The sequence below is a fragment of the Cryptomeria japonica genome, chromosome 3 (genome assembly GCF_030272615.1).
Source record: "Cryptomeria japonica chromosome 3, Sugi_1.0, whole genome shotgun sequence".
NCBI lineage: Eukaryota > Viridiplantae > Streptophyta > Pinopsida > Cupressales > Cupressaceae > Cryptomeria > Cryptomeria japonica.
This window is the reverse complement of record NC_081407.1, coordinates 96,661,379-96,733,467: the sequence shown is the minus strand read 5'-3', so window position 1 is coordinate 96,733,467 and position 72,089 is coordinate 96,661,379. Positions and strand designations below refer to the sequence as shown.

The following is a 72,089-nucleotide window of genomic DNA, read 5'->3' as shown; positions in this document are numbered from 1 at the left end:
ACATGACCACCCCCAGTCGGTACAAAATATGCTCTTTATGAATTTTCATCATGTTAGATTGTTGTCATGTAAAATTAGTAAAATCAGTGAGTTGAGTTCTTAAATCATGGAAAGTCACATATTAGTATTAAGCTAAATATGTTATTTGAGAAAAGAGGAAGACGAACCAAAACACATGGAAAGATATAGAGCTTAGACGATATAAACATGGAAATTCTAAACCATAAGAAAGGGAATGAAAGTTAATGATTAAACTTTTAAAATGTTTTGATAATTGAATAAAATAATGTGTACTCATTTTATTCAGTTTATATGTAGAGATACATACATGTGTTACACCTTCTTAATATTTAATTCTTGTCTTTAAATTGGTTGAAAGATAGAAGTGAAAGATTGTTTTCTTTTCAGATGTATATTTGTTTATCCATGAAAGATTGCTTCCTGATAGATAGGATTGGTTGTAACAAAAGATTGATTATTTCTATTTCTATTCAACAAAAGATTGTCTTCTTTATCACTATATTTTTATCCCGCAAGAAATAGAAATATAGAATTGAGAAGCGAAAGATTGTATTCTATGTATATTTATTCTAGAATTATATGAACAAAGCTAGATAGGCTTGTGTTTGTGGAAAGTTACCTTCTAGGATGGGTGTCGAATGTGGAATTATAGAGAGAATAGTTTGATTTTCCAAACTCTCTTTTATTCCTATGCATGGCATTATACTCGACCGAGTAACTTATTGACCATTGAAAAAAATGGATTTATTTATGCTCTCTACCACATCCTTGATTGATCTTGCTTGTTTCTTAATGGAATTAGAAAAATAAAAATGCATTATCAAATAGGAATGCACCAGATTCCATCTTGTGTTTCGAATTCTTTTTCTAATCAATTCATGCAGGGTCGGGTATTCTTGATTGACTAAGAATTCCGAGGAAGTGTAAGCTTCAAGGTTGGGTGGAAAAAGCGCTTGAATCTTGTTCTCATCTTCATGCTAAAGATTGGATTGAAGATAGCTTGGGTTTCAGATCAATGGATGCATCTCACCCTTTACTTTGTATTATTTTAATGAACTTACAACAACTTGAAATGGCTAAGTATTGTATGATTGAGATACTACTTATATCGATTTATTGAATGAAGAATCTTTATCTTTTATAGAAAATTTCATGTTTATTACGATATAAATGGAATGATCAAATGAATCTATGGAAGGAAAAGTAGAATTTAATAGACTTATTAAAGGAATTATGAGTTTATTTAAGAATAAAGAGTTTTTCCGCTATTAGTGAAGTTAGCATGATTTACGTCTTTACATTTTGGTATCAGAGCATGGTTTATAACTCTAGGGCCTATGAGTCCACTTCATGAATGAAGTCATGTGCTTATAAAACTTGCTATTGGATATCTAATGCATGATACTTGCAAATTAAGAAGGAAAACGAAGCTTTTACAAAGGTAAATTGATGACAACAACCTAGAAGAAGGAGGATGGTTGATTAAGGAAGAAGTATTTCCCTCCTACTATGAAATGAATTCAGGATATTCAAGATGAGAATTATAAGGTCGAGGAAGGCAGTTGTCTACTTCTAGGATGAAAGAAGAAAGGAATCAACTCCTAAGAAAAGAAAGAAGAAATAGCTAACCAAGCTGAGTAGGGTAACGAAAATCTCACCTACCATTCCCTTGGAAGACAAGAATAGTTGGACTACCCTATTAAGGAGATAGATGAAGAATATCTATATGAGTATCTCCCTATTGAGTCAATTATGTTTAGTTTAGATGATTCGAAAAGATATACCCCATTGGCTCCATGAGAAGAGATATAAGTTTGTGTAATATCATTTATGAACAATCGATAAATAAAGTTGCTTTTTGCAAAATCAATAAGGTGTCCGGATAGGCAGAGAAAGAGTATCTCCTAGATTTGGCATACTTAATGGACACATTAGTCGAATGATAGTTTATTGAGTAAGAGTTGGGTACTTATATAGTAAAGTTGTGATTGAGACTTTATTGATAAAAATGATAGTTGTTATTAGAACCTAAATGCTTGAGATGCTTGATTTACTAAATTGAGAATTATTCTAACTTGTATCTTGCAAAAGGTAATATTCTATGTTTATAGAGTACGAGGTAGGTACTATATGGATAGGAATTTTGGATGATATGATGAAATCTTCATAGGACTCTGTATTCTAGTTTTGTGTCCTTATCTTCAAACATGAAATTGTTGGTACTATGTTTGATACTCTCTCTCGTACACTCTAGGAAGGATACCCCAAGGTGTTGTAACACTCCTTCATATGTGACTACTCCTAGTCACTCAGTACATTTGATATGTATTCAATTTGATGCTTTATTTGGTTTATTGATGATTATTTGATCAATGATTTTTGGATTAATTTTGACTTCTTGACTTGATTATATTTTCTCTTTCTTTTTCTAAATGGATTAGTCACCAATTTTCTATTTTGTGGCCCTTGGTCACACTTGACTTAATGTTTCATCATGCGCATTTTATAATTTACTGTTGAAATTGATCACTTATTCTCTTAACCTTTATGGTGGCTGATCTAATGTTTAAAATTTTCATTGTCTTTTAGTTGCATATTGTGTTCCTTCCTTATCATGTTCATAGCAAACCCCTGATAGTATGTACAAGAGAGTAAAAAGTGGAGAGTATACCAAACATAGGTGTTGTGTCAGTTAGGGCAATAATACTATGTGTATGTGTAATTTTTAGTTTGAGTAAACTCAATGTGTGGAATAACTAGAGGATAGGCCTTGCAAAGGTAGATATATTTATATATACACATTTAGTAGATAGACAAATTTGAATTAGTTCATCAATTATATGAGATCTTACTTCCTTGTTTTTACCTTCAAGATCATGTGACCATGTAAGATGACTTTTGTTAAAAGTGGGTTTGGAGTCTTGAATGTCCAAGAATTATGGTCTTTGGCATAAAGAAACATTCTAAAATAATTAAGTATAAGGTTTCATTAGAAGTTGTATAACATATGTTATCATGTTAAGAATTTTCTATCGTCATAGTTTCCTTGTTATTTGTCAATTAAAAGTATACATAGTAATTTGGAAATCTTATGGATTGACAGAAGTTTGAGGTATGAAGCAGATTGAGTTAGTTGGAATAGTTGGAAATAAAAAGGAAGTCAAATGATGGGTTCTCATAGATCAAAGGAATTTTATCTACTGTGGTTACTATAAGGTCAACTTGAGATAGCAATTATTTCAGAATCACTTGGAAGTGAAACGTTATCTAAGGGTTAAGCAAGTTTTGAAAGTAGATATTATGGATCATATATTTGATAAATTTATGATAAGGACTTGAGGGTAATTAAGAAGGTCAATGAAGGATGTACACACTTTGAGGTGGAAACTTGAGGAAGTAAATATTGCACCTTATTTAGAACATTTGGAAATATCTAGTTAATCTATAGATTGTTGATAAAGATGTGACAAAACCAAGAACTTTGGAAAAGGTAGTTGAGTATGTGCCACAATGTTTAACAAGTGAAAGCTGAGAATTATCGTATAATAGGACTTTTGTATCAAACCTAAGTATAGGTGGCTGAGAATCATTATGAAATTTATTCAAGAATTGCTTTTGAGTAAGAGCAAGCATGACATTATAGTTGGTTATTGTCAACAGATTGACAAAGATTGCATATTTTGTACTTGGATATATTTAAAGATGAATCATTGAATCTTGTGAAGACATTTATTCATTCAACTTATCTATTGCATGGTGTTTCAAAAATAGAAATATCAAATAGGAATGTTTGGATGACATTTTGGAATTGGACAATATTGAATATATCTTTGGGAACTAGATTAAATCAGCATAACATCTTTAGATAGATGACTGAATAGAAAAGAGTTAATCAGGTTGTGGAGAATTCTTTTTGATGTATCGCATGGATTAGAAATACTAATGGAAGAAGTATTTGCCTTTGGATTGAGTTGGCATACAACAAAAGTTTTTCATACGTTTTTAAGGAATGATACCCATTATGATGCTTTATGACAGAAATGACAAACATTTGTCAGTTGGGATAGAATAAAGATGGGATCATCATTGGTTCTAATATGCTTAAAGAAATGAATGAGAAGATGAAATTGATCAAGAATATATTGAAAGAGATAGTCGATAGACAAGAAAAGCTATGATAATAGAAACAATACTTTCTGATATTTGTTACTAAAGAAGAAATTCTTTTAAGGGATAAGCCTCATAAGAGCTTTATTTTCTCGAGGAAATCATCAAAGCTGGTACCAAGATATGTGGGACCCTTTGATGTGTTGAAGGTTATGAATCCAGTTTCTTATGGATACAAGATCCAGGAATGGTGCTAGTGGAGCACATCCAAATTCTTAATCAGTGTAGTGTTAAGCTACATAGCAGAGATTTCATTCAGTATTGGATCCAGTAGGACCGATATTTTGATGATAGTGCTACTTGGGAGGATGATGCGATGATTGAATGCCATATTCCTCTTTTGTTTTCTTAGATTAGTATTTTCTTGATGCATGAAATACTTCAATACTCTAATTTTGATTTACATGTTGTAAATTTGGATAGTATAGATGGTACTATTATTGTTATATTTGATTTGAGACCACAATTTATGGTTAATGTTTATTATGTTGAGAAAGTGTGTTCTTATTGATAGAACAATAAGGCATTGAGACGATGTCTCTTTTCAGAGGGGAAGGATGTCATGAACCCTATTTTTCCATAATTATTTAATTAGGAAAATAATGTTTATTTTTTGCAAATGAAATGAAATTGGAATTGTTAATGAAATAAGATAGGAGATCGAATGCACTGAAATGATTTATATACAATTGAATGACCAGTAATAATTTTTATTGTAAAATTGGGATTGTCATTGCTAATGAGCAACTGAGTGCAAGTGAATGTAGGAAAAGGTGAATGTGGATGAAGGTGAGAACATGGTTCAAATAGAGTTGTCTTAACTCGTGGATTTTGTTAGAATAGATGAAATCTCTCACACACCACATTAGGATTTATAATTTGCATCTTGAAAAGATGGATGATTTAAATAACCTTATTTGAGTGTTTGTTTAAATTGGAATGATGAATTTGGAATGAGCAGAAGATTGATTTAAATATTTATACATGAGCATTTGTTGCAAGTTTTGAGTGGTGGTTTAATTAAATCCAAGTTGCATGAGTGATGGTGAAATATTATGTCTTATTTTTGCTAATGGGTTAGATATGAATATTGATCGTAGGTTTATACGTTCTTTATGTGTAGATATGTATAAATGTATGAAATATCGTACTTATGAGCTTACTTTTGTAAATTGGATAATAGTATAATATATATATATATATATATATATATATATATATATATATATATATATATATATATATATATATATATATATATATATATATATATATATATATATATATATATATGAGAAATTGATTCAATCATATACATATATATCTATATAGTTATTATATATATCCAATTATCATGAAATTTAATTACTTCATGACATAATCATTTGAGATTAATATATATATATATATATATATATATATATATATATATATATATATATATATATATATATATATATATATATATATATATATATATATATATATATATATATATATATATATATATATATATATATGTATGTATCTGAGTTCTAATAAAAATTTGATCATAAGAGAGAAAATAGACACCATATGGGAACATAATAAGAACCTCTCTGAGCCAACTGAAATTCTTGAGTGTTTTGCTCAATTCTATAAGGATCTATTCTCCGTGGAACCAGTTAGGGAGGAACAGGATAATGCTAGGAAGATAGTCATGTCTTTGGTCCCCAAACTTCTTGATGAGGAAGATAGTAGGATGATTGAAAAGACTATTTCTAAAGAAGAAATCAGGAAAGCTATATTGGCCCTCAATAATGACAAATCCCCTAGCCTTGATGGGTTTTCGGTAGAATTCTACAAAGAAAATATTGAATGGATTGTTGATGATCTTCACTCTCTATACAGTGAGGCTATACACATTGGATCCTTGGGAACAAATATTAACCAAGGTCTGATCAAGCTTATTCCTAAAGAGGGTGACAGAACCCTAATTAAAAATTGGAGGCCTATTACACTGTTGAATGTGTCATATAAAATCTTAGCGAAGTTGACTGCATGCAGATTGGAGAAAATATTGCCTAAGATTATCAGTTCTACTCAAACACAGTTTGTTAAAGGACGGTATATACTGGAGAACCTAATCACCTATTGGGAATCACTCCATTAGGCAAAGGAATTAGGGCAAAATGGATCCATGTTACTCATAGACTTTGAGAAAGCTTATGATAGAATGGAATGGGAGTATATCATTTAGATGCTTCAATCATTAGGCTTCCCCCTTGGATTTTGTAAACTAGTCAGAACTCTATTATGTGATGCCAATGCCTCTATTGAAGTAAATGGGATAAGGTCTTCCAAGTTTACACTAACTAGATCTATCAGGCAAGGATGTCCTCTAGCTCCAGCCCTATTTGTCCTAGCTACTAATGCAATGTTCTACTTACTTAAAGACTCCTCTATCACTCCTCTTGTTAGGGGCATATCCTTACCTAACAAAAAGGAAATCTGTAATGTCCAATTTTCTAACGACATTGCAATCTTAATTAAACTCGAGGAAGAAAACCTTGCTGCTTTGCTAAAAAATATTGATCTATTTTGCCTAGCTTCTAGCAGCAAGATTGCTATGCACAAATCCAATCTCCTTGGCTGGGATGACAACCCCCCGAACTATCTTTCAAGACTCTCTCTCAATTGGTTGGGCCCTACCTAGATTGTAAAGTACCTAGGTATCCCTTTTTCTGTTCTTCCAAATCTAAAAGAAATGTGGGAATGGGTAAGGAATACGATTGATAAGAAGCTCTCTAAATGGAACAGGAACTTTCTGTCCTTGGCTAGAAGATTTCAAGTGTGTCAAAAGATATTGGCATCATATAATATCTATTTCTCTTCTGCTTGGCTATTTAGAAATTACCAATTCAATCATGTTCAAAAATAGATTAGGGAATTCCTATGGTCAGATGGAAAGGGTGCTAGGAAGTAGCATGCAGTGAAATGGGAGTGGTGCACTATGCATAAGCTATTTGGTGGGATGGGGTTGAAAGACCTCAAAATACAAGGCATTGCCCTCACCTCCAAGTGGATTCTTAAGGCCATGGAAGGGAATGAGTGATGGAAAATTTTGTTAAGAAATAATATTGCATCCTTGATCCCTAAGAAAGCTAGGAAATGGAAGGATCTCCCCATTCTTGACCTTCTTCTTGGACAGTTAGAGGTATCCCCTGCTGGTTCTGAGATCTTTAAGTCCCTATGGAAAGCTTGGGAACAGGTGAAGCACTTGGTACACATCAAAGTGAATGGCACTATATAGGGACATATTGCCAATAATAGATCAATATGGTGGAATCTATTTCATAATGGAAAACCATTAGCTGCTCTCCAAGGCTACTCTGCACTGAAATGGCACAATATGGGTATTAAATATTTTGAACAGATATTTGAGAATGGCCAATTGAGATTATGGGAGGAGCTGAAACTTACCTTCTCTATCCTGACATCCCAGAACAAGACCTATAACATTGTTAAAATGTCTTTATCTTCTGCTCTTCCCCCCTCTCACCCTTGTCTCCTCCACTCCCCCCTCTCTACACTTTGTTGGGCCGATGGCACACCTCTCCCCGCCCTTAAAGCCAAATGCAGATATTCTTCACTTACCGAGGCTGATACCATATTTCTACACCTTAATAGTTGTTGGGGTCTAAACTGGGAACCAAAGGACTGGAAAGATAGGTTGGGTAAGTTTTGGATGACCCATAATGAACCAAAAAACCAATTCTTTGGCTGATGCCTACTGTTAAATAAACTCCCCATAAAAGATAAGGAGGGTAATTGCTTAGACTGTAACATATGTAGAGTACCTGAAACTGTGAAACATATATTTTTTGAATGTCATTTTGCAAAATAAATATGGAGATTGTTCGGCTTTAATCTGGAATCTAAGCTTGTTGAATACATAGATGTTATTCTAGGCTATATCAAGGGCTATAGGAAAACTGCAAATATCTTTTGGTCTTGTTTTTCTTTGGAGGTTCTTTGGCTCATTTGGAAGTATCGTAGTGATGACATCTTTAATAACAACACCAGACACCTCACTGAGTCTCTTAGGAGACTCATTTTTTACTCTATCTCTATGCAGGTCACTGTTGTAATTAAGCTGGACTCAGATAAATTTCACAGATGGATAAAGGAAGGAGCTACTACAATGTGCATCCAAGAGTTATCTCACGGTTTCACTTGGGAGAGGGATGAACCGGGCAAGGCTGCATTTGAGCAAGCACTAATGGCCTTCATGAGGCACATGGAGTGTAGACAACTACACATGGAGATCACTCAGGAGGAAGTTGACCTGATCCATGAACGCACCTCACACCCCCACAAACAGGCCATACTTGATGGTCGAGTGGAAGTGTGGTAGGATGGAAAATTGGGATGGGTGGCTTGGATCCCCCCACTGGGAGCCAACTCTTCACAAGAATCTGAAATCTTATTTACCTAGTTCTCTAAGGTTGTCCTTTTTTTTTTTTATAAACAAGTATATCTAATGTAATCATCTTCTTATAGTGGAGGTGCTCGTTAACTGTATATTTTTGTGCATGCACCTTCCCCTGGTGCCTTGATACTATTGAATTCAGATTTTCCTGATGATATGTAATGTTTATATGATATCTAATCCAAAAAATAATAATTCGATCATGGACTTATAAATAAGTATGTAATTATCGAATATGTAAATAGATTTGCAGAATTAAATTATTTTATGAAAATCCATATTATATATATATAATCACAAGAAACAATTTATTAAAGAATTTGTCAATGAGTTTAATGTTTAATATATATATAAATGAAAATTCATTATTTATTTATATATAAATATAAATAAAATTAAAAATATTTAAAAAATAAAATAAATAATAATAAATGATTTAATAATGATATAGTGGAAAGCGACTTAAATTAAAAACTAACGACCGAGAAGGGGTGGTTTTTTCAATGCAAGTAAAGGTTAATGAGGGAGGTCGATAGTAATATCGACCAACCCCCTTATTTAAAAGGAGGGGTCAGTATTACCACCGACCACTCCTCCTCTTCCATAAACAAATCACAATGTGTAATACTGTCATTAACCCCACGTTGTAGCCACTAAGACTTGGAAAATTATTAGACACATAGCTAAATGCCTTGCAAAAGAGTCGGTATTAATGGTGACTCAAAGAAAACAGTGAGTTAAGAGAAGGAAGTCGCTGGGTTGGTATCAACTATGCATGCAACAAACACATAGAGTTTAAGATGATCATGAACCTTGCAACCATGATGTGTTTGAAGAGATGCCAAACTAATTGAATTTGAATGAGAAGAATTCATTGCTGCAATGGTTGGGTGTATTTAATACAAGTCATAGTCGACAAAGGAGGAAAGTCGACTTGGCATCATGAGAACTTAGAAACCGTTTGCAAGGGAGTCGTTATTAATATTTATAAATGACATGTGCAGTGTGGTGTCACATAAGAAGTTAATGGATAACTTTGCATGGTGAACACATAAGTGTTCAAAACCATTTATGACTATTATGTTGCAATCAAACCATGTGTGGTGTCATTTAGAATCAATCCACCATTAGGAGAGATAGCCCAAAAATAGGAAAGAAGGTAGATGACAACACTATATATATATAGACCATTCAGTTGGAAGAAAAGAGGGGAGATGGATGCAAAAAAGGAATAGAGAATGGAAGATAGAAGAGAATAGGAATTTGATATTTAGGAGAATGATGACCAGGCATAGAGGATTGGTTATGATCATCTTGGATTTAGCGTCAAAATTAAGATTTGGGCTCTTGAACGAGCATTAGTTGTTTTATTATTATTAGAGAAATTCTTAGAATATAGAAAGGATAAGAACTAAGAATAAAGATCTCGTGAGATAGAATAGCTCAAAGGTGGAAAGCATTAGAATCTGGACATATTGCAGACAATTTTAAGTTATCACAGATCATAATAGACTTGGATCACATTTCTTGAGGTAGACACAAATCTAGCATGTTTTGTTGTAGGAATCTAAGAGATAAAGAATTTTCTATTTTTAGATTTATACAATATTCTAATGAAGGAATTAGAATCATGATATGAACCATTTTTAATTGCTTTAAATTACGTTCATGTAAATATATGTGCAATAATGAAATATTTTATTTAAGTTTGTTGATAAACAAAGTGAAACTCTCAGAAATTTAGATCAACAAAGCCTCTAGAAATAGAGTAAGAGGTTAGAGAGAGAGAAACTTTGAATTTGAACAAAAAAGAAGATGAAATACTAGGATAATGCATTATTAAATAGTGAAGCTTATTTTGATTCATGAAGAAAGACTTACACTTCCGAATTTGATCCTTGAATTAAAAGTAAAGATGATTATTAGGTGTCTCATTTGAAAAGCCATATAGATAGGCGCTTTATGAATTTTCATCATGTTAGATTGTTGTCATGGAGAACTAGTAAAATCTGTGAGTTGATTTCTTTAATCATGGAAAGTCATATATTAGTATTAAGCTAAACATGTTATTTGAGAAAAGAGAGACGAACCAAAACACGTGGAAAGATATAGAGCTTAGATGATATAAACATGGAAATTCTAAACCATAAGAAAGGGAATGCAAGTTAATGATTACACTTTTAAAATGTTTTGGTAATTGAATAAAAGAATGTGTACTCATTTTATTCAATTTATATGTAAAGATACATACATGTGTTAGACCTCCTCAATATTAAATTCTTGTCTTTAAATTGATGTAAAGATAGAAGTGAATGATTGTTTCCTTTTCAGATGCATATTTTTTTATCCATGAAAGATTGCTTCCTAACAGATAGGATTGGTTGTAACAAAAGATTGATTATTTTTATTTCTATTCAACGAAAGATTGTCTTCTTTATCACTGTATTTTTATCTTGCAAGAAATATAAATCTAGAATTGAGAAGCGAAAGATTGTCTTTTGTGTATATTTATTCTAGAATTATATGAACAAAGCTAGATAGGCTTGTGTTTGTGGAAAGTTACCTTCCAGGATGGGTGCCGAATGTGGAATTATAGAGAAAATAGTTTGCTTTTCTAAACTATCTTTTATTGCTATGCATGGCATTATACTCGGTCGAGTAACTTATTGACCATTGAAACAGATGGATTTATTTATGCTCTCTACCACATCCTTGATTGATCTTTCTTATTTCTTAATGGAATTAGAAAAATGAAAATGCATGTATCATCTACGCATGCACCAGATTCCATCTTGTCTTTCAAATTCTTTTTTTAAGCAATTCTTGTAGGGTCGGGTATTCTTGATTGACTAAGAATTCTGGGGAAGTGTAAGTTTCAAGGTTGGGCAGAAAAAGCACCTGAATTTTGTTCTCATCTTCATGCTAAAGATTGCATTGATGATAGCTTGGGTTACAGATCAAAGGACGCATCTCACCCTTTACTTTGTATTATTTTATTGAACTTACGACAACTTGAAATGCCTAAATATTGTATGATTGAGATACTACTTACATTGATTTATTGAATGAAGAATCTTTATCTTTAATAGAAAATTTCATGTTTATTACGATATAAATGGAATGATCAAATGAAGATATGGAAGGAAAAGTAGAATGTAATAGACTTATTAAAGGAATTATGAGTTTATTTAAGAATAAAGAGTTTTTCGGCTACTATTGAAGTTAGCACAATTTACATCTTTATAAAAGATAAAGAGGGAGGAGGAGGTAGTGAGGGGGAAGCTGGTGATGGAGAATCCATTTGAGGAAGGCTCACATCATATTGGACATTCCGCCTAAACAAGACCTCTAGATAATCAGGATCAAACAACCTGTATGCCTTAACATCCTCACAATAGCCAAAAAATATGAGTGGTCAGATCTTCCTCTCCATGGCTTTCCTCTAAACATCTGGAATAAATGCCCAAGCCTCACTACTCAGAATGATGAAACATCAAGCTTGACATGGGACCAAGCCTCCTTAGGAGTCATTTGGCGCAATTCCTTATGAGGCATTCGATTCTGAATATAAGTGACACAATTAACTGCCTCAGCCCAAAAGGCAGGTTGGATAGAACATGATTGAAGCATACAATTGGTCATCTCTTGTAGTGTTATGTTATTTCTCTCAGCAACACAATTATGTTGAGGAGTGCAAGGAACTAATAACTCATGTTGCAAACCATGCTCTGTGCAAAAATCTGTAAAAGCCTGATTCACACATTCTCTCCCATTATTTGATTGTATCCTCTAGATAGAAAGACCATACTACTTATCTACAAATGTCTTAAAGACTCAAAATGAATCAAAGACATCAAACTTGTAATTAAGAAAGTACACCCATGTACGTCTGGAGAAGTCATCAATGAATGTGAGCACATACTTGGACCCTAAAAAAGATGGAGTCAAAAATGACATAAGATCACTATGTACCAAATCCAAGGGTGCCTTAGCACGTGTGGCTCTTCCTATAGGAAAAGGATCCTGGTGATGCTTGCCAAGTGCACAACCTCAACATACATCATCAGTATAGGATATTTGTGGGAGCCCAATCACAAGTGCTTGTGTGCTCATGTGTTGTAAGTATCTGTAATTGACATGGCCAAAATGTTCATGCCAAAGTTTGCTCACTAAATCTACATGTGCTACGAGAGAAACACCTGCACCATTTGGACTCTCCAAACCATCAAACCTATATAATCGAGAATTAGGATCAACACTGCCAGTAGCCACAACCAAATTAGGATCATGGAGATCTCTAATAACCACATCATCTGGGGAGAACTCAACTATTTTACCAGATCCAAAATGACAAATCTGATAAATAGAGAAGAGGTTTTTTGAAATGTCAGGAACCAGAAGAACATCTTGAATACAACTTGCTGTCAAAGGAATAGTACCTGAACCTGAAACTAAAAGTTGTGTTGAGTCACCAATTGCAATTTGTAAAGTATCACTGTGAGCGAGGTAACAAGCTGCTGAGAGTGTGTCATGTGGTGAGAATCTCTTGAATCAATAATCCAAGTGGATGCAGAAAGAGCATGTCCTTTCCCTATAGAAGAGGAAGAGGGAGGCTAAGGAGAAGAAATATGTTGCTACTGCATGGCTTCCTCCAAAGCCTCTAATCATTTCCAACACCAGGAAACTGGATGTCCTTCCTTGCCACAAAAATTGCAAAGTTCATCTGATTTATTCTTAGTCTTGAAGGAAGACTCACCAAACTTAGAAGATTTCTCCTATTTGGAATAGGACTTCGGTTTATAATCAAACTTAGGTGGTAGCTTGGAGGAACTCTCACTACTAGCTAAATCCTTCTTAGGCTTTGGTTTCTGCTTCTTGTTCTCTTTAGATGTCCGAGCAACCAATTCTTTGATCTTTGATCTTGTGAGAGTGTCCAACTGAGATAGGTGAGCCTACTCATGAGTCAAGCGATCACAAAACACATCAAATGTAGGCATGGTGAAGCTTGTATCCAAGGCATTCATAGTAGAATAAAATATGGAAGCAAATATCTAATAGGGACCTCGAAGTTTAGAGAGAATCAGGTAGAGACACTCTGTGTCTGTCTTATTTTTACCACAACTATGAAGGATAGATTTGGTGGTTTTAAACTTGTTCAAAAAGTCCTCAATGTGAGGAAAGGACTCAGGGAACAAGGAAGAGAGCTCTGCCTCAATATGTAATACTCTGAACTCATTGATGGTACCAAAGAGAGTATCAAATTTGGACCACATAGCCTGAGGAGTGATCAAACCTTCAAGGTGAAAAGTAAGTTGTCTAAAACATGTAAGGAGATGACACCCATAGCCTCATCCATCTTATTCCTGTGCTGAAGAATATCAAAAGGACACTACAACTGAGGTTGATCCACATCCAAATAGGACCACAACCCTCGTGATCTCAAAAGCCTCGTCATACGAGCTTTCTTGAGGTGATAGTTCTGGGATGTAAGAAGCTCAATTGAAGAATCTGCCATGTGTACCTGTACCTGCTCTTGATTTATTTTTTTAATTAAGTGATCTTTCAGACTAGACAAAGGATGCAGAAGGGTTTTTTTTTTTTGAGTTTTAGGTGTTCTGATTTTTTGAAGTAAATTTTAGAAAGTAGTAAAATAACACCCCCCATAAGATGATAAACCAAACCCCAGTGCAATCTAAGAGCTAGAAAGAAAGACAAGAGAAAAATAAATCTTCAAACAAATATCTTGTATACTTGGTAAATTTTCTAGAACAATGAACTCCAAATCTGAATAGAGCTCTCCAAGACATTTCCGAACCCTATTCGTTTGCCCAAGTTATGGCTCCTAGAGTGCAGAAAAGAGATTTGACTTTGATGGAAAAAAAAATAGGTACAAAATGAAAAAATCAGCAAATACCACTTCTAGATCGGAATAGAGCTCAAAAATAACTTTCCGGGGATATGATATTTTTCAAAAATCGACTCTGTTTGCCCAAGTTATGACAAAAAAACCTCCCCCTTGTCAAAAGGCTTTCAAAGAGGAGCAAGAGGAGGTGACTGGGCGGAGGTGGCTCTCTGGCTGGGCGGTGGCGGCGAAGCTCCTAGCGGTGGTGGCGGAGGTGCTCCGGGTGAAAGCGACTATGCTCTGGGTGGGCGGAGTGGTGGTGGTTGGGTCCTGGATGGTGGCTCCCGAGCTACTAGCAGTAGCCGGCGGTGAAGAGACCGCCACAGTCTGCTAAGCTCAGGCTGATAGTTACCGTGAGGTGGGGGCCGACGATTACCATGAGGGCTGGTCCCGATGTTTAATAGACCATCGATGGTCAGCGTAGTGGTGTTGGCCTAGGCAAGCTATTAAAATGCCCAAAAATTAATTTTTTCAAATTTTTTTATTTTCTCAAAAAATGTGCCCTAGAAGGGCCAAAATGAAAAAAAAGCCCCAAAGCCAAAGTTCTCCAAATTAGACAAATTTTATATGAAAATGGGGGTTTTTTGGGTGTTCTGAGCCCAATGGTGAGGTCAATTTGAGCCAAATATGCCTAGAAACAAAGAAGCACCCCAGATAAAAAATAAAACTGAAATCCAAGCCTCCAAAAAATCTTCTAAAAAAATCAAGAACAAGTAGCAGCAGATGTAGGCTTTGATACCATGAAGAAGTTGAGAAAATACAACTTCAGAGATCCCAAGAGCACCTGGAAGAAAAATACACGTCACAAGAGAAGATTGGAGACAAAAACACAATAATGGCTCTAAAGAAAAAGATTATCATTCAAAGAGGGAATAGAATAAAAAAGTGCAATACAATTCTTATAAAAGGAGAATATGCAACCCTGAAGATGTGCAACCCTAAAGAAACCCTAAAGGGATAAAGTGTATTTAGTAATTAGAATAATTATTAAACACCTACCATATTATTAAATGCCTAAGTTTAGCTTAAGCATAGAGTATAATAGACTAATAATTAAATAAATAATTATTAGTGAATACAAGATAACTCTAACATATATATTATAATATTATATTTTATTGTATATAGTATATTATATTATACTATATTATACTATATTATATTATATTATACTATATTATATTATACTATATTATACTATATTATATTAAACTATATTATATATTACTGAATTTCAATTTATTAAAAATCTTAAAAATAATAAACCCATATATGACAGTGGCCACTGCTGAAATACTTCGACCATGAGCTATGCCAGACAAAAGTAGGCAGAGGCTTCCTTAACGTCATTTGCACATGAACTGCTAGATATTAGGGTGCATGACCCGAATAATGGGGAACCTTATATGTCGTGATTGTTTTTATCATGATGCACTTGGTAAAACCTTGAAACATCATCGTCATATAATCCCGCAAGCTAATATGTCCTCTCCCTGACCCCCCTTAGAATAGTAGGGCATAACTGTAGGGGTAAGGGGCAACACAATAAATAAGTAAACTATATCATTACAAGCATTACACAACAAATATTTCTATTCAATAAATAAACCCCAAGTATGTATCTTTTATAATTATAATGAACTTATGTATCTTTTATCATTTTATTTTTTATTAATACTTTTTAAAAATCATAATATTTTAAAATCGTTTTAATATATAAAATATAATTTAATTATAACATTTAATCTTAAATTTAAATATTTAGTCATTAAAAAATACCATAAAGGGGGTTGCTCCCTTTCATTTATCTCAATTGTTTTTTTACATTGTTCAGTTACAAAGAGCATGAATCAGAATTCAAAGGGTTTCATTCACCTCTTGAAGTCTTTTGCAGGAGAAAATGCATCCATGTTAACACGCAACACATAAGCATATATGGACATATTGTAATATCCAAGGCTACTTTCATTACATTTTAATTTTTTCTCCCTCACTATGGCCCTAACAACACCTTGAGAGACAATGAAGTCCTGTTTTAGCTATTCCTCCATCAACCTATCTTGTAGCTATAAACACAACATGACAACGAGATATAGTCTTGCTTCTTCTTTGAACAACTCCCTATTGAACTTGCGATGTTTTAGAAACACTTTTGTTCCAAGTCGAGGATGAAATGAAATACACATAGTCATTATTTATTTACTAACAAATCCAACATCCCGATCAAGACACAAATATATCAAATCGTTCTCTACGCAAATCATGAATGTGTGTATTAATAGTTATTTTGTTAAGATTAACTATAGTTTTTTTTGATTGGTTAATGATGATTTCTATTGATATATAAAGCACGATATACATGTAGTTTTCATAATAATTTACCAAAGCCAGTCCATGAAAATAAAGAGCTTACCAACAAAACATAACATCCATGGATCATCTATCACCTAGTTTGCTAACCACTACAATAAAGTTTTTACATACACATTTAAAAAAATAATCTATGATTGTCAAACTAAGAGCCATTTTGCTATCGTAAGTTCCTTGCCTCTTCCTTCATTGTTGGTATCATCATCATGTGGGTCTGTTGAATCATCCAGGTCATCATTGTCCTTAGACGAGAATCCAATCCAAAGGGTGTGCATCTGTGGTTTCTTCCTTAAGCCTCTCAGATGCCCTCTCTTCCTTTTGGAAGATGAACCCAAGCTAGAGTTGTCTTTTGTCGACTTATGGTCGCTTGGGTCCCATTTCTCCACCTCCCTATGAATACCTTGACTCTCCCATGCCATAGATACTCTTCAACTCCATGCAACCTGATTTGTGCAGACGTCCTTCAAACCTCCTTGTTACTATCTGCACTCTAGAGAATGTATGGTCACAAAGGAGGTAAAAATTCACTCAAATGGAGCCAAACCCCATTCAAGAACACAAAGTTGCTTCCCTCCCACGATGTACTCAAAAAAATATCCAAACCTCCATGCCACTCTTCCTTCACACTATTGGTAACTATCCATCTCACCTTCTCCACGCCAACCAACTCAAAATACCATGCCATGAACATGGAGGCGATGCTTGCATTCTAGAGATACTTGTATTGAGCCTTTAAGTACTCCTACCCTAGAAAGATCTTAATCTGAGTCAAGAAATCATGATATTCAAACAAAAAGACATTAGAGATTCTTTTGTCTGAAATCTAGCCCCAGAAGGCCACCATTGGCCTCATCGTCTTCAATGAGAATTTGGGATCCATGCCTGTGCATCTATAAAAGTCTTCTATTTTCTGCTCTTCCACTACCTTTAAAACCAAGCTCTAGGCCTCCGTCGATCATCAAGCAACTCAAATAGCTCTTGCTTGTTGTTGAAGCCAAATTGTCTCCCTTAGAATTAATGGGACACAACTAGCCAGGGTGGTGGGTGATAGTTCTGATACTTAATATAAGTACAGATCCAATAGCCAACAAGATGAGAGAGGGAGGGGGGGTGAATCATACAAACTTAATCATCCATAAAAACATCAGATTCAACCTTGGTAACATATATATCAGTCATATAACCAAAAATTGTCAAACATGCAAACTCAAAAGCATATGAACAATATAAACCTCATAACACCAGATTTAACGTGGAAACCCAAATAGGGAAAAACCACTGTGGGATTTCGGACCCACTAAGAAATATACTCTTCTAGAGTATGCTTGGTTAAAAGCAAATCCTGTTAAAGATTACAAATACATTGCTAGATGTGACCCGGTTAAGGGATTTCCCTCAGATCTGTTAGGATCTTCACTTTGTTAGAAGTGACCTTGTCAAAGGATTTCAAACACTCAAATCAAAATGTCACCTTGTTAGAGGATTTACATATAAGACTGTTTAAGTCCACTCGATTAAGAGATTTCCTGTCACTTTCACAAAATAACAGTAATACAATCTGTTTGCAACTTCACATCTAAAATGCTAAAGTAGATTCCTATTTGTTTAATACAATCTAGACATAGAACTAATCTTGTCTATCTGCTGGGCATCAATACTTTGTTATTCTAACAGGTCTTCAAGCTTCTGTGCTCGGTAATCACTATGTAGCATCCCTGTGCATACACTTGCCCGCATACATTGTTTATCAACAGTTTCCTATTTATAAACAATCTTCTAACCATTTAATCTCCTTGATCACATTTCCCATGATCAATCATAGCCATCAAATCTTCAATCTTGTCCAGGTTCATCTTATCTTTCGATCTGAAAATGTTTTACCCCACCTTGGAACTTGCACATTCACCTTGGAACTTGTGTTAGGGTAATGCGGTTCAATCTGAGCTGTAGATCTTCTTGCCGAATTTCCATTGCCTTAGATTCGTTTAACAAACTTCTTCCATGGCTTACCAATCATTGATCTGCTCCAGCTCATTAGTATCATTCATTAAATATCACATGTAAACATTTAATGCATTTTGTTATAGCTCGGTTACAACTTGGTGAATACTAAACTTCACTCGATAGACATTCTGTCTTCATTAACCGACTGCGATAACCTTAGGGTTTACCAACTAGGTTCCTTAGGGTTTACCGACTAGGTTCTTTGCTTGATAACATAGTATAGTATTAACCTTTACATTTTACAACATATGTATGATGTTAAAACAATCTAAAACATCAAGATCTCATCATTGTCTAACTCGGTAGTAGTTGCCCATTGAATAACTTATCCCCTTTATTCATCATATTCTTTCCTGTGTCTTTACTGACTTCTTTATAATCTTCATATCATACTTCTCAAGATATGGCAACATCATACTGAATTAGAAAATCAATTTCTTGACATCAATGACAAAATAATAATATCAAGATAGTAAAACATCTTTAATCAGTTATGTCCATAATCATCAACAACCTTCTCAATATCCTTATAATGTAATATTGCCAATAGTGGGAAGTGTGGCAAGCATTGTCACCATTAATGCAATGACATCGGGTCCACAACTTGCCATCAACTACCAAACTTTGTTGATGAACTTAAAAGATACAGAGAGGGAGGGTAAATCAGTGCTAGTAAAAATAATACAAATCTGATTATTAATTTCACCAAGTTAAAACTCAATAGGCATATAAGAAATAACACCAAGTATGCAATCACCACATAAAGCATAAACCACATGACACAAGATTTTATACATGGAAAACCCAAATAGGAAAAACCACAGTAGGAGTTAGTACTCACAAGATCCACTATTTGCAGTATAGAGATTTGACCGGTTACCGGTTAGGGGCACACCCTGTTAGAAGTGTCTAAGCCTGGTTAAGAGATTTACAAAAAGGCCTATGAGGACCATCCCTTTTAGGAGCTACCCAAGTTACTAGGATTTGCAAACACAAGTTAATTTGTCACCTAGTTAGAGGATTTAATGATCAGAACTATTAGGATCTGGTTGCACCCTGTTAGGAGTGACCTTGTAAGAGGATTTTCTTTCTGCAATTGTTAGGGAGACAACAAGTACAAATGATCTTAGTATAACACCTTCAGTGTCTGATAAGATCTGCTTCAGAACATTATAACATCACATAGACTTCATTTCTCAACTCCTTTGATCTTCACACTATCAAAAATATAAAATTCGCTCTTCATCTTTCACACTATCAAGCTCGTATATATATATATATATATATATATATATATATATATATATATATATATATACATATACATATATATATATATATATATACATATATGTATACATATATGTATATATATATATGTATATGTATATATATATATATACACATATATGTATATGTATATTTATATATATATATGTATATATATGTGTATGTATATATATATATACATACACATATATATACATATATATATATATACATATACATATACATATATGTATATATATACACACACACACACACATATATATATATACACATATATGTATATACATATATATATGTATATGCATACACATATATGTATATGCATACACATATATGTATATATATATATACATATATGTGTATATATATGTGTATATATATATATATCCTTTCATACCTCATCACACATTTAAAATCATCATAAGGTTGGCTAGAACCTTGTTACAATTTCCTAGGTTCAATGCATCTAGACAATTTTGCATTGTACTCTTTAGTTATGTCGGGCACCGACATAACAAATCCAATTCTGTGTCGTTTTACCGATCTGAGTGATTTTCATCACTACTAGTTAATTCTCCATCAACTAATATGTTTTGTCAAACAAATCTCGTTCACCTGATCGATTTAGCTCTAACAGATTTAATGTATCTTCCTAGCTCTTTCCCAATCATCTGGGGAGTGTCCTCTTTCCAATATTCCATTGGTAGGTTATATAGTCTAATCCACACTAAAACTTCTTCAATCCTCGCTAATAGAGGGGTCAAAGTTGGGCTCCAAGATCTTAATGTAAGCTCCCCTTCCCCTCATTATATGGTCCTCCATTCAAGATATTATCATTAATAATGTTATCTCTGCAAATAACATGAAAGAAGGCATTGGGTAAAGATTTGATGTTACATCCTTGGCCCCATAGGTACATCTTCACACCATTTGAGGAATTTCTGTAGGCAGACTAATCTCCAACCAACTTGACAAATAGACCCCTATATTTGAGTGTTTTGGCAACAAGCTTTCATTCTTCATGTCCTTGATGTGCAGTGCAACTCTCTTTCCAAGAACTAGGCGGGCTTCAGAACCCACATTTTTTGATCTCCGTTCTCTCTTTGTTTAGGGGTTCTTAGTATCATCCTATTTTTTAAGGCAGTTTGGAGATTTATCTTAAACCCTTGCCCTGAATATCTCACAAAATTTTGAGGAAGCGACCTTTCTGTCTTCCTCTTCCTCGACCTAGGAGAAACACCCGTTGCAGACCTTGGCTCTCTATCTCCTCTTGTCATAGATTAATTACTAGGAATTGCACCTTAGTATGCAATGGGTACGCCGAAAAGGTCTGGAAAGCTAGTTATAAAATTTTTGGTCTATTTTTTGCATACTAAGAGGGAAACATTTAGAGAGAGGGGGGAAGGTAAGGAGATATATATTGGGGATAAAGAGAAAGGGGAGGCATGGATATGTAGGGGTTTAGTGAGGGAGATATAAAAAGATAAAGATACAGATAATAAGAGAGAGAGAGAGAGAGAGAGAGAGAGAGAGAGAGAGAGAGAGAGAGAGAGAGAGAGAGAGAGAGAGAGAGAGAGGAAAATATATATAGGGAGATGGATTTATAGATAGAGGGAGACATGTCTAGAGATAGAGGGGGAGAGGAAGATAGAGGTAGAGATGAAGAGGGAGAGAAATAAATAGAGAGACAAAGAGGGTTAGTGGGAGAGATAAAGATAGACATGGGGAGATAGAGAGGGTGCGATAAATATATTTAGAGGAAGAGGGAGAGGAGAGATGTAGATAGATATATCTATGATGAGATAGAGTGATTTAGAGATCAAGATATAGAGAGATATAGAGGTGGGAGAGGGAGGAAAAGAGACTAATAGGAGACAAACAAATAGAGTGTGGAGGGGTAGACGGAGAGGGAGATAGAGATAATGAAGGGAAAATAGGGAGTGCCCATGCACATGTGTGAGTGAGAGAGATATAGAGATAGAGGTCGGGAGGAATAAATAGGGAGTGTGTGTGCAAGAGTGTGTGTGAGAGATATGGAGATAGGATCCAAAGATTAGGAAAGGTGGAGAGAGGGAGAGATATGTAAGTAGAAATAGATGGAGAGATAATGTGATAGAGATAGAAGGAGACATGAACGAAGAAATATGGAGATATAGAGTTAGAGAGAAAAGAGATATAGATGTATAGGTCTAGCAAGAAGAGTGAGAACAAGAGATGTAGTGGGAGATAGAAATAAGGATAGAGAAAAAGGGAGAGGGAGAGATAAATGGGAGGATAAAGAGATAGATATATGGGAAGAGAAAATGAGAGAGGGAAAGAGATAGGTAGGGGATAGAGAGGGAGAGAAGAAGGGAGATGTGGGGAGAGATAAACAAATAAAAGGAGAGTGATAAGTAGAAGAGGGAGATAGAAGAGGTGGGAGAGAGAGAGAGGGTGGGGGGAGTATATAGAGGTAGATAGACATAGAAAAATATAAAGAGATAGGGAGATAGAGGTAGCAAATGATATGGAAAGAAATATATATAGTGCAGTGAGAAGGAGATAGAGAGAAATTGAGATATATAGATATTAGAGATGGACAAAGAAATGGAGTGATGATTAAGGAAGAGAGGGAGGTAGAGAGATGTAGAGATAGAGAAATAGATATCAGGTTAGGGAGGGAGTGAAGAAGGGAACTATAGGGATAGATAGACAGATACATGGAGAGAGACATGTAAAAGAGGTAGAGAAAGAGAGACAAAGAGAGAAGAGGGGAGAGGGAGAGATAAATCAATATATATAGAGGGAGGGGGAGAGGAAGTTGGAGAGGAATAGATGCAAAGAAGTAGATAGAGGGAAATATACAGAGATAGACAAGGATAGAAAAAGAGACAGAGAGATAGGGAGATAAAGATCATACATAAGGATAGAGATAGAAAGATATAGAGAGGAGTGAGAGGAATATAGCTAGAATTAGAGATATAGAGTTTGAGAGATGGAGGAAAAAATAGAGTGATTGAGAGAGGAAGACAAGGAGGGGGAGAGAGGGAGAGATAGCCAAATAGATAGAGAGGTAGAAATGACCCATAAAATGCCTATAAATTTAGGTTTGTACTCACAAGATTTATAGTTTAGAACTTAGCTTGAATTATAAACATGTAGTTATTGAGGGATATATAAATAAAGAGAGAGAGAGAAGAGATGGGAAGATAGAGAAAGAGGGGACAGGAATGAGAGATAAAGGAGGTGCATTAAAAATTGAAAATATAAACAAAAAATGAAATGCAAGAATGAGCTTAAGTAAGTCCAACAATTAGAAAGTGAATTATCCAAATTATTATTAAAATAAAGTGTACACAATTGGAGAGTGAATTATCCAAATAATTCAATAGTTATCAATTATAGTCTTAGAATAAATTAAAGAATAAAGTTAAATATATACAATCAACCTTTTCTTTTTCTTTTTAATTTTTGAATGCAAATCATCTCTTCTAAAATTATTTATTTATATATATAGTTGTTGAAAATTATTAATTAAATTATAGTGATCAACGAATACAAATAAATTAAATATGAAACCACATTAATTCAATCAATTGATAAATAAACCATAAATAAAAAATAACAATTTATTTATTATATTTAAATAATCATATAAACCTCCTTTAATTCATACATATTATAATATTTCAACCATTTAAAAGAAATCCCCTATTATCATTACTTATCCATTTAAATTATAATTATAAACTCTAATTGAATCTATCTCATTATAAGCTTGTTTTGTATTCCTCATTTTACTATAGAAATATAAACCATACTTTAATTTATTTCTTTGGCCAAGGAAGTAGATTACCTTGGAAAATGTTAAGAAGATAACTTAAAAATGATGATCCCTTTAGAACTTACTCACACGGAGGCTTCTTTTTATTTAATTTAATAGATATTTCCCATAGGATTAAGAGATTCCTAAAGATACATACACATGCCTGAGTCTTATTAAACTCCACCGACTCACCCAAAATAAAACAAAACTATTTCAATCCTTGCTAGTTAATAAGACATGTATTAGAATAGGTGAGCATCCCACTTTAGCCTTAAATTATTTTCAGCCGACTTATATAACATTTCACGTTCTAAGAAGGTAGCCTCCAAATACCAAGGATAAAATCATGGATCTCAAGAATGACTTGTTTTGAGAAGTGATCCAAACCATTGTACAACACACACTTCCGTGTAAAAAGAACGACTCATTTGGGAGAATATATTATTTTTCTGTCAAAACAATTTTTAGATGTAAGTGACAGAAAGATTTACCGGTGTGAGGAACTTAGGTAATTTGGCTAATAATTTAATCAGAAAGATGATTACTGTTTGTGCAAGTGAAAAAGCTTCTTTACACGTGTACTTTTCTTCTTTATGTACACACTCAAGCATGTTCCTCGATTAGCGAATTTTTTTGGCTTCCCCAAAGGAATGTAACTTCATGCATGCTCTGCTGATGGTGAGCGAAGAATGTCAGGAAAGGAAAAATGACAACGAACGGGAGAGGAAAAAAATGGACGAGAAATCTAACGACCAGCTACTTTCCAATCGTCTTGCATGCTTGTTGCACATTATGAGTCGTCGATCTGCAAAGTTAACTCATCTTTCTCATATAATTAATTACTAGAAATTGCACCTTAGTGTGCAATGGGTATGCCGAAACAGGTGTGTAAGGTGAATTAGGAAAAACATTGGTCTATTTTTTTGCATATAATTGGGTAATACACGAGGTCACTTGTTAGGTCATCATGTTGTTTGTGCAACAAAGTTCTCATTTGAGAAGTGATAGCTTCAAATTAACTATGCATCCACTTATAGTGATCCAATCATAACTAAAACAAAACCTTTAAATTGAGAAGAAAATCAAGTTTCATTACCAACAACACATGGTGAGAGTGAGAGAGAGGTTGAGATAGTGCTAGAAGGAGGGAGACATAGAGGGGGGATAGGTGAGAGAGAGATGGATAAAGAGATAAAGATAGAGATAGAGAAGAAGAAGATAGAAATATAAATAGAGTTAGAGACAGAGATGGAGAATAAGGAAAGGAATATGGAGAGGAGGAGATAGATATGGAGAGATAAAAGAGAGAGGGGAGAGGAGTAGATAAAAATGAAAAAAGAAAAATAAAAAGAAAGAAAGGGAGAGATAAAAAGATAGAGATAGTAAGTGATATATAAAGAGAGGGAGAGATATAGTGATAGAGAGAGATAAAGATAACTAGATAGAGTTAGAGGGATAGATCAAATAAGTGGTAGGGAGAGATAGATATAGAGAGGAAAATATATATAGATAAATAGAGGTCTAAAAAGATGGAGGAGAGAGAGAGAGAGAGAGAGAGAGAGAGAGAGAGAGAGAGAGAGAGAGAGAGAGAGAGAGAGAGAGATGGATGGATAAGAGGCATGTCTAGAGATATAGGTGAGAGAGGAAGATATAGGTAGAGATGAAGATAGAATGAGCGAGGAAGAGGGAAAATAGATAGAGAGATAGAGAGAGGTACATGGAGATAGAAAGATAGAAAGATAGGGGGATATAGAGGAAGAGATAGAGAGACATATATAAATGAAGAGGGAGAGATACATATAAATAGATGGTGAGATAGAGTGAGATAGATATCTACGGACATATAGAGAGAGGGGGAGAGGGGGGGAGATATATAATGAGGTTGACAAAAAAAGAGATCTAGGGATAGACAAATAGAGATTGAAAGAAGGTGAGAGAAATAGGGGGAGATAGAGGGAGATATGCACATATATTGGAAGAGGAATAGAGAGATATAGAGATATACACGAAGAGAAAGAGAGATGGATAGAGATAAGGAGATAAATAGGAGGATAGGGAGTGAATGAGAGAGGGAGAGATGAGGAGAATTACATAGGGGAAGATAGAGATAGAGAGAGAGAGAGAGAGAGAGAGAGAGAGAGAGAGAGAGAGAGAGAGAGAGAGAGAGAGAGAGGTGAAGATAATGATATATAGATTTAGAGGGGGACATAGATGTATGGAGATATAGATAGAGATAGGGGGGCAAGAGTGAGAGAGAAATAAGGTGACAAATACAAGTAATAGATATAAAGGTTTAGACCTTAGAAAGAGGGGGAGTGATAGGGAGGGGGGAATATAGAGAGATAAAACTGATAGAGATAGGAAGGGAGAAATAGGGAGTGTATGTTTAGAAAGAGTAGAAGTAGAGAGATATAAAAAGAGGGAGTATGGGGAGAGGAAGACATGGAGAGATGGATGTATATGGATAGAAAGATATGGAGATAAGGGTAGAAAGGGGAGAGAGAATATATATAACTTGTAAAATATAAAGGTGGTGAGAGAGAGAGAGGAAGGGATGGGAGGAAATGGAAAGGGGGAGAGGGAGACATGGAGATAGAAAGATAAAGATATAGGAAGTGATATGTGAAGAGGAAGAGAGGGATATAGAGAGAGAGTAGGAGAGGTGAGGGAAGAGGAATGTATAAGATCTAGAGATAGAGAGATAGAGATAGAGATAAAGATAGAAATAGCAAGGGAGAGGGAGAAATAGGGAGTATGTGTTTGTGTGAATGAGAGAGATATAGAGATAGAGACAAGGAAGGAGAAATATAGAAAGTGTGAGTGAAAAAGATATACATAGAGGGATAAAAATATATAAATAGACATACTAAGGGAGAGAGGGAGAAAGAGGGCATAGAAGTAGATATATATATATATATATATATATATATATATATATATATATATATATATATATAAAGAGGGAGTGAGAGGGGGAAATAGAGAGATACAGGGATAGATATAGTGGGAATGATAGAGGGGGAAAAGAGAGAGATACAGGGAGAGGTAAGAAGATATAGATAGCCCAAAGAGAGATATAGATGGAGATAATAATCAAATGGCATGTTACCCTTAGTATAACTCTTCAAGGACACAACTATCTATAAATTATTGGTATGAAATGACTAATCAATAGTTAGTTGGTCTCTCTTTCTCTCTTGTTCTAAACGTTTAATTTAGGTTTTAACTTGGAATTTATTTTATAATATAAATTAAAATAAATTTCAAATATTTAATTACTCTAGAATAAACAAAATTTTAATAAGACAAAAATACAAGTTAGATTAATTCTAATATCTTTAAATTATTATTTGTAATTCCGTAAGAGGAAATAAATAATTAAAATTAAATTTTAACTTAATAAATAAATAATCTTGAAAAAAAAAGAGTAGAAGAATTAAAATAAATTTAAAAATAGAATATCTAAATATTCTCATCAAATTAAGAAATATTGGAATTCTAAATATGATTATTCTATAACAACTAACATTTTGATAAGACAAATAATTATAAATTAAATTAATTTTAATGATTTTTAATTATTATTTGTAATTTCATTAAAAAAACATAAATAACTAAAATAAATTTTACACTTAATGGAAATTAATCAGTAAAACAAAAGGGTCCAAGGGGTTGAGCTTAACTGGTTAAAACACTGGGTTCTCACTGTGGAGACCCAAGTTCAATTCCCAATAGGGACATCTAAAATGAATTCTAAGTTGTGACTCTTGGTCTTCCATAAAAATGGGGAAGGTCTATGGTCAATCTAATATAAAAATTATTCAAAATACTACCAAAAAAAAAAATCAGTAAAACAAAAGGAAAAGATGAATTAGAATAAAGCTAATTAGGAAAAGATGAATTAATAATATATTTTTAATATTATTTTTTTCTTTCTAGAAACTTAATAATATATTTATTTTCCTACTTTTAGCTTTACATTTTTTAATATTATTTTTTTCTTTGTAGAAACTTAATAATATATTTATTTTCCTACTTTTAGCTTTACTTTTTTAATATTATTGTTTTCTTTGCAGAAATTTAATAATACTTTTATTTTCCTACTTTTTCTTTTTTTAATATTATTTTTTTCTTTGTAGAAATTTAATAATATTTTTGTTTTCCTACTTTTTCTTTTTCTATTTTAGAAAATTAGAAAACAAGATAGAAAATCTTAATAAAATAAATAATATTAAAAAAACATTCTTATTAGATATTTTCCTTTATGAACATTCTTTTTCTAATTAATTAATATATTTAAATGTGTATTTTTTAGTTGTTTATCATATAATATATCTTTTTAAAATTTAATTCTATAGTCGTGCATCCTTCTCCTAAATTGTTGAAATAAAGTTAAATTAAATTAAAAAATTAAGATAAAAGAATAAGTAACTCTTGAAATGAAATGTCTTCGGAACAAAAAGAAATTATATGCATATCGAGGATTATGACTCATATATATGTATTTAGTCAATAAGTGTACAAGAAAAATAATTTTCGTAATTTATAATGTTAAAAATTGTACAATTAGACTTTGGTAAATAAAAAGATTGAAAAAATTAAACTTTGGTAAATAAAAAGATTGAAAAAATTAAAAGTGAAAATTTGTTTGTGATTGGTTCAAATTAATTTTTTTAATAACTAATTAACTGGAAAAACAAAAAACTCATTACAATAGTATTGCCTAACTACAAATACTAATAATATATAATCTTGATTATTTTTATGATTATAATTATAATTTTATAAATTAATCCCATGAAACCCTCTGCGGCGTAATGTTAAACCTCATTTAAAATCAAACCTTAGGGAAACTAATGGATTCCGCCATTGCAAGCAGCGCAGTAATTGGTGCCTCCTCAGCAACGACAGCCACCATGCCGATGGCTCGCCCACGCGCTCTCGCCGTAACTTGCCATTGTTATACAGATACAAGATTTTCTATAAAACCCTTTTCGTCTTCTACTTCACTTCGGGTGTCTTGTTAGCCATTGTTATACAGTCCTCTCGCCGTAATTTGCCATGAAGAGTTGCAATGCAAAAGGAAATCGATTAGATGCAAAGTAACTCAGTCAAGGGATTCGGGGTACTCTCCGCTGTCGAGCGATAGGCCACCCCCAGAGATGGCGCCTTCGTTTCCTGGGCGTGATTTTGATCCCTGGTTCGTGCGCATGGACCCTCTCTATGCCGGCAGAGCCACGAAGGAGGAAAGAATTGATTGCTACATCAAAACCCTCGCCACGGTTCGTGGAAGGTAAGTTTTTTTTAATCTTCTTTTGCTCAAGTGTCTTGTTATGTTGAAGTTGGTGCCTGACCTGTCAATTTTTGTGCATTAAAGCATGGTATATTTCTTTGGAAGATGTCATATTGTTTATTTATGAAAGCTTTGATGATTTACTAGGGGAAAGGATCTGTAGTTGAGCATGTTTCAATTCTTGTGATAGAAGTTGTTAATTTAATACTTCCATACTTCTGATTTAATATCCAAGTTTTGTACAACATTGTACCAATAGTTGTATGATAAGTACCAATAATTGAGTGAAATATACCATATGATGTGAAAAGTAACCAATCATATGATGTGAAAAGTAACCAATCATATGATGTCACATCAATGGGGTCCTTTTGCACACCTATCCGTCTCACATTTTTTTTGGGTTGTTTTGGACACCGCAAAAAAGATTTTGATCTGGCATCATATTTGATGGTGTGGCCCTAAAACCTTAAGCACAGGACTTGCCAAGTAAGCCGCTGTCCACTGTAAAAAAAATTAGGTGTGATTTGAAATTTCCACGTAAGATTTTAAGAAGCACGAAGTTAGGGTGCACAACTAGTGGGTCCTCTCCCCTATTTCACTCATCCCACTTTACTAGTTATGCATTGTATGCTTTGTATGTTAATAATGCTGGATTAAGTGTTTTATTTAAAGAAGAGTGTGCTTGAAATGCACCCTTATACAGTCAATTTCTGAGGTTAAGGTTATCAGAAGATCAATGAGCTCACTACTTCTTAGTTTTTATCTGAAAACTGTGCGTTCTCACTTTTCAGATTTGTGCACCCAATATTATTGACCTTATCATGTTTTACAGTAAACAAGACCTTGTCAATCCATATAAGGATCACCTAGTTGGCATGTGGAAATATTTTTCTTTATGTTTACCCTACTAATTGTTGAAATTCTTCTCATGTTAATAGCGAACTTTATTGAAGTTTTCTTGGTTTAATTTGTAATTGGTTGGCCTTTTGCAGTGAGGAAGCCGCTAAGAAATCCATATGGGCGGTTTCTTTCAAACGTTACTATGGATTTGGGTGCCAGATGGATTTGTTTACATCCGCTAAACTTTATGGTATGAATTCAAATGCTCATTCTTAACTTTTTGTGGAACATGAATTTATATCATATTGTTGCGCTCAATTTTTCTCCTAAGTTAACAAGTTGGAATCAGGTATAGGTACATGGGTATTGGAATTTTTTTGGGATTGTTTTTCTTTTGGGCACGTCTGTACAAATATACAAAATCATAAATATGTGCATATTTGTAATTAACAAACAAGAATTAAATTCAGAATCCTACAAATAGTCAAATACATATGATAATCAAAACCAACCTAAAAACATGAGTTGAGTTATTTATTTAATTTTAAACAGCTCCTCCATTCTTATAAATTTAAAATAATAAAAAATTATAATACCTAAACTTTGCATGCAACAAACAATTATTAATATATATTTATATTAAATACTGTGTCATATAATAAATATGAATATAGAATATCTCATATTCGTAAGTTAAGATATTAATATCTAAACAAATTTAATAAATATTAATATATTACAGATCAATTTTAAAGTAGCAATAAGTTATAAAATTATTAATAATAAATATTTTATCAAAAATAAATGTAAAATGTGTTTGGATTTGGAATTATGTTTATAAGCTTGTAGAAATGCAAGTGGGGATCCGACAGATATCAGATAGAGAGTGATGGTTTTTAAATGAATTTCAACGTTTCTTTTCCTTAGTTTTAATGTGCACCAAATTTCTAACTATTTGGTTGGAAACCCCTAAACCCTATGACAGGCTAAATCTGATGAAAATAATTAAATGTAGCTCCACAAAAGCCCCAGGAAAGAATGAAACATGATGTTTAGGTTTCTCCCTTCCCCTTTGAAATCTACACTTGTGTCTGGAATTGCTCCATAAATGAATTTTATTCGTTGGAATCTCCTAGGTTTTCTTTCTAGTTAAATCTTCTAAAATTAAAAAAATTACTATGAGCTGACATTAATGCATTGTAGCATATGTTTGGAGCATTTGTAGGGGTTGCAAAGGAGGGCTACTTACTGTAGACGCCTAAAACTTGCACACTTAATTAAATAAATTTTATTTGTTTAATTATCATTTATTTACCTATTAATTAAACTAGGGTTTATTTAATATATCCCTTTTCTTGTAGACCAACCATTAATCAAATACAACATTTGATTAATTCCCCTCTCTATCAATTAATTGAATAAATTCTATTTATTTAATTAAATCCCCTTTCCACCATTTTAATTAAATTTACATTTAATTAAAATCTTTTTTGCAAATAAATAAATCAATATTTATTTATAACCCCCCCGTTGCCTTTTCCTACAAATGCAAGCTGCATTAATTTTAGTTGAAATAAATTTTTTTATTTTAAATAAAATTCATATTTATCCCACTTGCATTCTCCTACATTTTCCATTAACCTCCTAATCATTCTTTTAGAAGTCCTCAAATCTCACTTAACTAGCCTAAATTCCTCTAATCATGTCACATCTCTAAAATTGAGGGAGCCACTTCTCCAAATTTGGGGAAAGTCTTCAAAATGTGTTGAAGACTTAACCTTTTTCAACAAGCTAACCTTTTGAGTTCCCCAAATTCGTAAGGCTCTTACAAATTAGCCCCCAAAGTCTTCTAAACCATTTAATGCCTCTTACAAGACATCATCCTAGCCCATGATGGTTGTCTCTTTGGCCATCTTCCAACTTTGCACAAGAGTTTAACTGTTGGACAATAGCCTTCATCCTTGGATAATAGCTTTATCCAATGGCTCATCCTCTTAAGGTTAACCCTCAAAGCTTAATAAGCATCTAATGCTTACTTAACATCCTCGCAGGCCTCCTCATGATGACACTTGTCAACGTGAGACTGGGTTGAAAATCTCACATGAATTGATAACTTTCAGTTTTGACCCTACTTAAGCCAACTCAATCTTGACCATCCATTTGATCATTTCTCCTATAAATAGAGCCCATTTCTTCAATCTAGATATCCAAGTTTTATCTATCTCCACTATAGTCTCATAACACTAAGCATCTTACCTCTCATAGCATTTTTAGATCATTTTGATAGCATTATACTCTAAAAATAATCATGTTTACATATCATGTCTTAGTATATCATGCTAGTCTCATATCATATCCATATCATGTTCATGCTAGCTTAATCTCACACCAATCTTATCATTTCGCACCATATCATAGTTTCATATCCATATCATCATCTCATCACTAGGATCTTAGTTGCATTCATCTAGATCTTAGAAACATAAACTATCTCTCGTTCTTTGAGTAGTCATCCCAAGATCAAGTGCTCTTCCAAGTTGAGAGCCACCTTGAATTGAAGGGATCCTTGGAGATAGAGAACAATGAGATGTGCTTAGGGATTTTGTTTCATTTATTTGTTTATGATTCTAACCTCTAACATAATGTTTTATTGGTGTGCTTTACTTGTTTCTCTCATTTGTAGGATTCCACACTTCAAGGCATACACTTACAATTTAAACCTTACAGTTGTTACACCATAGCTTCATTACATGTTTACTTGAATTAGAATCCTATAACAATAATAAATGAACTACCTCGAAAGTGTTAGTTTTACTTTCAGATTAATAGAAAACTTAGAAAATAGATTTAGTAACTAGAATTAGAATATTTTTTGTTAGAGTTTTCAACTTAGTGAATGACAGAAAGCAAACAAAAATGAGACAAGACATACCTTGGGAAAACCTCCTAGGAGGAAAAACCCAGCAAGAAGAGATCCTCAGATCTGATTATAAATTATACACAATATTCTGATTACAACACGTATCTCTTTAAGAGGTCTGATATGACCACACTTAGGGCCGATGTAGATGGTTAATCAGTATCAAATCTGCACCTCAGATCTGCACTTTTGTCTTCATCAACCAGCAACCTGGTCTGCACTTTTGACACCTTATTCTTGACAACAGTTCACCCCTTTCAATGGAGATATCCACACCTAATGTTTACACCTTGGCAGCAAATGTAGTTCGCATTCATGCACAACAGATAACTTACTAAATTCGCTTCAACTTTAGAGCTAATTCACATTTGTGAAGGAAGATGTGATGTAATTAATGAGGTCAAGTTATTCTTCATTTATATGTGGCAAGCGACCTATTTGAGGTCGGCTTAGCGCCAATTCTTTTATTTATTTTATCCCTTTTTGTGCGATGTCTTTTGGGTTATAGGGTCGGCCCTATTAGAGGGAACACGTTTCCCTTAGAGTGGCCTGTGAGAGGGGAGAGAAGGGCCCAACCCTTGGCGGATTCCAATGTTGCCTTAAGGCAATTGGAATCCGCATCCTACCTAGTTACAATCAACACTCCCTCTTAACTAGGGAGGAAATAATTACATAATCAGAATATCATAATCTTCCATCTTGCACACAAGCAAAGGATGGATTACATAATTGGAATGTTGTAGTCTTTCATCTTGCACACAAGCGTAGATTGGATTTACATAACATAATCTTCCATCTTGCACACAAGCATAGAATGGATCCACCTTACATTTCTTGCAGAGGGTGGAGAGGATCTTTTCTACCATCTTACATTACCTGCAGAGGATGGTTATATTTTCTCTTCTCCTTGAGAAGAATACCACCTTGCATTGCCTGCAGAGGGTGGTTGATACAATGCAATGTATCACTGAGGTTGAGACTCCTTCTCAACCAATGTTTCATTTTCCACAACACCAAGTCTATCTCTGAAGTACACAAACTTCACTCTCGATAGGGGCTTGGTAAGAATATATGCAATATGATCATTAGTACTGACATACTTTAGCTGAATGGCACCTCTTTGCACCATATCTCGAATGAAGTGATAATGAGTCTCCACATGTTTTGACCTGTCATGAAACACCAGACTGACAGACATCTTTATACAACTCTGATTATCACAATGAATAGCTGTAGATTCTCAAGGTTGTCCAAGCAACCCAACAAGGAGCTTACGAAGCCACACCACTTCTATAGAAGCAACACTTGCTGCAATGTACTCAGCTTCAGCTATACTTAGTGCTACTGAGGACTGTTTTCTGCAAGCCCAAGAGATCACTGCGGATCCTAAGTTGAAACAAATGCCAAAAGTGCTTTTTCTGTCCTTGACACTTCCTGCCCAATCTGCATCTGAGTAACCTTCCAGGGTTATTGGAGTGTTAAGTGGATACTTCAGCCCATAACCAATTGTGCCTCGCAAGTATCTTAGGATGTGCTTGGCTGCAACAAGATGAACATGTTTAGGCACACTCATGAACTGGCTGAGAGCATTCACTGCATAGTATATATCTGGTATAGTGTTAACTAGATACATCAAAGATCCAATCAATTGTCTGTACTCAGATGGATCTGTAAAATCAGAGTTAGCTGCAGAAACACTCAACTTCTTTAAGTTAGATTCCATAGGAGTAGACATGGGTTTACAATCCATCATTCTAAATCTTTTCAAAATATCAATAGAATACTTTCCTTGACTTCAGAAAATTTCGTTAGATCTTTGCCATACTTCTAGTCCTAGAAAATAATGCATTAGACCTAAATCTTTCATTTCAAATTCTGAAGCCAATTCTTTCTTACATCTAATGATAAGCTCATCTTTACCAGTAAGAAATAAATCATCCGCATATAAAACCAGAATTAGCATTTCATCATTGGATATTTTGAAGTAAATGTTAGAATCAACACCATTCTTAGAAAATCCTAAACTTAACAAGTATTTATCAATTCTTTCATACCAAGCACGAGGGGCCTGTTTGAGGCCATATAGAGCTTTCTTCAATCTACACACATGAGTATCTCTTTCATGAATCTCATAACCCTCTGGTTGTTAAATAAATAATTCTTCCTTAATGACACCATTAAGGAAGGCAATCTTAACATCCATTTGATGTAGCTTCCAACCTCTAGCTGCAACAATAGCTATTATAGTTCTAATAGAGGTATATCTAGCAACAAGAAAAAATGTTTCTTCATAATCTATGCCTTCCTTTTGAGAAAAGCCACGAGCTACAAATCTAGCTTTATATTTTTCAATACTACCATCAGCATTATGTTTAATTTTAAATAACCATTTAGAGGAAACAACAGATTTACCTTTGGGTCTAGGCACTATGTCCCAAATATCATTCTTGATGATTGACTGATATTCTTCATCCATAGCTAGCGCTTCCAGGCATGATGGTTCAAGGCTTCTTCAACATTGCATGGCTCAGACTCAATGAGGTTGCTCATCAATGCAACATAGTTGGAGAATACTTGAGGTCTCTTGCTTTCTCCGAAGGTGCCACTGGGAGCTGCAAATCTTTCAGCTTCTTGAATGGTGTTTCTCACCCAAAGTGGCCTCTTTTTGCTAAAAACAATGTCACTAGGTATATCAGTGGGATTCATGGGCTCAGGTGAATCATTATGCTCTTCTTGAGGTGGAGGCTCAACAAACTCCCTCTGAATCTCAAGGTTAGTATCAATATTCATATCTTGATTATTATTAACCTCATCAACAATAAGTGAACCTTTTGATTTCTTAAAAACAATATCTTCTTCAAACGTAACACCCCTACTTACCTCAACATACCTTTGACCTGGAATGTAAATCTTGAAGGCTTTGGAGGATTCACTATATCCAACTAGCATCCCCTTCTTTCCGGAAGGCTCCAACTTAGTTTTCTTTTCTTTAGGCACATGAACATATACAAGACTTCCAAAAATTCTCAAGTGGCTGATGTCAGGTTTGGATTCTTTGGAGGCTTCTTCAGGAGTCATATTCTTTAGAACATGGTGGGGACATCTATTTTGTATATATACTGTTGTTCTAGAAGCCTTAGGCCAAAGAAAATTCTGCAAGTCTTGATCATGGATCATAACCTTTGCAGCCTCACCATTGTCCTATTCTTTCTTTCAGCAACTCCATTTTGTTGAGGATTATAGGGAACACAAAACTCCCTCTTAATTCCTGACTCAACACAGAAGTCATAAAAACTGCCATAGGTATACCTATACTCACCTCCATTGTCAGACCTTAAAACATTTAATTCTTTTACTAGAAATGTTTTCAGCCAATGCCTTAAATTCTTTAAATCTACTTAAGACTTCATCAGATTCTTTAGTCTCTAAGAAATAAATCCAAGTTTTCCTAGAAAAATCATCTATGAAGATTACATAGTAGAGACATCCACTAGGAGAAGCTACAAGCATAGGTCCACATAAATCAAAATGAACAAGTTCTAATTTTTCCTTAGCTCTACTTTCACTTCTATGAAAAGAACTTTTAACATTTTTACCCATAGTACAACCTTTACAAGTATCATCATGAAATTGACTGAGTTTAGGCATACCTTTAACTATCCTTCTGAGGGAAGAAAGAGCTTGAAAGTATAACTGTCCAAGCCTTCAATGTCATAGCTCACAGGATTCAGAGGCCTCATTAATGAGGGCTTGAACATGGTTAGTGGAGAGCTTATACAAACTATCATATCTATTTCCAATAACTCGAGCATATTTAAAACTAGATTTCTTAGGCCAAGCAAGTACTTTACCCTCAGAAAATGCTACTTGATAACCTTTATCTTCTACAGAAGAAATAGAAATTAAGTTTCTTTTAATTCTAGGAACAAATAAGATATCACTAAGGTAAAGTGAAATACCAGAATTTAAATCTAAAGAGGTAGTGCCAGAACATCTTACCGAATATCGAGCATCATCACCAATTACCACATGTAAACTGGTATCCTTTTCTACTAAGTCTTAAAGATGCTCACGATAGCCTGTGATGTGTCTGGAAGCATCACTGTCAATCAGCCATGTGTTACTATCTGAGGGTATGCTGTTTGACAAGGCATAAATGAATAAGAAGTCTTCATTTTGTTCTGAGACCTCATTTAGGTTGGCCTCTCTTTGCGAGGGTTCATTCTGACATTCTTTAGCATAGTGACCTAATTTGTCACATCTAAAACATCGAACATGAGAGAGATCTCTTGGCTTCTTCCAAGAATTCTGAGAACTAGGTGGTCTGAATTCTCTATTCCTCTTAGGATTATTCTTCTTCCAATTACCATCTTTCTTGCATTGAGTTGCAAACATATGTTGATCATCCACTTGAGGACTCTTGAGTTTTCCTTTTGTGGCAAGACAAGATTCCTCATGAAGGCAATCGTTTCGAAGATGATCAAAGGTTAGGAATTCAAATCTCCCACTTATGGATTGAATGAAGGAATTCAATGAGATCGGGAGACCATTCAATGAGATCATGACAATGTCCTTGTCTTCTATGTCATGACCAATTGTGCCTAGTTGATCCTTTAGTTCAGAGATCTTCATGAAGTAAGACATAACTGAATCTTCCTTTGCCATTTTAATGTGAAGTAATTGTTGCCTTAACGCAATTGCTCTACTGAGGTTATTGATCTCATAAATACCTTCTAGATATTTGAATATCTCTCTGACTGTAGTGAACTTGGAGATAGAGGTGACAAGGTGATCTCTGACTGAGTCAATGATGAACTTTTTGGCTTTGAGGGCATTCCTTTTAAACTTCTTTAGTTCTTCTTGATCTGTGGGCACAATCAGCTCTTTGTCTTGTACAAATTGAAGGAGATCATCTTCCTCAAGAGCAAGGAAAATGCGGACCTTCCAGGCAGCAAACTTAAGTGCCCCTTCAAGCCTATCTTCAACTTTCAGTCCTGTCATTGTCCTGACAGAAAATGAAACAGCAACTGGAATAAAACACTACTGAAATCTGAAAGTTAATATATATAACCTAGGGCTCTGATACCATGTTAGTTTTACTTTCAGCTTAATCGAAAACTCAGAAAATAGATTTAGTAACTAGAATTAGATTATTTTCTGTTAGAGTTTTCAACTTAGTAAATGATAGAAAACAAACAAAAAATGAGACAAGACAACATTACCCTAGGAAAACCTCCTAGGAGGAAAAACCTAGCAAGAAGAGATCCTTAGATCTGATTATGAATTATACACAATATTCTGATTACAACACTTATCTCTTTAAGAGGTCTGATATGACCACACTTAGGGCTGATGTAGATGGTTAATCAGTATCAAGCCTGCACCTCAGATCTACACTTTTGTCTTCATCAACCAGCAACCTGGTCTGCACTTTTGACACCGTATTCTTGACAGCAATTCGCCCCTTTCAATGGAGATATCCACACCTAATGTTTACACCTTGGCAACAGATGTAGTTCGCATTCATGCACAACAGATAACTTACTAAATTCGCTTCAACTTTGGAGCTAATTCGCATTTGTGAGGGAAGATGTGATGTAATTAATGAGGTGAAGTTGTTCTTCATTTATATGTGGCAATGAACCTATTTGAGGTCGGCTTGGCACCAATTCTATTATTTATTTTATCTCTTTTTGTGCGATATGTCTTTTGGGTTATAGGGTCGGCCCTATTAGAGGGAACACGTTTCCCTTAGAGTGGCGTGTGAAAGGGGAGAGAAGGGCCCAACCCTTGGCGGATTCCAATGTTGCCTTAAGGCAATTGGAATCCGCATCCTACCTAGTTACAATCAACAGAAAGTTTGTAATGTCCCTACTTTGAAATATAAGTTAATAATAATAATTATTAAATTAAAATACAAAAAAATGTAAAAATTAAATTAAAATATAAAATAATATAATTAAAATTTGATTAAAGTTAATGAATGGTCAAAAGGCATGAAAGGATAAGTAGTGACTCCCTCAAATGTGAGATATAAAAGGGAGAAGAGAATCTCATTTGAGGTGGGCAGAATTTGGAAAATGAGAAGCGTAGATCTGATTTAAGTAAGAAGTGCAAATCTGGTTGTGGAAGGTTGTGCCCTTTCAAAAGGCAGAAAGAATGAAGAGTTGCACTCTTTCAAAGGGTGCTAATGGTGAATGGGTGTGTCTCTTGCAAAAAGGCATACACAATGAAGAGGTGTGACCTCTCCCTCACATTGAGAGATATAAAGGAAATGAATCAAAAGGTTCCAATGAGATCACCATTGATTAGATCAGATCAAATCAGATCAGAACTGTTATTAAGTTACAAGCAGTAACATCCTTTCTCTTGTTGATATGCATGAGGATGTGCTTATATGTATGCTTAATGTATGATGCCTGATAACATTCTTATGCAGAATCTAATAGTAATATTAATATAGTTTGCAATATGTATGATAGTCATACTTAAAGTTTTGTATATATATTCATAATACATGAGAAGTTAGTATCCTTGTAGTCTAAATCATGTTATTATTGTCACTTTTTTAAGAAGATGGGGATGAGATATTCCAAAGTGGGGCAGTCTAAATCCAAGCAATAGGTTAAGTCCCAAGATAGGGTGGGGATCAGCGACCCATAAGCCTTGAGGGTATAGACCCAAGATAGGTAAGGGCTTGGATCTGTAAACTTTGAGGGAACCTATTGTATCTGGTCTCTAAGCGCTTTGGTAACATACATATGTCGGCAATTGACACTCATCTGGTTTTAGTTGTGTTGTCATTGCTGGCAACACACACTATTTTGGGTTGGTCACTTAACCGATACTGACCAGTATTCATTGTTTGGCAACCGACATTCTGTCATCCGGCACACAAGGAACCGACACCGGGAGGAAAGTGAATCCAATCTAGGAACCGATATATGAGGCCGACACAGGAGATTGCCTGCTATTAACAATAGAAAGATAACAATAGTAGAGGTAATAAAGAACAAATAGTTAGCAATTAGACTAGATTAGGAGAAGGCAAACATTGTTGTCAAGATTTTGTTGTAAAGAGCATATGATTTCATTAAAGTTATGGTGAATTTAATATGTTATTTCAATAAGTTGCATGGTCTCCACTTTTCAATTCTTTTTCATGATTAAATGAATGAAAGAACATTGTTCATGATCAATGGTGAAAGTCATATATCCATACCACTAGCAATTTTCTGATTGTAAGTTTTCTTTGTTTGGTCAATTGGAATCTTTAAATGAACTTCAAATGCTATTCATACCTTGATATGCATCACTTTGATGGTGATTTGAACATCATTTTTTCTCTTTTTATAAGATCACACTAAGCTTTGTGGAGTTGTTGCTTTGCATGTCAAAGCAAGGTTTAGTTGGAGTTTCACCAAAGATTGTCCAGGGCTCTTGCATTCTTAGGATTAGATTAGATTCCTTAAACGATTAGATTAGACTCCTTAAACCTCATCTCTTTTGCCATTTTATTTTCCAAGCAAGTAGTTAAAATCTAAGTTCCAGCAACATCTTAACATTCAATATTCAAGTATTCAACGTAAGTCCCCTTAGATTACCAGCAATCACATCAACTAATTGAGCTATCTACACTTCAAGACCCAACAATAGAAACCTTGGAGTTATCTTGGTTGATCATTTAACTTAGCATCCAAGAGATTTTCATCAAGACAGGATAGATACTTTTGGTATTTTATTCTATGTTCGATTGTGCTGAAAAACACATCAACATACTGTAATTTTGAATTGAATACTTCATATTTTATCTATGTGTTTTCAATGATTTGAGCATTCACGATTCGTTCATAGTTTTCCATATTATTACATACATCTTGTATTTATTATGAGAAATTAGTGAAATAACATTGATTTGTCTGTGTGAGTTATTGTAAATTCAGTATATAAATCCGCTTATGTTGTTAGGGCCAATTATCTGTAGATTACTGAAATTATTAAAATTTATTCTTTATGATTGTAATGTTGTGATAACAACATGTAGATGTGTTTCTAGTAAACATTCAGAAAGATGTTACTGTAACCAGTATGCTGGAGTATTGTTGTGCTGCAAACGTATTTGTTGACCTGTGTGAATTCTCCTTTCTTTCTCTCCGTGTCTCTATGCCCTCCTTGGCACCCGATGGCTAGTCTTTATATATCTCTACCCTTTAATGGGATGGTTGCTTGGGAGAGGTCATACCTCTTGCTTTTTGGCAATTGCACCCTCCCTTAAACTTGTAAACAATGATTAGTTGATCACACCCCTTCTATTACTTATCTAATTGCATTTATTGGTTAAGATTCAATCCATATTCATTAGTGATTCTTGATCAGTAAATTCGCTGCTCTATTTCCTGACTTAATGTGTGATACTTGTACTCTGAGAAATGTCCTTTTTTTGAATACCCTATTTCAAATGAATTCTTCTCCCTTCTATATCTTCCAATATGAGGGAGAAGTCATGCCTCTTCATTATCATTTCCCTTTTGAAAGAGTCACAACCCTTGAAGATTAATTATATCTTTAATTATCTTTTATTCTAGGATTTGATGTCTTGACCTATTTTCTTTACTTAATTTAATGATCATTATTTCCCTTAGAAAAATATTAAATGTCTTTCTTATTTAAGTGGTTTTATCTTATAAGCCAGCCCATCTGGAATACAGTTTAATGGCTATGGCTTTATGCAATCAATACTGCTGCGACTTCTCAGTTTGGTGGGGACACGACAATTTTAACTCTTTCAATATCCGACCATTGTCAATGTTTGTATCATAGAATGAAGTGGGTGCAATGTATAATCTGTTGTGGACGAATGTAGAAATAAATTAGAGTGGGATTTTTTTAATGAGCTTTTTGGTTCCTAATAAGTACTCCAGCGTTCATTTTTATAATATCTTATTGCTTTGATAAATGTCTATAAGGTATCCCGAAAGCCAGTTGAAGCTGAAGTTGAAATTCGATTAGGGCATGTAATGCAGGGCTGCTATACTACATTGACAAATTGATATTTTTGTCATAGGTTTTGATTATTTACCACTTTCCTTATTATAATCTCTTATCAAGCACACTTGATTCAATCATTCTCAAGGGTTTTCTCTTAGCCTTTTATTCTGTACTGTTTTTAACCTAGGCATAGATGTTGTGTATCAGAATGTTTAGATGTGTGCTTAAAGGTTTTAGTTTGAACTCGGAGGACCTGTGGGATAATTGTACAGCCAAGGGTTTTTCTGAGGCTTTTGATAGGGGAAGTTGGCATTAAGGATTTGGGCTAATATTGGGAAATGCAGTTTTTATGAGAATTTTTAAATTTTCAAGATTCTTTTTGAAAAGAAATGGTTTGTTTAAACTGTGAAGTTCTCTTAAGAGAATCATGGGTCACCTGATTTCCAAATCAATAAGTTGCAAAGGCCACTAGCAGATGAAACGGTGGAAAAGTTTAAAGTCAATTTGTGAGGATAGTCAAGTATCTAAATATGCCATTTTGAAATACCTCCTTATGACGGTATATTATATTTTAAGCATCACCATAAAGACCAGAGCTTCTACTTGTTAGAAACAAATTCAGTATAAGATAAATTTTCATATGAAAATTAATTAAACGAAAAAATATACCTTGCATATGTGGGTTATAAAATTACAGGTTGCCTGTATGTTTAGGCACTCCCAGGTCTACTGAATTCATACTGACTAACTAATATTACTGTCTGTATAATGAGGTTCACACATTGATTTATGCAGGATGTGAATTTTATGTTGTCTTTTCTGTACATTATAAGATGGGTTTTGGTTTGATCAAAAGTTGAACGTTACTTTGCTGCTGTTATTCAGGACTCGCTGGAGTGCGCCGTATCCTTCCAAATGCTTCCGTGCATGAGGGAACCGGGTATCGTGGTGAGTATGTGACTGCTAGTGCTGGGATTATGTATGTTCCTCTTTTGTTTCGTTTGCCATTTTTTGACCTGTTCAAAATCACTTTCTGAATAATCTTTTGGGTTTGGCGATCCAATGAAGCTATTGGTTGATGGAAAGATAGTAGAGAGTTCACCTGAAAGACAACATCGTGTTACTCCACAACATAACCAGAGTCAAGGTAGCATTATAAATGTCTAAGATGCTTGACATTGAGAGTCATTGGAATCGGTATGCTCGAAAATTTTATTGTGAGAATCATGAATCCTATTTATGTGGGTTGGTTCTTGTCTCCAGAAAAGCTGGTAAAGCTTTTTGTATGTAATAACTAACTCTTACGACTTTCTGTCAATAGATTCGTTTAATTATCTCAAGAGTGATTTTGGCACTGAATGGAGATCTAGAAGTGTCAGGTGTGGTTTTGGACCACTAATTATAAGAATGTAAGTCTTCTGGCATGTCTAAGACTAATCTGTGGTTATGAGGATATCAGATATAGTTCCCCAAATTTGTAAGGCTCTTGTAAATTAGCCCCCGAAGTCTTCTAAACCATTTAATGCCTCTTACAAGACATCATCCTAGCCCATGATGGTTGTCCCTTTGGCCATCTTCCAACTTTGCACAAGAGTTTAACTCTTGGACAATAGCCTTCATCCTTGGATAATAGCGTTATCCAATGGCTCATCCTCTTAAGGTTAACCCTCAAAGCTTAATAAGCATCTAATGCTTACTTAACATCCTCGCAGGCCTCCTCATGATGACACTTGTCAATGTGAGATTGGATTGAAAATCTCACATGGATTGAAAACTTTCAGTCTTGACCCTTCTTAACCCAACTCAATCTTGACCATCCATTTGATTATTTCTCCTATAAATAGAGCCCATTTCTTCAATCTAGATATCCAAGTTTTATGTATCTACACTATAGTCTCATAACACTAAGCATCTTACCTCTCATAGCATTTTTAGATCATTTTGATAGCATTATACTCTTAAAATAATCATGTTTACATATCATGTCTTAGTATATCACGCTAGTCTCTTATCATATCCATATCATGTTCATGCTAGCTTAATTTCACACTAATCTTATCATTTTACACCATATCATAGTTTCATACCCATATCATCATCTCATCACTAGGATCTTAGTTGCATTCATTTAGATCTTAGAAACATACACTATCTCTCGTTCTTTGAGTAGTCATCCCAAGATCAAGTGCTCTTCCAAGTTGAGAGCCACCTTGAATTGAAGGGATCCTTGGAGATAGAGGACAATGAGACGTGCTTAGGGATTTTGTTTCATTTATTTGTTTATGGTTCTAACCTATAACATAATGTTTCATTGGTGTGCTTTACTTTTTTTCTCTCATTTGTAGGATTCCACACTTCAAGGCATACACTTACAATTTAAACCATACAGTTGTTACACCGTAGCTTTACTACATGTTTACTTGAATTATAATCCTATAAAAATAATAAATGAACTGCCTCGAAAGTTTGTAATGTCCCTACTTTGAAATATAATTTAATAATAATAATTATCAAATTAAAATACAAAAAAATTGTAAAAATTAAATTAAAATATAAAATAATATAATTAAACTTGGATTAAAGTTAATGAATGGTCAAAAAGCATGAAATGATAAGTGGTGACTCCCTCAAATGTGAGATATAAAAGGGTGAACAGAATCTCCTTTGAGGGGGGCAGAATTTGGAAAATGAGAAGTGCAAATCTGGTTGTGGAAGGTTGTGCCCCTTTCAAAAGGTAGAAAGAATGAAGAGTTGCACTCTTTCAAAGGGTGCTAATGGTGAATGGGTGTGTCTTTCGCAAAAGGGCATACACGATGAAGAGGTGTGACCTCTCCCTCACATTGAGAGATATAAAGGAAATGAATGAAAAGGTTCCAATCAGATCACCATTGATTAGATCAGATCAAATCAGATCAGAACAGTTATTACATTACAGGCAGTAACATCCTTGCTCTTGCTGGTATGCATGAGGATGTGCTTAATATGTATGCTTAATATATGATGCCTGATAACATTCTTATGTAGAATTTAATAGTAATATTAATATAGTCTGCAATATGTATGGCAGTAATACTTACATTTTTTTATATACATTCATAATACATGAGAAGTTAGTATCCTTATAGTCTAAATCATGTTATTACTGTCACTTTTTAAGAAGATGGGGATGAGATATTCCAAAGAGGGCCAGTCTAAATCCAAGCAATAGGTTAAGTCCCAAGATAGGGTGGGGATCAGTGACCCATAAGCCTCGAGGGTATAGACCTAAAATAGGTAAGGGCTTGGATTTGTGAACTTTGAGGGAACCTATTGTATCTGGTCTCTAAGCACTTTGGTAACATACATATGTTGGCAATTGACACTCATCTGTTGTCATTGTTGGCAACACACACCATTTTGGGTTGGTCACTTAACTGGTACTCACTGGTATTCATTGTTTGGCAGCGACATTCTGTCATTCGACACAAGGAACCGACACCGGTAGGAAAGGGAAATGGGCAATCTAGGAACCAATATATGAGGCCGACACAGGAGATTGATCTGACAGGTCTACCTGCTATTAACAATAGCAAGATAAGAATAGTAGAGGTAATAGAGAACAAATAGTTAGCAATTAGATTAGAAGTTAGATTAGGAGAAGGCAAAGATTATTGTCAATATTTTGTTGTAAAGAGCATATGATTTCATTGAAGTTATGGCAAATTTAATATGTTATTTCAACAAGTTACATGGTTTCCACTTTTCAATTCTTTTTCATGTTTAAATGAATGAAAGAACATTGTTCATGATCAATGGTGAAAGTCATATATCCATACCACTAGCAATTTTCTGATTGTAAGTTTTCTTTGTGTGGTCAACTGGAAATTTTTAAATGAACTTCAAATGCTATTCGGACCTTGATATGCATCACTTTGATGGTGATTTGAACATCATTTATTCTCTCCTTAGAAGATCACACTAAGCTTTGTGGAGTTGTTGCTTTGCATGTCAAAGCAAGGCTTAGTTGGAGTTTCACCAGAGATTGTCTAGGGCTCTTACATTCTTAGGATTAGATTAGATTCCTTAAATGATTAGATTAGACTCCTTAAACCCCATCTCTTTTGCCATTTTATTTTCCAAGCAAGTAGTTAAAATCTAAGTTCCAGCAACATCTTAACGTTCAATATTCAAGTATTCAACGTAAGTCCCCTTAGATTACCGACAATCACATCAACCAATTGAGCTATCTACACTTCGAGACTCAACAATAGAAACCTTGGAGTTATCTTGGTTGATCATTTAACTTAGCATCCAAGAGATTTTGATCAAGAGAAGATAGATACTTTTGATATTTTATTCTATGTTCGATTGTGCTGAAAAACACATCAACATACTGTAATTTTGATTTAAATACTTAATATTTTATTAATGTGCTTTCAATGATTTTAGCATTCACGATTCGTTCATACATCTTGTATTTATTATAAACCCGCTTATGTTGTTAGGGCCAATTATCTGTAGATTACTGAAATTATTAAAATTTATTCTTTATGATTGTAATGTTGTGATAACAGCATGTAGATGTGTTTCTAGTAAACATTCAGAAAGATGTTACCGTAACCAGTATGCTAGAGTATTGTTGTGCTGCAAACGTATTTGCTGACCTGTGTGAATTCTCCTTTCTTTCTCTCCGTGTCTCTATGCCCTCCTTGGCACCCGATGGCTAGTCTTTATATATCTCTGCCCTTGAATGGGACGGTTGCTTGGGAGAAGTCATACCTCTTGCCTTTTGGCAATTGCACCCTCCCTTAAACTTGTAAACAATGATTAGTTGATCACACCCCTTCTATTACTTATCTAATTGCATTTATTGGTTAAGATTCAATCCATATTCATTAGTGATTCTTGATCAGTAAATTCGTTGCTCTATTTCCTGACTTAATGTGTGATACTTAGTACTCTGAGAAATCTCCTTTTTTTTATACCCTATTTCAGATGAATTCTTCTCCCTTTTATATCTTCCAATATGAGGGAGAAGTCACGCCTCTTCATTATCATTGCCCTTTTGAAAGAGTCACAACCCTTGAAGATTAATTATATCTTCTATTCTAGGAATTGCTGTCTTGAGCTATTTTATTTATTTAATTTAATGATCATTATTTCCCTTAGAATAAATGTCTTTCTTATTTAAGTGGTTTTATCTTATAAGCCAGCCCATCTGGAATACAGTTTAATGGCTATGGCTTTATGCAATCAATACTGCTGCGACTTCTCAGTTTGGTGGGGACACGACAATTTTAACTCTTTCAATATCCGACCATTGTCAATGTTTGTATCATAGGATGAAGTGGGTGCAATGTATAATCTGTTGTGGACGAATGTAGAAATAAATTAGAGTGGGATTTTTTAATGAGTTTTTTGGTTCCTAATAAGTATTCCAGTGTTCATTGTTATAATATCTTATTGCTTTGATAAATGCCTATAAGGTATCCCGGAAGCCAGTTGAAGCTGAAGTTGAAATTCGATTAGGGCATGTAATGCAGGGCTGCTATACTACATTGACAAATTGTTATTTTTGTTATAGGTTTTGATTATTTACCACTTTCCTTATTATAATCTCTTATCAAGCACACTTGATTCAATCATTCTCAAGGGTTTTCTCTTAGCCTTTTATTCTGTACTGTTTTTAACCTAGGCATAGATGTTGTGTATCAGAATGTTTAGATGTGTGCTTAAAGGTTTTAGTTTGAACTCGGAGGACCTGTGGGATAATTGTACAGCCAAGGGTTTTTCTGAGGCTTTTGATAGGGGAAGTTGGCATTAAGGATTTGGGCTAATTTTGGGAAATGCAGTTTTTATGAGAATTTTTAAATTCTCAATCTTCTTTTTTGAAAATAAATGGTTTGTTTAAACTATGAAGTTCTCTTAAGAGAATCATGGGTCACCTGATTTCCAAATCAATAAGTTGCAAAGGCCACTAGCAGATGAAACGGTGGAAACGTTTAAAGGCAATTTGTGAGGATGGTCAAGTATCTAAATATGCCATTTTGAAATACCTCCTTATGACGATATATTATATTTTAAATATCACCATAAAGACCAGAGCTTCTACTTGTTAGAAACAAATTCAGTATAAGATAAATTTTCATATGAAAGTTAAATAAACGTAAAAATATACCTTGCATATGTGGGTTATAAAATTACGGGTTGCCTGTATGTTGAGGCACTCCCAGGTCTACTGAATTCATCCTGACTAACTGATATTACTGCCTGTATAATGAGGTTCACACATTGATTTATGCAGGATGTGAATTTTATGTTGTCTTTTCTATACAGTATAAGATGTGTTTTGGTTTTATCAAAAGTTGAACGTTACTTCACTGCTATTATTCAGGAGTCCCTGAAGTGCGTATTATTGTTCGAATTGGTGGCGTGCATCTGGTAATCACGGATGATGGTGAGTATGTGACTGCTAGTGCTGGGATTATGTATGTTCCTCTTTTGTTTCGTTTGCCATTTTTTGTCCTGTTCAAAATCACTTTCTGAATAATCTTTTGGGTTTGGCGATCCAGTGAAGCTATTGGTTGATGGAAAGATAGTAGAGAGTTCACCTGAAAGACAACAGTGTGTTACTCCACAACATAATCAAGTCAAGGTAGCATTATAAATGTCTAAGATGGTTGATGCATTTCAAAACAAAGATGATTTAAATGACATGTCTAAGGCTAATATGTTGTTTGTTGATTTGTGTTTGTTTTTGAAATGGTAAATGCCTGAGTTAAATTAGTAAGCGGCGTAGCCGGGAGTTGCCATTTTCCAAATGATTTTGGTAATGACATTATGTTGTTAGGAGTAGGGGATCATTGGAGTTGAGCTTGGCTCATCTTCAAATATTTAAATTTTATCTTTATCAATTGAATTAAATCAATTAAATTATCTTATCATTATTATCTTTATCAATTGAATTAAACCAATTAAATTATCTTAATACTATTATCATAATCAATTGAACTAAATCAATAAAATTATCTCTTCAATTTTCTTCCAGGATTGGAAAAATGTTTGTTACTTCAATGATGAGAGAAAATATGTTTCTTTAAAGACATGAAAAATTGAAAACAAATTAAATATATTTGATGTTAAAATGAACATCATGATATATATGCTTTATATGATAAGTATATATTTGTTTTATAAATTTCAACTATATTAGTGGAAGATTGTTTGAAGCAATTTGAAAGGTGCAATAATCATGGCTTACAATAGATCATTGATTTACCATTATGTGGGAGTTACAATTGATTTCTTTATTATATATTCATTAAATAAAAAATATAATTTAGATTATTTTTTATTTTTCAAAATGTTTTTTAATATTGCAGGAAGATAGTTGTTATCTTACTAAATATAAAATAATTAACAATAATTTATTTAAATTATATTTTTAACTTGTTTTATACATAGTAAAATTCATTTTGGAAGTGGGGATGACTCCACAACTCAGTTGTTAGCTGCAAGCCTCCTACATGGGAGGTTTTGGGTTCGAATCTACTCAAGCCTCATGTGTCCCACATAGGCAATGGAGAGATAAAGTGATGTTTGGGTGTGGAAGAGAGGATGACACGAGGTGATATAAGGGTGTTAATGGCAAACAAATACAAGGATGAGGCCGGTCAAAAATGTGGTCTTTGATTTGGTTTTGGTCGGTTACCAATCAAGAAAAAAAAATCATTAGATGAAAGAGCAAAATATTTGACTATTTTACATACTACTGTATAGTATCATCTTAGTGTGGGTAGGTTCCCACCGTGGTTTTTCCTCTCGATGTTGTGTCTTGTGCCTTCAATTTGCTTATCTGTCAAGGAAGTTCAAATAGCTTTAGTAATTTGTGTTCAAATAGTTTTAGTAATTTGTGGAGCTGGTGGCCCCATGAAAGTTAAATTTTGCTGCTTATAAAAACAATCAATTATTTTAAATTTTATTTTTAATAGTCTTTAATAATAATAAATTTTCACCTAAATTTCTGAGAAAAATGGAAACATAAAAAGAGGGGAAAAAAATTGTGGAGCCACTTGTCATTCTTCTAAATAAGCAGTTGCTGTGTATTTTCAGCCCCCCTTTTTTTCAAAGCTTATTTTTAAGTTTTAAGTAATGGCTGCTCCACAAAAATAGCAAAAAATTTAGCATGGGGACATGGGGTAAGAGATTCAAGGGATATGCCAATAGAAAATTATAGATAAAACTTAATGAAAGTGTAGACAAACTTAATGAAAACATAAACAAACATGTATCTCAAAAAAACATATTAATAGTACAAAAGCTAATCAAAATACATATTTAGTAATGCAAAACATCATCACACAAAAAAAAACAACAGAATAAAACCAAATTCAACAATAGTACAAAACAAAAACACCATAGACATTACAAAAATGCTCTTAAAAAAATAATCATGCATAATAGCACATTAGAAAAGAATAAAGCAAACTAACAGTTTTTCTTTATCACCCAACAAAAGTGCAAACAAATTTGTTGGTCTAGATGCTTTGTGCATGTGGACATCAATTAATGTAATCAGAATGGTTAAATCATGTAGATAAACTCCAACCTCAAATGAAATTTGAAACTAGCCTGATAAATGGGTCATCGATATAATTTACATTCTATACACCATCACTGCAGGAAAAGAAAATAGATAGAATCCATGTCTTATTTTCTAATATAAACCGATAGTTACTGCATATTGTGAGTCAACTCTTTAAAATAGTAAAATTGATGCCTGTACATGTTGTAACTATAAATAGTAAAATTGATTGTACAGAAAGGCCACAAATAATGCCGAGCCAAAGTTCCTGCAACATCCACGAAAATTTGGATTTTTTTTTTTGCTTAAGCAACACATCAAAATGTTAAAAAGTAATACTCTCTCCCTTTATTTGTAAACACCAACATTTTCCCTGAAGCCTACAAAGTGTTGTGTACTTTCTCTACTATTGCTGAGAAGAAAGGAACTAGGAGAATTCTGAACAAGTCCCTTCCACGTTTATTACTATGTAGCAAAGAAATTGTCTACAACTGTGTAGCAAAAAAATCTGGACTAGAGATATAATATGAAATTAGCTTTATGTATACACTTAATTCCTAGAAATGTATAAATAACAATTTCTAGTTTCTCTAGCATCCTATTTAGAATGTGTAATTTTAAAATGATCATGTTACCTATCTCACCTTTACATATGACTAGAAAATTAACTTATATTCTCGGACTGTTGCTGGGAATGGTCTAGCCAGTTGAACATCAAAATTATAATTTCAAAAACAGTTCTATTTTCAGGATTATCATTAATCTGTCAAAAATCTTACTCTAACTAATAAGAACTTTTTTTTCCTTTTCTAAAGTTCTCATCTATTTCTTAAAGCATTGAAAACATTAATTGCAGAACTTTGTAAATCAAATCAGCGGGGAAGGAGTAATTGACCCTGCCACCAATATGCAGTACAAAGGCCAAAAAGAAAGCTACAGTACAAATTAGGCACCTAAAAAACACAATTATAATTGAGAATTGGATCCAACTTGGTAACTCAATACGCACCCACATCCTCTAGCAATGCTTGAAGTATTATTTGAAAACAACAATTACATCTACAAAAAGTTCACGACTTCAAGATTAATATATTTGGAGTCACTATATAGGGTAATCTGAACCTAAAAGAATGCATTGGATTCCTTTCAAAAATGATGAGGTTGCTAGCAATGGTATTCTACTTGCAATATAATCAATGACCTCCTTTTCATTGCTGCAAGCATAGCGCCAAACATTTTGTATAGATAAAAAAAGATCTACTATCATGATTACCTCCGTGATTGCTATAAAGAACACCACATACACTGCTAAGCGGGCAACATGTGAGCGTCCAACTTTCAGTTCATTTGAAAATCATGTACTGCAATGTGAACATTATGAAACATTTTGATTAAATCTTTGATAGGTTAAATGACTAACAGAGAGTAGAAATTTATTAGTTAGCACTTACAACAACACTAAAACTAAAGGGAATCATATATGCTAGAGAAGAAGTGATAAGGCTGCAAAATATCAAAACTAACTTAGATAAAAATGAAGCATATGCAATAAATTACCCTAATTGAGATTCATTTATAATTAGATTTAGCAGCTAAGAGTTTAAATTAGTATATCAGATATGGAATGACAAGCTTGAAAAAATGTTTAATATCATGCAAAGCCTCCCATGTTCATTTCCTCTTGCATGTAGGTGAAACTTTAACATGTAGTAAAAGAAGTGTCACGTTGACCCAATAGGAAATGTTGTTTGGCAAAGCAGCCCCTGTATTTCCTAATCTACTCCTAAATACCGGAACCCATCACATTGGAACATGGAAATGCAAAGTATTTGCAAAGCATAGCATCATGGGAAAGACAATGCTTTGTGACAGGAGAAATCTTACAAGGGTTTGAAGAGATGCGTAACCAAACAGACTGGGAATCATCCATCCCATGGTAGTAATCGCTAATATGAAAGTATTCGTGATACCACATTCTCTTTATTCATATACAGATTGCTGGTTTGCATAAATTTAAGAAATACTAATATGATCAATTGTTCAGGGATGATGCGTATAAAACATTTGTTCTTGTGTTACAATAACACTTATTGAGCTTGCATAATTATATTCATATTTAAGAGAATACATAGAACATATATTGATACAATCATATTTCATCTTAAACGTGAAAGATAATCAAACTTGTGCATTCTAATTGAAAATGTTAATTGTGAGTTAGTATTTTGGATGGTGCTAGAGTCTGTAAGAGCCAGGGTGGTGGTAAAGGTATGGTTATATTGTAAAGATCACAATCCGATTGACCATACTGTTGTGGAAGTTGATGTATAAATCGATGTGACTATCAATACATTCTATCGACTACCAACAGAGAAATATGATTCTCTGACATACATTAAACATTTCAAATGACAAGGACCTGAAACGGCTATGAGCATTTCCAGACCTGTGAGCCAACCTGCAATAGTGATTTTGTTGTCAAAGTTGACACAATTTGAAAACTACGAAGAAAGAACAATAGGTATATATATATATATATAGGTGTTGTAGGCCGTTCTATTTGACAACGAGGAGGACTTTCCATTTCCAGGAAACTATTTTATCTGTGGTGGCTTCCAAGTGAATCCTTTTCTGTGTTGGGTAAGTATGATAAATTTTTTAACGACGGATAAAGATATGGACGAATCCTTACTTGAAGATAGGCACCTCTAACCAATCGGGGCATAGCAATAAAATCTTTCAAGATTTTTGGGCTATGAGTCTTACGGGCAGGCGGTAATGTAGGTTGTGAAATGGTAACCTAAGAGATAGGAGGGCAGAATGCACCACCATGTTTAGGAGGGCAGAATGCACCACCATGTTTAGCATTTGATGCAGCCCTCAAAAACCTTGCCATTGCCACTGCATTTAGTTGTGAAATAGTAACCTAACAGAAGAGCCAGATCTAAAATACACTAGCAGCAGCAAACATATCTCTTAGCTCTGACATCTACAGTGGCCTTAGACTATTCTACTCATCTTTGTGTGTAATCGTGATGCCTTTACACAAACCCATACATTCTATGCCTATCACTACAATGATCAACGATGGCGGTTAAAAGCAATATAGCCTATATCAGAAATGACAATGCTATTGAATTGAAATATAGATTATTTTATTTTATCAAGTATTGGTTCTATACTAATAATTAGAGTGCAAACATACACATAGCCATATAAGGACCAAATCATTCCAAAATCTCAAGTTCACTCGATGATTGAAAGCATCCATAAATTATACACAAGGTGATTAACACATACCCACATCACAACTATAACACTTACTAGTTTATATGCACAACATGAGTAAAGTAGTGATGAAATCATGCAGACATCACAAGTACAATAGTGATCAACCTAAGAACACGCTACATATGTTTTGTATGAATGATACACACATACATCATATATTCACATAAAAATCAACTAGTAAAGTGTAAATGGATGCAATCTATTATACACATTATCCCACTACAATCACCGAATTTAGTAAGTAGATATCATTTTAAAAATAATGTTGAAGCATACATCCTTTTCTCAATCCACTTCCATTTATGATGATGATCAAGTGTCAAATGGTACTTTATGTCATCATTGGAAAATGCATGAGTATAGAAATGCACACAATACTTGAGGCCATTATCACAAGTACATAGTGAGTGAATAACATTAGATAGTGCATGACTAACACATACATAATCAGTGACTAACACATACATAATTACTGACTAAACATAGCAAGTGGATGCAACACAATTGCATGCATCTTCCCATTACCTAATTTGCTAACACCTACCCTTTCTAGTACACCCAAATAAAAAATGATACTTTTATTAGAAATGGGAGCAATACGTATGTCCATTCATTTTGGATCATTTATTTTTCTTGATATCTACAATATTGGATTGTTTGCTATGAAAACTTTCATGATTTAACAATATGGATCCTTAATACTCAAACATAAAATGTTTATTGGTGTTATAAAGAATAGTTACATTATTATTTATATTTTTTTATATATATGTATACACTTACTAAATGCAAAAGGATACTACAACTAGTAGAAAGACTAGAAAGTGTAACAAATTGAGCAAAAAATGTAGAGCTTATATGACAATCTCATATATTTGTAATGTGGTGAAGTAGGGTTCACTAGTTTTTGCATGCAAACTAAGAATCTTATGCCTATTCCTCTATTACATTGGAAATAAGATGATCCACTTCACTCAAGATCCATGGGCACAAGGTGAATTCAATAATTCTTTGTTGTTGAGTAGAAATGTGACTATGCATATTGAATAAATGTGAATTAGAATGAAGAATCGACCCTTATTCTATGTGTAGAGGGTTGTAACAAACTAGTAAGTCAATTTTGGAAAAGTATGCGAATGTACATACTGTAACTAAGCTGCAGTCCAAATTTCAAACAAACATTTCGGGACTCAATTTCCTAGCCCACCTTGCTCTAGGACTTAGTCATCCAGCTCGCCCTTCTCCTATGACTCGGTCGCTCTGGGCACCCTGCTCCCATCATTTTTGGCTCCATTAAACTACAAATTGTAGATCTCTATTTGATGATTTTGCACCTCTTTTTGTAGCTTTGTCACTTGTTCCTGCACATATAAAAGAGAGAAAATTGTTGGGGATATAGGGGTTTGCCTAAGTAAAACCTTGGTTTAGGAATTAACCTTGAAATTAAATTGAATTGGAATTAAAATTGAAAGCATGATGTTAGGTAGTAGAGACTGGAACTGAAATTGAGACATTTATACTTTCATAGGCCTTCTTTGTGTCAAAGTGTTCATAAAGATGCTTCATGTTGACTTGTAGTTGACTTAGAAAGAGAAGATCGTAGTGACCATCACAAATGCATTGATCTACCACAAACTCATACTCTTTAATTACTTATTGCTTGATCACTTGCTTTTGAGAAGATATAATATTGTCATCCTTGTAATCTATGCCCCTCAAAATGAGGGAGGATACCTTGCTTATATAATTCTCCCAAGTATTTTGACGTGTAAAACATGGAGTAGGCCAACATGGGAAAGGATTTACCACTAAACCAATTAAACATTATTTGGTTTCAATTTGGGGCCAAACAAAGGGGAGAAGTGCACTCTAAGCGCCATGCTCCCTACAAAGTAGGTCCAAATTGTGACTTGAGGTATTAAAGGGGGAAGGAAGCTTGAAACATATATAGAATTGAGCTAGGTTAAGCATATTTGACACTGAAGTTCAAGAATGCTAAATGGGGCATAGATAAGCATGAAATTACACACGGTTATAACTTTGCAACACTACAAGATTATTGAGTTTAAGGTGCTATCCAAGTTTGATTTGACTTTTTCTTATTTAGATATCCATTCTTAATTTTGTACATATTGCCATATCTATTAGAAATCTAATTAATTTTCTTTTCTTACCCCTAACACCATGGTAATTTGGACTAGGGATGGATTTGCTGATTAAACTATGTTAAGTGAACCCATGTGTGTGTCATGGTTATTAACTTTTAATGCCATTATTAATGATGTTATTAATAATATCATTATTTTTCTAATTTGATACTTTGATTATGTTTTATGATTGATTTGAATTGATGATTTTTTGTGATATTGACAGTTGGTTACAGGTACTCAAGGTGCAACGTGAAGTGGATTATGTGATCCGGTGATGAGAGATAGAATACTGGTAATGCTATTTTAGCACCTTTTACCTTGTCATTAATTTTTGTCCACCCCAAAGGTGTCTTACCCTAGAACTCTAGTTGTCGATTTAATTGCAATTGCTATCCATTTCAATACATTGGGGACATCGATATAAAGTTTGCCTCTATTAGCTAGAAGCATCGAGTAATAAATTCGCTAGAGATTAATCAAATGAATCAATTAGTATTATATATATGTATGTTAGTCAATAATAAATATATAAATAAAATATAAATATGTATAAATTAAAATGAGCATAAATAAATAATAGAAAGTACTAAGGATACATGTATAAAATCATAAGACATAAATAAAACATTTGGGAATACATAGAGTTATAATATTTATAAATGAGAGGAAGGTGTAGGAAATAAGAAAATACAAATGAAATTATTTACCTATGTCATCAAGCAAAATAAAGAAACAAAACAAAACATAGCAAAAGGAAAAAAATGAAAATGTGAAATGTGAAGGCATGGGAAGAAGCGAGAGGAGTTGACTTGCAGGGAGAGCTTCATTTAAAGGTTATATGTGATTCCTACAACTGCGAGACAACCTAAACAAAATAGTAATGGTGCCAAGCATGGTGGGAGACATGCAACCATTCCTGGAGAGGCATGGTGATTGCAGAAAAGTAAGGACATTTTTATAGATATGGACAAAAATTGGTTTTCTTTTAATCTCGCACCATCCTCCATAAATGGAGATTTGGGGTTTACATGGAAAGACACAAGTAGATAAATGAGAGAGAAAGGAGGAAAAACTAAGGTATTTCGAAGTTGGATGAGGGTGTGCATAAATCTTTGAATTAAAGTTTGGGGCATGAGAGTAAGAAGAACTAGAGGTTCATTTTGCACCAGACATACCATGTATTTTAGTTGCTTAAACCATGACCATTCATTACTTCATGTTAGAAAACCTTAGTGATTTAAAAAATGCTCATGTTATTTACTGCACTTTGGAAATATTGACTAACAAGCATGATCATTCATTGCTTCAAGTTAAAAAACCTTAGTGATTTAGAAAAGGCTCACAATATTTGTTTTACTTCATAAGTATTGATTAGCTAATGTAAAAATAAGGAAAAAGGAACAAAAAAACATGGAATATCTTGTTCTTTCTACCTTCGAGCTCATTTACAAGTCAATGCCTAAGTTAAGATCCGTATATTGTCATTGGTATGCTCTCTATAAGTTTAGATGCCAATTTTTTCAATATATTTCTAACTTGGATAATTTGAACTTGCTATTGTAAGATCCTATGCAAACATTTAATTGCTAATATATATTTGTGTGTGCAGAAAATTGTGAGTGCAAGATTAAGAAGATTAAAATGCTAAACTAACCTCCTAAGAAAACACAAAAATCGACTACACTCATGATAAAGACACTAAAAGGGAATTTTGACAACAAATGAAAATAACAATGAAAAATCTCTTGAAACCCTTAATTTGATTGTCTTCTAGTTTGATGTGTGCTTGTGTAGTGTCCTAAAACTACACCCCTTTCCAATTTTGATCGCATTTGGGTTGTCACCTTAGTGTTTTGACTGGTAGGATTGATTGGACTTGATTATACTTATGTCTCTCATGTATTGCATCATTTTTAATATTTTCCATGCATCTAGCACATTGGCCTAGCCCCAAAATAAGGTAGGACTAGGGTGTGGTACCTTAGTCCTCACTAGGACCATGGCACATGGTCCCCCTTATTTCGGGCCCCTCAAAAACCCAATTTAGCATTTCAAATTTGAGTGGGATTCTTATCTCCGTGTCGACTCATGTCAAAAAATTAATTAGTTTTCCCAATGGGCAAGTATAAAAGGTGGCTTTCCCCTCTCATTTTGATAAGCAAGCATAAGATACACACACATTCAATAAATCAAGCATTTAAGAGAAATTGAGAAAGTAATCAGTCTTCCTTCAAGCCTCAGAGCAAGAATAAAGTCAAGATTCAAGCATTGAAGTAGACATTTTCATCCTATTTTGTTGAATACTTCATGAAACCCTAATCCGGTGCGAAGACAAATAAAACTTCATAAGGAGGTATATCTTTTGGTTTTCAGTCATTATTAATGTCTCCCTCAAAAGGAGAATCTCTTATTACAACAATTTCAATTATCTTTATCTCAATTTCATGGTTAATTCCAAAATTGGGGTTTGACCTAAGGCAAACCTATATTCCCAACCTATTTCTCTTTCTCCCTATGTAAGGAGGAGGTATGGAATTGCAATCTTCAGGATAAGCTTTATTTACAATGATGAATAATTCCCCATTCAATGTGCAAAAATTCTAGAGAACCATGGCAACCATCACATCGGTCCCAATATTTTAGGACCTCTTTCGAGGATCAGATCTTACTTTGCTTACATTGCTCAGTTCTAGGTGCGCAACTCAATCCCAAATCTGTAGCTTACTATTTTCATGTCTTTACCTTCATATCCATGACTTTATCTTAATTCAACAATTCACCTCACAAAAGAGGATTAATCAATTGAATCCAAGCAGTATTCAGTCCTTATCCTTGTTGGTTTGTGAGTATAATCTAGATTGGATTCTAACCCCTCTTTTGAATATAACAGTACCAACAAAAAAATGGTATTTTTCACTACATCTAATGGTGGAAGCTCTAATTTTTTCACTTCATAGCTTTCTATGTTGTAGATGCTGAATTTTTCTCCATGATTGTTGATGCAAAATGAAGATTATGCTAAATAAGATGCAAAATGGATACTAAAATGATATGGCTATGCAAATAATGGGTGAATAATTCAACATTGTGATGTAATGAAAACATGAAAATGGATGCAAAATGGATGTAAGATGATGATTCAAAATGGTATTATAATGGTATGGAAATGAGAAGTGGACAGATTATGAAGGAAAATGAGGGGATTAAATTGTTGGCATATGTGCAGAGCATGATGACATGATGATATTGTATGTTGTCATTGATGTTAAAATGCTGAAGTATGAACCGATATGTTGTAGTAAGCGAATTGGCAAGAGAATCGGTATGATGATGTAAACCAGTATTTGTGAAAAAGTGAAGCGGTATGTTTGTTCATGGTGAACCGGTATGTTGGAATAAGAACTGGTAAATGGAAGTTTTGTATTGGGGTTTCATTTGGCATGACTACCGATTGGTAGTCTCAGCTTTAGGGTTTCCAGTTGATGCATTCCAAGATTGTGTGATTCAACCGATGACATCTTGTGATGAGTTAGCATTGTAATGAAGACCAGATAAGTGTTGCCACGTCAGCCTTGTGTGTATGAAGGATTTCCTTAAGGATCTTGCGTGGAGATTGATTCTATCTATCTCGGGAATGTGCGAAGTCTCTGTAAACGGCGGAGACCGCGTGATGAGTTATCAGCTTCCTGAAGTGGCAAAGAACGAACGTTGGAGAACGTCTTGATATCTGTTCAAGACTGTTGTATTCAATGCAATATGATTAACGGTCAGGATTGAACTGATTGAATTGTAAAACCTAAATGTTTAGGGTTTAGGGTTTATTCTACCGACCTATCTGCTTCCTATAAGGTTGATGACGTTTTTCATTTTGAAGTTATTGGCAAATGGTATGTGTGTATCCCAGAGAGTGATACTTGATTCTAGCCAGACCCGAGAAGTGTGTTGATACCTGCAAAGTGTGATTGCAGAAGAGGAGGAGCTAAAGTGGATCTTCCTTGGCATAGAGTGTTGTTATCAGATCAGTGTATTACCTATTGACTTCTAACCGTTTCAGCAGTTGGAAAATCATTTATTCATCATACATAGGATAGGCTAGTAGAAGAGGAGGCATGTGTAATGGGTGAAAAATTAGTGTTTCCAACATGGAAGGAGAAAACCACTAATTTTTACTTGGGGATAAATTACATTCAAAAGAGGGTTGCAATCCAATAGATCTAGCCACAAATAAGAAAGGATTAGGACTGAGAATTCTAATTGAAAATTAATCAAATCTCTTTTGTAAGTTGAATTGTTGAAATTAGGGTAAAGGTGCTGGAATGAGAGTAAAAATGCAGAAACAATAAGCTATAGTCATCAGATTGAGCCACACTCTTGGATCTAAGAATTTTAAGAGGATTTGGATTTGATCCTACAAGGAGCCACTGATTTGTCGAGACCATGCGTAACATGAGATAGTCCCAGTGTAATAGGAGATATGTCCTAGTGTAACAAGTAGAAGATATGTCCTGATGTAACATGAGATAGTCGAGACCTCATAAGGGAACAATATGAGACACAACAAGAAAGCACACACAAGAAAAAAAACAAGACCATGCCCAAATTTTCATCACTCACAATGCACCATGATGTAAAGGATTGTGGCAACTAAGAGGAAACAAAATGAAGGAGCTCAAAAAGATAAACGAGGATAAAAGAAATCAAAGCTAACATGAGCACCTAAAATATCTTTTTCCAAAAAGGATGAATAATGGATGGGATTTGATATTTGGTTGACCAGAGGAAGGGTATATCCTGTGCAGACTGATGATTCGATGAGGGATCGAAGAGACCAAATGAGAAAAGGTACTTGATACAATCACGATGACAAAGACACTTAAGGATGATTATTGAAGAGCTAGCTGATGGGGAATGATCTTGACAACATGACCAACGTGAATGTACAACCAAAACCTATATACCACTAACACGGTGTTCGCAAAGGGAACCTAGCGAATGTGCAGGATAGGACCGACACTATATACAATGGTCTGACACTATTTAAAAGATATACAAGAGCTATGGATGATGGACTCAATCCTAGACCTATACAAGAGCTATGGATGATGGACTCAAACATAGACTCAATCCTCGCTACTTTAGAGAAGTCATCAGTAGTTAGGGATTTCGTCTCTTTGATGAGTTACATTCTCTCCTTCAAGGCTTTGGTCATGTTTGTTGCATCCTCGACTGTCTATTCATCATCCTTCAAGAGTTGCATATTGATGCATTTTAGATCCTTTTGCATTATGTTAATGAGCTCCTTTAACTCCTTTAGCAATTTGATGAAATATTCATGGCCTTGTTTGATAATTGAGTTCCTCCATTCAATATTTTTCTTTGACACACAACGCATTATCATCTAAATCATCTATAGCCTTGTCGGCAAGGAATTTCATAACCCCAAAATTTTGTACATCATTCATTTGCATCAATACCACTGCCCATTTACTCTTTTCTTTCTCCCATGCTATAGCTTCCAATTCCAGTTCCTTACTTATAGCCACAACATCCCCAAACACTTTTATCAGATTGTCAATGTAATCTGTGCATGTAGACACCTAAAAGTTGCACAATGAATTAAGTGAATTTTATTCATTTAATTATTCTTAATTCTTCCTATTAATTAATATCCCCATTCTTTTAATCGCCTATTAATTAAATTAAGATTTAATTAATATACCCTTCTTCTATCTAACCCATTTATTTAAATCCCCCTTCTAGCCCATTTAATTAAATCCCCCCACTTGCAAAAACCTACAAATGCAAGTTGCAACCACAATTGAAATAAATAAATTTTATTTTAATTAAATTCTATTTTCTCCACCCACTTGCATTTTCCTTCACCTCCCACTCGCCTCCTAAATCCCCTTCCTAAATTCTTGTAGAACCTATCTAATCCTAATCAATTAGCCTAAACCTTTCAATCATTCTTTTTTCCTAAATTTGAGGATGTCACTTCTCAAATTTGGAGGAAAGTCTTCCAAAAGCAATAAAGCCTTTATGTCTTCAACAAGCTAACTTGTTGAGTTCCCCCAAATTTGGAAGGACTCTTTACAAATCTGTCCCCAAAGTCTTCCAAACCATTAATGGTTAAATCAGCCTTGTGGCATGGTTAGAGACTTTTTGTCTAACTAAAAAAGTCTCACCCAGGGGTCTCATTAGACACTCATGGCTTTACCCTTGGTTATTCCTTTAACCTTTGCACAAGAGTTTACCCCTTGGGTAAAAGCTTTATCCAATGGATGACCCTAGCCTAACCTTAACCCTTACCTCCTAAGGTAACCTTCATGTCCTCTAAAGCATTTAATGCTTCTTAAATATCCTCTCAAGCAGTATCTTGTTGACAATTGTCACCATTTCATTGGGGAGAATTGTAAACATGGATAGATTAACATTCAATCCTGGCCCTTGATAATATTATCCAATCTTGACCATCCATTGCCCTATTTTCCCTATAAATAGAGCCCATTCCTTCTTCAAAACAATCAAGTCTTTGTGCATCAAACTTATAGTCTCATAACATCAAGCATATTATCTCTCTTTGATAGAACAAAATTTTAGATCATTTTGATAGCATTATAATCTTAGATATATCATGTTAATCTCATATCATGTTAGCTTCATCTTAGTACCATTTTCATACTAGTTCAAGTTTCATATCAATATCTTGCATCCTATCATCATCTAGTTTCATATCTAATTCATCACTAGGATCTTGGTTGCATTCCATTTAGATCTTAGAATCATTTAAATCTCGTTCTTTAGGTTGTCATCTTAAAGAATCAAGTGCTCTTCCAAGCTGAGAGCCACCTTGAATTTTGAAGATCCTTGGAGATAGAGGAACATGGAACGATTTTAAAGAGTTTAGATTCATTTAACTTTCTTTGTTTGGATTTCTAACCTCTAATGTAATGTTTCATGTGTGTGTTTGAATTGTTTTCTCCTCTTGTAGGTTGATACCACATTCCAGGCATACATTAATTGGTGCCCACCGTGGGGTATGTCCCCAGAAATAACATCATTTTTTTTGTGCAAGTTGAACACAAAGATCACATTGAAATATCATAATAGCGCATTAGAGAGTTCTTTTAGTGCATCCATTGCTTATTTTAATGCTTACATGGAACATATTAGCATATAGAATCCATCTTTCAACGAATATGATCTTCTTTTTAGCGCATATCCCTCTCTGTTATTTCAGTGCATAGGAGCACCAGACTACCACATCCAGGCCACAGAGTAGCACATCAAGTTGATTTTCTAGTGCATAGACATCATCTCTTAGCGCATCTATTCTATAGTTTAGTGCATAGAGCTGACAGAGGCAAAAAATTGTAACAGAGGTAAAAAAATTAGGCTTGTGGAAGGATAATATATATGGAATATAACATTTAAGTATAAGAAAGAGAAAAGAGAAAAAGTTATATTCCATATATATTGTTAGGATGTTTGAGAAGGGTCTCGGACCTCTAGGAGGTATAATGCAAAATCTAGTTTTTGGAAGATCCTCCAAATTTCAGACAGTCAAATTTCAGGGCATTTCGGGATCAGGATTGTAAAATTTATAACCAAGATTAGACTTTAGGCTTTTGAAGCCCACCATCATGATTTAATTTTTTTTTACTAACTGACTGTGTACATGTCCTAACATTTTTATGCAGGATCAGAAGGAATTAGTTTAGTTTTCTTTGCTTTCTTTCAAAGTTAGTAAAAAAAACTCACCTTTCTTTTTTTGCAAAAGCTTAAAATGAACCTCATGATTTATTTTGGATGCATAAAATGAACTTCATGATTTCCTTTTGGTACTTAAAAGAAAACTCAATCTTTTCTTTATTGCATGGATAAAAATGACAACAAATCAAACTCTTTTCTTTCTTGCAAGTTAGGGAAAAACGTTTCAATTTGGGCTTTAAAAGAACAACAAATTCGCTTTCATTTTTGCAAAGGGTAAAAAGAATCACATTTTCCTTTGGTGCATAAAACAAAACATCACTTCATTTTTTCAAAGGATAAAAATAATCTCACTTTTATGGTTTTTATGAAAAACAAAGGAGTTTTGCATTTGGCAATTTTTCCTTTATTGACCAACATCATGATTTACTTTGTTGACTAGGCTTGTTTTTCAAGAGTTTTGGAAATACACATATTTCTATGAAAAGTTAAAAAGAACACCATGCTTGTTGGAGCAACATCTCCAAGTAGAAGTTAACAAATCATTTCTTTGAAGGATAAAAGAACCTTGTTTGCTTTGTCTCGAAAGTGGAAGGCATATGCTCTCCCCTTAACTAGGTGACCAAAAAGCCAAACCACTCATATGCTTTCTTTATTCCAAGCACTTAAAACCTTTAGCAGGCCTGCCCTCCCGAGTTTCTCTTAAGAGCACCATTTAAATGGTTGGTGAGAGGGGAACGACCTAAGTGGGGAATGACTTTATCGCCAAGTGTTCCAACTCACTATAATCAAAAGTGGAGGTTGATGAAAGTCCCCCTTCAATGGTTTTTCTCAGGGATTAGCCTTCCCCCAATATCTTTATGATACGTAAAGCCTTTGTTCTAAAGGTTGGGAAGCCTCCCAAGTGATTTTATCACTGAAGACCGAACAAAAGCTTGATTACGAACCTTAGCATTAGAAAATTTGAGCTGAGTCAGTTGCCAAACATTGACAATATCATAGTGCAAGGGTGGGGAAGAATCCACCTCCAAGATCACTCACCATATATCTCCAGAGATAACTACTCAGTTGTGAAGCAATTCACTTTGAGTTAATTTCTGGCAAAAGGCAAAAAAACGGGCGCCCCCTAGAGGGTGACAAGGCTGTTTGAGCTGATGAAGTATCAAGACTAGTGGGCTATGATATTGTCAATGACCTTTGAATAAAGAGTCTATCTGATGTGTCTTTTGTTGTAAATCAAACTAGTGATAATATCGGGGATTTGAACACGTCCTCAAAAGAACATACACTCAATGTTTAACATTAGTATGACCATTGTCTTCATGTGTACTATGTATTCTTGTCATAAATGCTAAAATATCTTGCAAAGTATCCAACAATCAAACTCAAGAGTCAATTCAAACAAGGAAAAATCATAAAGTGGAGAAGATTTCCAAATCCAACAAAGCATATTTTGAGGTGGTTATTTCAGCATTAGTCTAGCACATTTAGACATCAGCGTAGTGAATTTGAGACATATCATAGTGCTTTCAGTCCAAACAATAGCGCGTAACCCATCCAAAGCAGTCATTTTCAAACAATTTGAGGTAGTGCATAGGAGAGGAAACTTAGCGCATATAAAGCCTTCTGTGGCGCATCTGGAACATTTGTTAGCACATCCAATCTTGTTTTAGTGCATGGTAAAAACCAAGAAAAACAGAGAGCAAATAAGGTCTTTAAGGAAATTTTTATCAACGTTCTTGAGTACCCTTTTAGGTCTTCTGTCAAACTTAACAGTCAGAATCTGAATCCAATTATCAGAGAAAACAATTCCAAATCAACAAGGCATTCTTAGAACAAGTTTTTTGAGTCTTCAACTAGCTCAAGATAAGACTTCATCCAACAAAATCAGGCAGTATCATAATAGTGATCAAGGTTCCACCATCTAACAGATTCTATCAAGACAACATACCTAGTTTAATCCTTAAGTTGTCAAATCAAGTTTCCATATCGGGAGACTTTTATCCATATCATTTGACACACTTTGTCATGGAGGTGAATTAAACTAAACCTCTACTTGATAAAGTAAAACTTGAGTATTCAAATGAAGTATCCAAATCCAACATTAACGCCAACCTTTGATCATTCTTGAATGACCACTCCTCATATTTTGAGAAGAACAAGTCTTCATCACAAAGCTAAGTTAAAGAAGAGACAACCTAGTCCTAGGGCCCTTATCAAAAGGAGTAAATTTTTATATGCCAACCTATCAAAAACATCAACTTTGATCATTTGTATGACCATTCATTATCAAACCAAGAAAAAGGAAACTCGTTCAGAGGAAATAACTCTTAGCATAAATCAAGATCAAGACATCATGGCTCTCCAATCTAATCCCATTTTTTATCAAGATCCCACCTATCAAGAATCTTATGATGATCCCCTAATCTTTTGGTATTCCATCCATGATGATCCCCTTTCATCTCAAGAGCAGAGTCCCATTCAACATCCATCTCCTAAGCAAAATCATGATATCCCTTCCATCTCCTTCATTCATCTAATTGAAAATCAAGAAAAAAGCACAAATGATCCTACTCCAAGTCAAGATAAAGATCAAGGAATCCTTTCATCCTCCAAATCTATCTTAGTTTCTTTCATTCTAAAGTCAATCTCTTCATCCTCCAAATCTATGTTAGGTCCTTTCATCCAAATTCAATCTCTTCATCCTCCAAATCTATCTTAGGTCCTTTTACTCCAAAGTCAAACTCTCCATCCCTTCCATCCATCTTGGGTCCTTACCTCCATCCATACACCAATCCATTCACCTCAAATGATCTATAAAAAAATATCAACAAAGGAACACATCTTTGAACTTCTTTCAACCCTCTGTCTAAACATCTTTTCAAAACTATTCTTCTATCATTTCCTTTATCTATTTTCGGTCCTTATGTCCCAAAATTTGATTTTCCTCTACTCTTCATCACTTCTCAAGTTGCATACCAACACTTATCTAGAATACATTTCCATCTATCCTCGCACAAATCTTCAAAAATTCTATCTATTAGCCAACACCATTCTTCCATTCCTTTCATTCAATCCTTTGCATAAATTCCATCATCTGTGAAATAGGCATTTGTGTCATTTTGTCACATGCTTGCTCATGCTTGAATCTCATGTTTAGTCCCTTTCCTAGACATCTATTCATCAAATGCTTCAAAATCCGAGGTTGTTCCTCTTTAACATTTTCTTTTGGTTGGGATACACACTCAATCCAAAAAAGAACCACTTATCGTATCTTGGTACTGACATCTTTTGATTACTATATCTCATACGCTTAATCAATTGCTCTAAACCATTGTGATCTCTTAGTTGAAGACATGGATAGTGAAAAATCTAAAATGTTGCTTCAACACCATTGTAATTATCAGACCCATGTAAGTTTCATCACTTACAAGCCAATGCAAGAAAAATAAAGGGCAAAAAGAAATATCAAAAGCATGAGCAAGAAAATGAATATCAAGAAAAGAAAAATGCAATATCAAAATGCTTGGCTATGGGAACATGCAAGTAACTCCATCGGGGCTATGGACGCCTGGCTGACAATGGAGCAATATTTGTGATATTATAACGATAACCTCATTGGGGCTATGGACGCTCGCTAGCAGCGAGGCTCTATCCAAGATGCTTTTGAAGTCAAGGTAACTCATGTAGCTAGCCATGCTGGATTCTAAAGATTACAATGATTATATGAGCTGGAATGAACCCACTTGCACACACATGGGTAATCAAAGACTAAGTACCTTGATCCAGTTTGGGATTCTTCTTCCCTTCTGAGTCTACTTCCCAGTTGCTAGTAATGCTCAGTTGAATTTTCTGGAGGTTCTAAGTTTGGGTTGGGTCTCTATCTTTGAAAATTTTAGGAACACTTATTTAGTGATGATATGATGAAAGAATAAGTATCTAGTAGAATACTGAGAGGGGGGGGGGGGGGTGAATTAGTATACTAAAAAACTGATACAAACTCCCAAACTCAAAATAAACTTATCAACAAAATAATATCTCAAAGATTTACCAACATCAACTGGTTTAACTGTTATACCAACTTAATAGTAAACAACTTCAATCTTGCAAACATAAAAAATGCTTAATCAAATATCAACATTTTTAACTCTCACGCTTCTAGTTATCACGCCTTAATCAAATCAATAAATAAGATAATAACCACAAAAGCATTCACTTGACACAAATATTTGCACATGGAAAATCCAAATAGGTAAAACCAAGGTGAGATGAGACTCACAAGGATAGCTATCTGAACTCTTCTGAAGTTTGCTCTGTTAGGAGCCAAGCCTGTTAAAGCTTTTACAATAAGTCCCGTTAAGAATTGATTCTGTTAGGAATCACCCGGTTAGAGGATTTTACAAATATGCCTTGATGAAAAGCACAATACCTTGTTAGGAGTAACCTCGGTAGAGGATTTGAGAATCCAAACTAATGGACCACCTTGCGAGAGTATTTAGAAAGCAACCAAGCTTGTTAGAGCTTACCCGGTTAGGGGATTTCAATTTTTGTTGTGATTGTTAGAAAACAACAGGTTTTTCTTGATCTGTCTGAATAACACTACATCTGCTTGATCAGATCCTTCTTAAGCTTCAAATCTTCCTTCACTCAAACTACAGATCCATCCTCCAGTTAGGCAACCTCACACTCAACTAATTCCTACCAACTTTGCCAACTCTCAAATAAAAAAACATCATCGTTCTTAAATACAAATCAAATAGGTCGGTAACACAACAAAAACCTAATTCTCATCATTGAGATTACAAACAAGTCGGTACAATCTTGACCGTTAGAAATCATAACAATCTCTTCACATTTAACAAGAAAATTCCAACTGCTTCATCGGACTTGTAACTCATCACGCGCTATGCATTTGATGCAATCCACTTTGCTCCTTTCCAAGACAATCAAATGCGCCAAAATAACTTGAACTTATCTTCATACAATGACCACACATGTCACCATCATTACCACTCAATATCAGATCTTAAACCAACAAACTTTGACCGGTTAGGGTTTAATGAAAACAACTGGTAGGGTTTATCATTTACTAAACATAGAAAGGTTTAACCTTATACACCGGTTTAACTTACAAACTACCATATACCGGTTTACAACATCTTCCACACAGTTTATCATGCCAATTACAATACAAAAGGAATAACAACAATAACATCAACAAAATCATGAATACCATTCATTGGTTCAATTGACATCAATGACAACATATCATTAATGAAAAAATGCCAACAATTCAGATGGTGCTAAATACTGTGACAATATTACATATCACATTTTTGCAAATGGACACCTCTATGCTTGGGGGAAAATTTCATCCACTATATTCTTCCTACCATATCATCCATATCCTCTAATCCATACCACCTATCCTATCTATTTGTTGCTTCTATCATCCAGTGCTATTTATGATCTTGCTTCACTTTATCCATACCATCTATCCTATCTATTCATTTCTTCTATCATCCAATGCTATCTATGATCTTGCTTTGCTTTATCCATGCCATCTATATCATATCTATTCATATCTTCTATCATCCAGTTCTATTTACAATCTTGCTTCACCTTATCCATATCCTCTAATCCATATACCTTATCCTATCTATTAATTTCTTCCATCATCCAGTGCTATCCATATCCTATCTCTATTCATATCCCCTTTTCCATCCTTTATCTTAATCAAAACTATGGACAAAAAATCACAATGTTCCTTGTCTTGCTATATGTTGGAGAAACCAAATGCATCTTTCTTCTAATCCAAAAAATTCAAAAAAGTCAAAATATCCAAAAACTAAAAATAAAAAAATTTGACAAAATCAAATAAAACTTGAAACTCAAAAAACATGAAAGAATGGACCATCCATCAAATCAGATCAACAACAGGCAAACTGTCAAAGTCTACAATCAAACTGATCACATGTCTTGTTAATCAATTCATCACTCGAAATCAACATCAATATCAACATCAACATCAACATCAACATCAACATGTCTTATACAACGATAGGTACACTCGAAACCAGACATATTGGTCTTATACGAGGTACTCACTCTTTAAAACTAGACATTTCTATCAATCACCGATTCTTGTTTGAAAGGAAATACAAGAGCAAGGAAAGAAAAATAAAATCCAAGTATTTATTGATGAAGTAAATGTTACCAAGAGAAATGCAGAAACCTTGGAATAATCACCCAAAAGTGAAGAAGGAGGCACAAGAAATTTTGAAAGGGGAAAAGCAAAGAAAAACCCTTTGTGATATTATGAATGAGGCAATGCCTAAAATGTGTGTGTGTGAGAGAGAGAGAGAGCAAGAATCTCTTTACAATAATGTCATTAAGAAGAAATGAGAGAGGAGACATCTCTTAAATAGAGATGAGGAAAGGAGTTACAAAGAAAGTCCCAAATCTATGAATGCCACCATTCATAAAATGTGTGTGCCATGTGTCCACATCCTCTTATGGAGGAAATCTAATATTCCTTAATAAAGAAAAATAAAAGAAATGACTTGTCCTCACACATGTACTAGAGGACAAATTACATATAGGAATTCCAAAGGAATATCCTAAACTAAATACAAATAAACCTAAGCCAAGTAAAGATTAAATATTCTAACACCCCCCCTTAAGCTTTACTTGAGGAGTTTACATCAAACCCTTCAATGGGTTTCAAGCCAAGATTTTTACAATGAAATTGAAACTTTTCTTTACAAAGTAGCTTGGTCAAAATATCTGCAACTTGGTCTTCCCCCTTGCAATAGAGAAGTGAAACTTGCTTGTCTTCAATTTGTTCTCTAATAAAGTGGTGTTGGAAAGAAATGTGTTTTGTCCTTGCATGGAAAGCTGGATTTTTAGCCAAGGCAATGGCACTTTGGTTGTCATAATACAATTGAGTTGGTTCGTGTTGAGGTAGACCCAAATCTTCAAGTAGTCTTCTAAGCCACAAGACTTCTTTGGAAGCATTAGTGCATCCTTTGTACTCAGCTTCAGTGGATCCAAGAGAGGTAGATTGTTGCTTTTTACTATTCCAAGAAATTGCTCCTAAACCAACAAAAAAACAATAACCACAAGTAGATTTCCCATCATTGGGATCTCCACCTAGATCAAAATCAATAAAACCGTTTAAAGTAAAATCAGAATTTACATCATAAAACAAACCTACATTAATAGTTCCTTTGATATATCTTAAAATTCTCTTAGCAACTTTAAAGTGTGTTTGTTGAGGTTTAGACATGAATCTTGAAACCAAACCAACACTATAAGCAATATCCGGCCTAGTAAGAGTTAAATAATTCAAACTTCCAACTAATTGTCTATACAAAGTAGGATCAACAAGAGGAGTTTGCATATCAAGCATTAACTTAGTGCCTAATTCAATAGGAATTGAAACATGGTGAGCATCATTCATGTTAAACTTATCTATGAGATCTTGAGCATATTTACTTTGAGATAAGAAAATTCCTTTAGAGGTTTGCCAAATTTGCATTCCTAAGAAATAATGTAAAAAACCTAAATCAGTCATTTGAAATTTTTGATGAAGTTGAAACTTAATATTAGAAATCAAAGTATTGGAACTTGAAGTAAGAATCAAATCATCTACATACAAGATAATAATGATAATATCATCTTCACTATGTTTAATATACAAGTTAGGATCATTTTTACTTCTTATAAAGACTTGAGAAAGAAAGAATGTATTAATATTTGAATACCACTCCCTAGGAGATTGCTTTAATCCATAAATTGATTTCTTTAATTTACAAACTAAGTGTGCATTACCTTCTTTAATAAAACCAGGAGGTTGAGACATATAAATTTCCTCATGTAAATCACCATTACGAAAAGCACTTTTAACATCCATTTCGTGAATAGGCCAATTCATTCTAGAAGCTAAAGCAAGCACAAGTTTAATTGTAGGCATTTTAGCAACAGGAGCAAAATTTTCAGTATAATCTAAGCCTTCAATTTGAGAAAAACCTCTAGCAACTAATCTAGCTTTAAATTTACTAACTTGATTATTAGCATTCAATTTAGTTTTATAAATCCACTTGCAAGAAACAAGATTTTTACCATGAGGCAAGGGAACTAAATCCCAAGTTTGGTTAGAAATTGAAGTATCATATTCTTCCTTCATTGCTTTTTGCCAATGTGGTTGATTTCTAGCTTGATCAAATGTTTTAGGATCATTAGAATTCATAATAGTAGTCATTAAATTATAATTGCAATAATTAACTCTTCTAGCTTGAA

General features: G+C 34.1%; 1 protein-coding gene across 3 annotated transcripts; it reads left to right on the top strand.

The window, feature by feature from the left end:
- Positions 1-28,861: 28,861 nt before the first annotated feature.
- LOC131070041 (multiple organellar RNA editing factor 2, chloroplastic) lies at positions 28,862-63,744 on the top strand. 3 transcript variants are annotated; one of them, XR_009112268.1, is made up of 8 exons: positions 28,862-29,323; positions 30,319-30,416; positions 42,960-43,022; positions 48,448-48,510; positions 48,626-48,708; positions 56,302-56,370; positions 63,070-63,115; positions 63,319-63,744. XR_009112268.1 is itself a non-coding variant. In XM_058005593.1 (7 exons), exons 1-6 carry the CDS (start codon positions 29,193-29,195, stop codon positions 56,329-56,331), a joined length of 468 nt encoding a protein of 155 aa, XP_057861576.1. In that variant the 5' UTR covers positions 28,862-29,192; the 3' UTR covers positions 56,332-56,370; positions 63,070-63,744. The 3 variants fall into 3 exon arrangements, 2 of the variants coding, with proteins under 2 accessions (XP_057861576.1, XP_057861577.1); XM_058005593.1 differs by having other exon boundaries at positions 63,070-63,744; XM_058005594.1 differs by lacking the exon at positions 42,960-43,022 and having other exon boundaries at positions 63,070-63,744.
- Positions 63,745-72,089: the final 8,345 nt, after the last annotated feature.

What these genes read in the sequence shown, in the direction of transcription:
- LOC131070041 (XM_058005593.1), top strand. Translation starts at nt 29,193, where the DNA reads ATGGCGCCTTCGTTTCCTGGGCGTGATTTTGATCCCTGGTTCGTGCGC. An exon ending in TACATCCGCTAAACTTTATG is followed by an intron (nt 30,417 to 42,959) that starts GTATGAATTCAA and finishes GCTGTTATTCAG; the next exon opens with GACTCGCTGGAGTGCGCCGT. An exon ending in TGAGGGAACCGGGTATCGTG is followed by an intron (nt 43,023 to 48,447) that starts GTGAGTATGTGA and finishes GCTATTATTCAG; the next exon opens with GAGTCCCTGAAGTGCGTATT.